The sequence below is a fragment of the Pseudorasbora parva genome, chromosome 8 (assembly GCF_024679245.1).
Source record: "Pseudorasbora parva isolate DD20220531a chromosome 8, ASM2467924v1, whole genome shotgun sequence".
Lineage (NCBI taxonomy): Eukaryota > Metazoa > Chordata > Actinopteri > Cypriniformes > Gobionidae > Pseudorasbora > Pseudorasbora parva.
This window is the reverse complement of record NC_090179.1, coordinates 24,858,447-24,930,535: the sequence shown is the minus strand read 5'-3', so window position 1 is coordinate 24,930,535 and position 72,089 is coordinate 24,858,447. Positions and strand designations below refer to the sequence as shown.

At 37.6% G+C, this 72,089-nt stretch overlaps 2 protein-coding genes and 1 long non-coding RNA gene across 5 annotated transcripts; 2 read left to right on the top strand and 1 right to left on the bottom strand.

Moving 5' to 3' along the window:
• Positions 1–23,598: 23,598 nt before the first annotated feature.
• Positions 23,599–26,579, top strand: LOC137085153 (uncharacterized). 2 transcript variants are annotated; one of them, XR_010906918.1, is made up of 3 exons: positions 23,599–23,763; positions 24,019–24,065; positions 26,101–26,579. It is a non-coding gene; the product is annotated as an uncharacterized lncRNA (long non-coding RNA). The 2 variants fall into 2 exon arrangements; XR_010906919.1 differs by having other exon boundaries at positions 24,019–24,607.
• A 4,033-nt stretch (positions 26,580–30,612) lies between these two features.
• Positions 30,613–54,378, bottom strand: LOC137084315 (class A basic helix-loop-helix protein 9-like). Its single transcript, XM_067450492.1, has 3 exons — positions 52,579–54,378; positions 33,207–33,309; positions 30,613–31,876 (listed from the first exon to the last, which is right to left on the bottom strand). The coding sequence occupies exon 3, from the start codon at positions 31,664–31,666 to the stop codon at positions 30,878–30,880; it is 789 nt and encodes a 262-aa protein (XP_067306593.1). The 5' UTR covers positions 31,667–31,876; positions 33,207–33,309; positions 52,579–54,378; the 3' UTR covers positions 30,613–30,877.
• Positions 52,037–64,422, top strand: nufip2 (nuclear FMR1 interacting protein 2). 2 transcript variants are annotated; one of them, XM_067450490.1, is made up of 5 exons: positions 52,037–52,322; positions 54,395–54,460; positions 55,444–57,138; positions 60,669–60,701; positions 60,905–64,422. In XM_067450490.1, exons 1-5 carry the CDS (start codon positions 52,178–52,180, stop codon positions 60,955–60,957), a joined length of 1,992 nt encoding a protein of 663 aa, XP_067306591.1. In that variant the 5' UTR covers positions 52,037–52,177; the 3' UTR covers positions 60,958–64,422. The 2 variants fall into 2 exon arrangements, with proteins under 2 accessions (XP_067306591.1, XP_067306592.1); XM_067450491.1 differs by lacking the exon at positions 54,395–54,460 and having other exon boundaries at positions 52,043–52,322.
• The last annotated feature ends 7,667 nt before the right edge of the window (positions 64,423–72,089 follow it).

Below are 72,089 nucleotides of genomic sequence, written 5' to 3'. Positions count from 1 at the left end.
TAGATTTATGAATATATAGAATGAAACATGAATATATGAAATGGAACTCTGAACATATGGAGAGGAACTCTGAATATAATGGAACTCTTAATATATGGAGTGACACTTATATAGAATGAAACTGAATATATGGAATTAAACTATGAATATATGGAATGAGAGTGTGAATATATATAATGAAACTTGAATATATTTAATGAAACTGTATTATAAATACAATAATCTTGTTTTAATCAATACTTGAGTGAAGTGTTACATTTCTAAATTGAACAAAAATGTAAAATCATTCTGTGGACTGAACTGGCCTGGTTATGAGCAATGCTAAAGACATCATTTCTGCTTAGCCTCAGGATTGCCATAAACCACTGAGGACATATTCAGGAAATTGCACAGACAGACAGAGACGATAAAAAACATGACACAAAGTAGTTCGATTGAGGCTGATGAGATCTTGATGACCCCTTGCACAATAGCTTTAGATTTCACAGCGTAAGAGTTTACAAATTACACACTCCCTCTGATTGGTGTAAATGTTCTTTCTTAAAAAGGAGGCGTTAGCTTGCTGGAAAGTAAATGGGTGTAATCAAGTCTCAGCCAATCCATCTGTGCTGCCTGATGTATTCGATGAACATTCACTCCCACCTCTAAATATATGAATCACTCTAAATGAAAGCATTGCTCTCTCTCTTACTCTTCTCGTGATTTTTCAGTCATTTCATCAGCAGCTATGAGCCTCAGGTTTGTTTTAAAGATTTCCTCATAACTTACTCTGATTGCAACATGCAATATGGTTATGGATATTAAATGATACTTTTTTTTAGATTATTCTCAGATCACATATCCACATGTTGCTATAATTTGTGCCTGTAAGCTGCCTATTTTATATTCACTACACAGACAGTTAGACTATTCATCTGTGAAGAGGTACGATTTTAACATTTGGGAGGTATATATGAAATATTTCTTTTTCTGACAGGGGCAATTTTCATCTTGTTAGGAAAGACTGTTATTTGTCCATTTTTATATAGTCATTTATCCATTAAAGCACAATACCAGTCAAAAGGGGAAAAAAATGCTTAGATACTTCCCCTCTGGCTGACTGCAAAATTGTACATTTGAAACTGAAAGATATCTAAATAACAGTATAAATAGCCACTACTAAATGTTCAATAAAATGTACCGACATTATTGCACAATAAAAGCACCAAATAAATAAATAGTTGAAATATTATTAGAGTAAAAATTAACACAAAAAATAAATAAAGACTGCAACAATAGTGCACTAATATTATTCTAATATATGACAATAAGTATGCATTTGATTGAAACAAGAGAGCGTGGGTCCACGGTGTGATGCAAGTGATATGAAAGTCCCGAAATATCATAAAAGACTTGACCCCCGAATGCTGAGCCTCACCAATCAGAAATCAGTGTTCCAGAGAGCCATGTATTCAAAATATAATAAAACAGATTGCGGTTTAAACCTCTTCTATGCTGTGCATCCGAATCTTCTGAACTGATTGTGATGAGAATGGTACCAGACTGACATTTTGGGGTTTGGGATACAATTACAAAACAGACCGTATTAAATTACATCTTTTGCCAGTTCCCAAGTCTATCCCTGTTTCATGTTAGCTGCTATTTAGAAACACTATTTGCTCTTTGAGCCTGAAACCAAAATCTTGTTCTCTTCAGCTTATTCCAAGACTGATGTATTTCTGGAAGCATAAAAACATTTGACTTTGATATGTATCTCTGTTTTTTTTATCTCGTGCACATCGTACAATTTACAGAACTGCACGAATGAGAAGCAGTTTGATACTTTAAGGGCCCTTGGGATAAATAAAAAAACAAGAAAGGATCTATCTGTCTAAAACCACTCTCCTGCGAGATACAGCTACTGAACGTGAGATCTTAATATATCAAAACCATCCCATTTACCTGCTGTTTATTGCAGTAAATAGTCCAGAAGCACCTGAAACCACACAAGAGCTGCAGACTCCCAAAATGAATGAGTCTGTTTACAGAATAATTAAAATTTAACTGCCTGATCGATGGCTCTGATTGTGTGTTTGATAGGGATGGTCCTGGGGGGGTGGCTGGAGCCTGGAGCAGCATGCAGAAACCACTGCGCCTCAGATATTAATTAATGCATGGATTTTCTGTCAGCCACGGCAACAGTATTATAGGAGCCCAATAATGCTTTTAAATACAGTATTTTACTTCTCCATTGATCCCTTGGCTTGACTTTGTTCAGCAGAACAACAAACTTAAGAGTTGGGCAAGTTTTCACATTAGATGAGACTGTTTAGCAGGAAGGCAGAGATTGTCTCTGCATTGCAGTGTCTTCTGAAAAAGAGAGAAAGCATTGATTCTGCATCATTTCAACATCTGTAATATTGACATCATCGCCGTGCCATTGTATCATCACAGCACTTTCCATAAGGGTAATTGTTTACTATTTAACTTCATATTAGTTTGGCTAGGCAAATGAATAGCTATTTTTTATTATTATTTATATTTTTGTTTTTTGTTATTGACAAAACAAAGTCAGAGGAATTCTTTAGTACTCATTGAAAAACCTAAAAATGCTCAAAATTCTAACTAAGAATGCAACAAAAAACAAAGATTCTATAATACAATGTCTACAATATGTATCTGAATGCATACTGAAGAGAAACTGACTTTAGGACACAGCAGAACATCTCATTTGCTCCATATAGGGCTATAATGCCATCTAGTGGCAAGCGTCATGAATTACCATGTTATATTATCTTTTTCCACAGGAGGTCGCCAAAGATACCCAAATGTAAGATATTTTGAGCTGAATTAAAGGTGGGGTAAGTCTTATTTCAAAACCTTTTTAGAAAAAGGGCGGAGTGGAATAACAAACTTGTAGCCAATCAGCAGGTAAGGGGCGTGTCTACTATTGATGGTGAGAAGAGTGCTTGCTCTCGCTCTGTGCACGTCATTGTTCAAAACACAGGAGTCACACATGACGGACATTAGCCGAGAACTAGCCTAATATATGCTGCTTGAATATGCTTGTGTGTCATGTTCACTTGTTAGTCCATTTGCGATCGTATTGTGGCTCACTTCAGCGATGATAAAGACCCGTTCATTTCCACACCGTATGGAGCATCTGAATCTCCTCACTGTGTGCTTCAAGCATCAGCTCACATAATGTCTCCGACAAGTAAGATACTATACTCCTAATATATGTTTGCTTTCTCTTTTCATGATCTATATAACCCTTATCCAGTCATAATTGTAATATGTCGTTAGCTGGACTGTAGTACTTGTGTTCTATAGAGTTTTTCATGAGAACAGTTTGATCGCTATCTCTAATCTTGTCATAATTGTAATATGTCTGAACTGTCGGCTTGTGCTATAGAGTTGTTCATGATAACAGTTTGTGATTTTGTGATCGCTATGACTCTAATCTTGTCATAATTGTAATATGTTGTTAGCTGGACTGTCTTGTCCGTGTACTATCGAGTTCTTTAAAGGGTTGGTTTACCCAAAAATGAAGGTTTGATGTTTATCTGCTTACCCCAGGGCATCCAATATATAGGTGACTTTGTTTCTTCAATAGAACACTAATTAAGATTTTTAACTCCAACCGTTGCAGTCTGTCAGTCGTATAATGCATGTGAATAGTAACACATTGAGAGTTAAAAAAATGATATAAGTAGTGCTCAGTTTCTCGCACAAACCGATTGTTTTGAGTCTTAAGACATCAGTGTGATAAACATCAAATACAGATAAACATCAAATACAATTTGAGGGTGAAACTATCCCTTTAAAGGGTTTATGTATGAAATAGTGTTATTTTTTAAAGGTTTCTTGAACTGGCTGTTTATTTTTTATACTGTTGTCTGAGGTCAACTAATGATGTTCGTGTGTTTTTACATTAAAAAACATCATAACTAATAAGTAATAGGCTATTTTCTACGCTGGTTTTGAGGATCTCCCCTCAATGCTGGGTTTTGATGGGCGTGACGCACTGGAGACAGAAGTAAACGCCCACGGCTAGGATTGGATAAGATTTGCATATTTAATGAGCTTCAGCTCCTGTCATATCTATGCCTCTGTCACTTCAGTTCACATGAGGGAGGGGTTGTTTTAAAAGCGGCAACTGGGATGATTCAAGTACGTCTTTATCAAACAAACACAATGATTTATTTCTAATCCACCTGCGACTGATTGGACTATTATTTTTGTATTACATAGCCCGCAGGATCGTTCGATATCAGCGCGAACAAGAGAATAGGTCATCAAGATTACAAGATTCATCTGCCTTTGAATGGGAACGTTGGGCTTTGCGAGCCCTTGCCCATACGTGTCTGAGTCCAGCGTGCTAAAGGTATGTTTCTGTTATACATGTACACATAAGCAAAACGATCTATAACAATGCAATACTATTACATTACATATAAAAAACATGTTTCACTCACATACGTGTGTTGCACCATTCCTGTTGGATCCAATATAGAATAAATAGCCTTGTGTTTTAATCTCAATATGTCTACAAATCCAGCTCCTGAGATTTGTTTACAAACGATCCTGCTGTGAACTGAAGTGAACATGTCTTCCTCACGTGAGCTGAAACTTCATTAAAAAATAAAGTTCAACCACACATTCCTAATATAAATAAAAAGCTTTTTCAATATGAAAAAAAAGTATCATTTTACGGCTTCGGGTCAATTTGACCTGTGAGGGAAGGATTTGTTACAAAGTGCGAGGGAAGGATGAGAGTTAACTTCTCTATGTCATCCACATAAGCAGTGGGTTTCAAAAGTACTCATTGAAAATCTTGCATTCAAAATGTAATTTCAACATGAATATAATTTCAATGTGAACAGACGTTCTACACTATAATAATAATGATAATAATAATAATAATAATAGGGTTGGGGACAGGCCAAAAAGACATTTCACAATGAAAGAAGATACAATATAAGATAAAAATAAGGTTAAATAAAAATTCGAAAGACTGAACATTCTACATTATTTCTAAGTCCAAACGTGGTCCAAAAGTAAATAAAAATTCATATCATAATGCAAGGGGTGCTGGTAGAAGCAAGGTCCCATATCAGCGGAGAAGGCCAGCAGGGAAATAACACTGGCCCAGCCTGTGTGGGCAATATCTCCTCACTGCCATCCAAAGAGCAGTCACATTTCCCAGTCCCCATCTGTTACTCTGAAAGAGCCATTGGATGCAGGATACTGGCTGCAGTGGCTGACAGTGCGGTCCCATTTCTTTCGATCAGCACATTACTCAGATAGCTCATCAGGGTGACAACTAACCTGCTCGCAGCCGCCAGGCACAACAAGCTGAGACAGTGATAAAGATGCACTTTCAAATCCCTGCAGTGGTGGTCTGCGAGTAGAGGTCTTCGTTGTCATTTCACTGATGTTGATATACGGACTGCTTCTGTGTCATTTCTATTTTTAACACTGGGGAAAATTTTGAAAGTTATGTCACGGACGCAGAAGGAAGGGTTGATAAATATGTTCCGCTGTTTATCTTCTCTGCTCACCGCTGTGTTTTATCACAAGTATTACATCTGGAAAGGAAAGTCAAAGCTTTTGGGTCATTCTATTAAAAAAATGTGCCTTTATGTTTAAGGAGATTTTTTTTTTTTAAAGTACATGTTTTTTTGTTATTACATTACAACTCAAACATATACTAAATGTATAAATTATAAATGAAAATATATCAATAACATCTGCTGGGACATAATTATGTCTTTAAAAAAGTTGTCAATTTTCCAAATAATAAATGTTATAAATAACTTTAAATTGCAAACATTGGTGATGGAAGAAACTACAAGAATCCCCTAAGAAATAATAAATTAAAAAAAAAAAAAAACATTAAAATAAATAAATAAATAAATAAATATAAAAAATAATAAAAATATATATAAAAAAATAAATGAATACAATAAAATAAAATAAAATTGTATTAATTAATTAAAATAAAATAAAAATATCAATAAAATAAATAAATAGTCAATAAAATCAAATAGTAAAATAAAATAAAATAAAATAAAATAAAATAAAATAAAATAAAATAAAATAAAATAAAATAAAATAAATAACATATAGTAAAAGTTGACATTGGATTTGTTAAAGTCATTTTTATACATGTATTTATGGGAAGCAAGCGGCGAGTGTTTTGTAGAATGGCCCGTATCGTGTAGAAAGCTTTTTTCCAAAGCTTACTAGATTGTTTGGTGTGGAAGAGCAAGATGGATTCAGCAGCATGCGCAAATCAAGAAGGACGAACACCATGACCTCCATCTGATTACGTCCATCCAGGCATTTCATAAGCTGCCTCTGCTATTTGGTTTGAAATTTCATGGCTGTCACTTTAAAATGACATTTTTTTACAGCATAAGAGGTCATCAACCTTTATAAGCCTGACTATTTTCCCAATGCCAAATCGCAGAGCCTGCATCAACGAGCAATGCTAAGAAAGCAGCTGTGGCGCACTTCATTACAGCTGTTTGGGGGGAAAAAATATGTCAGGCAGTACATGTGATGGTGCCGGGTGCTATCTGAGAGCTGAAATATTCCTCTATCTTGGTCCTGATGGATAAGTAGATGGAAAGGCAAGAATGTGTGCGGTGCATGTCGCAAAAGACATTAACGTAATGGAATAAGTTGAGGGCCCTCCGTCAAACTCGGTGCTCTTCGCCTCTTCCTTTCCTGCTGCTTGTCTGTTGATTCATGCCAGATGAATTGCCTCTCTGCCAGCCTGCCCTCTCTAACTCGATGTAAAAGCCTTGAGCTCAGTGCATAATTCATTAGCAATGTGATTAGCTTCAAGTGCTACACTGATCGGTTGAACTGAGCTGGAGCTAGAAAAGAGCAAGGCAAGGAGACTTTCAAATAGCTCCAAGCTTAAACATTAAACATGTTCTTCTAGATCCTAACCACATAATTAACTACTGCAAGCATTTCAATATTTTGTTTCATGTTATACGTAATCCCGACATTATGGAATGGATGTTATTATACTGGTGCTGGTGTTTTGATAGAGGCCATAAACTATAATCGCTCTTGAGTACCAGCCTTATTAACCTTTTCTCAGATGGATTGGTACACAAGTCATCAATTTGCTCCAAGAAAACTTGCTTTAAGTTCGCCATCCATCTTTGTCAGGAACAATCGCCAACTTCATCACTCAAGCCAGGGAGCCATGCGAGCAGGATTGGCACGGCGGTTCTTGCGCCTTTCTTACTCTCTGCTGCCAGATTCGGCCTTCTCCCCATCCTATGTCAGATGGGTTCCTCCAGAAGGTTGTCAAGGACAGTAGCCATTCCCCAGTGGTAATATTTCTTTGCCAACACGATTATACATGCTATCTGCAACCAGTCAGGCCTCAGCGGGGTGTCCCATCCAGGACCTCCCTAATCCATTAGAGAGAGCTGAATATCTGAATATTCTTTTGGCATGCTCATATCAGGGTGGTGGACTATTCAGAATTGAATTGAGGACGTCTTTTACATTTCAGTGAATTCCAAATTTTGAATTTAGGTAGCTAAGAGGAGGCAGAATTGGAATTTAAATGTAATAGCGGAAACTTAGCTAGTTTTAACCAATTCACTAAATGCTACCTTGCTAATTGGTACCACAGTTATAGCCGTGTTTCCACTGTCGGGCCAAAAGTGTGCCAGGGCCAGGGCTAGATCGGGCCTTGATAGCCTTAGCATAGAGACCGAGCGTATTTAGGCCACGTCCAATCCAACGCTCTCCATTAACTTTGTATTGTGAAGCGCCTCGTCTTTTCTTATTTATAACAAAAAAACAGAACAATGTCTAAAAGCTGATATGTGACTGTGTGCAGCAAACAAGCTAAAAAACACATAACTACGTTTTTAGAAGCAAAAAACAAGCGTTTAAAGAGACAAAAGTCGATACACTGTAAAAAATAATAAAGGCAAATTTTGAACTTCTGCAGTACAATCGACTTGGATGTTTACGTTATTTTAACTTAAATGATGTTAAATGACTTTAAAAAATGAGTTACATCTTGTTTAACTAATAAAAACAAGTTTAACATTTTTGTTTGAGTTCAAATTTTGATGAGTTCAAATCATGTAAAAACATATGTTGTCATAACTTATTGAACATACAATTTTTTACAGTATACTGGCAATACGACGTGAAGCTTCAGTGGGAAGAATGGGTCAATTTTGGGATCCTGACACTCAGTGTGTCTCGTGTGCAGGAAACATGTTGTCAAATGTCCAAATGTCAGTTTTATATATTATATTTCCTGTCGCTGATTACTTTACCCTCCAGTGGGCGTAGTTCTCAGTGTAATATAACATGTCGCGCTCTGTCTCAAGTGCCTGTATCCACTTTTGTGTCCTTAAACAATCGTTTTTTGGCTCAACAGCTTATAAAAACTTCTGGCTTTTTGTTCCTGCACTGGAAAAAAATTATTTAGAAAACAAGTTACCTGGTTGCCTTAAAATTTTGAGTTAATATAATGACATTTTTTTTGAGATTCGACAACCTTTATTAAAAGATTATTAAAAGATTTTGTAAGCATTTTGGGTAATTGTGTATGTTTTATTTCTGATGACGCAGTGAAACATGCCAAATAGTGCTATTTTCATGATTTATACATTTTTTATATGGTTCAGATACAATAATATTTTGAGTTTCTATTTATTAAACCAATTTCCTTCATTGTATCAACTCACATTTTTTATTTCAATAAACTCAAAATTTTAAGGCAACCAGGTTACTCACTTTTTTAAGTTAAACCAACAAAAACCAACATTTTTTTTACAGTGAGGTATTTTTTTAGCTTGTTTTCTGTACACGTTGTTGCATAACAGCTTGAAGACAATGTTAGTTTTTTTTTGTAATAAGTCAGAAATGACAAAGAGGCCGCTTCCCGCAATAGAAAGTCAATGGAGACGGTTGGTTTGTTTGATTCTCCCTTTTGAGTGCTAAATTTAGGTTTGTCCAAATAAAAAGAAACAAGTTCATAGAACTCAAAACAATGAAACAATTAAGATTACTTAAAATGTGTCTGTTTTGTCAACTCAAAAGTAAAAGAACATTTTATATACCCATAAAAGTTAATTTGATTGAGCCAATTTTTTATTATTCAAACCAATTCATTATTTTGGATGGATGGATGGATGGATGGATGGATGGATGGATGGATGGATGGATGGATGGATGGATGGATGGATGGATGGATGGATGGATGGATGGATGGATGGATGGATGGATGGATGGATGGATGGATGGATGGATGGATGGATGGATGGGACCAATTCAATGCACGTTCAAATTCATGAATTGAAAGGATGCCAGTTCTTTAAATCCAAATGTTTTTCAACCCTGAAAGAAGGAAGACACAAGCAAGAAGGAAGATAAATGCCTCGCTCATCTTTTTTTCAGCCTATTGTTATTACTATCTCTGATCAAATGCTTCAGTTCACACCTTATTGAGTTTTGCGCAGTCTTTGCAATTTCCTGCCCGGTTGCTCTTCCTCCATTTCACCTTGAGCGAGCGTGAGTCTGTCTGGAGCTGTCCGCGGTGCTGAAACCTGAGCTTTGCCAAGCTAAACTCAACACTTTCCACTCTGTTCAACTGCCTTTGTTTCCCCTGCTAAACACTGTTCGACTCTGTCACCAAGTCTTCTGGGATAACATGCAATACTCCTAACCTCGCCTTTAATGCACAGTGCAACAGTAAAGAAATAAAACTCAGAGCTGCACTAAGGGCCAATTTACACTGAGTCTGACTCTTGAGGTTTTTAAGCTCGGGGAGCAAATGAGCCAAATCGATCAGGAATGCCGTCTTCTTTAGTAATGAGAAGACACATGCTTCCCTGTGGGGAGAAGAACCTGGACTGCACGCAGGCTGGAAAGCAGCCTACTCACAATGAGATCCCCAGAGAAAAGACAGTGGCCCAAACAGCCACAAAGGGCTGTACTAGAGACCAATTAGGGACACTGCAATGTCAGGTGGAAAGTGGGTGAGCTGAAAAGGTTGCATCTTTAAACCTACAATAACAAGTCGTGTTGCATTTTTGGGGTTTATTATCTGATGACCAATGTCTGAAGTGTTTGGTGTAGATTTCGATCACTTAATACATCACAATAAAGTGGAGTTTCGGTTTTTGTTTTCAGTTACCTAGTATATTGTCACAAAGACTGAAGCTTGAGAGGGTTACACTGCCTCTCCTCCACACCCCCTGCCCTCGCACCGGTGGAGAAATCAGCAAGCGATGACGGCTTTCATTTTCACACCCTCGCTATCTGACAGGCCTGCGGGCACTATGTTTTAATAACAAATCAATAGTTGAGAGAAACTCCATCCTAACGGCAGCCAGAGCTGACAAAGCACCAACAAAACCCAGTTTTCCTTTCAAACGTTAATCTATCCTAACATGTAGCACAGGGGGACGCAGCTGAGAATACAATCTATGAGAGAATGGGTTCAGCGGAACAAGGTTATTCCATCAAAATGAGAATGGGAGATGTAATGATGAAGATAGCAGGAAATTATTTCCATGCATGGGAAGCTTTTCACTCGCAGATATAATATGAGTGTTTAATTGAAACATTCAGCGCTCCCCACGAGTTCTGCTTTCTAATCGATAGTTTTGCTTCGGGCTGACTTGACAGTTGCTGGAGAATAGGGAGGCGGGTTGGGGGCAAAAGGGAAAGGAAATGTGCACGCAATTAATTATAAATGGAGCTCTGCAGATTGAGCAAACTGCACGGGTCACAGACTTCGCAAGAACGCAGTTGGGCTGCCGTTTCCCCCCGCAGATTGAAGCCCTCCATCTTGCGCCATGGGCTAATGAACGGCCTGATTGCTTTTCCTAATGAGAACCACACTCTGGGAAATAGGTTCCTGCATCAGAATGGAACAGTGGGTCAAGAATTAAGGGAAAAAAACTCATTTGTCATTGATATTAACTGCATCACTTCCTAGTCTGCCTGCTTAGTATTTTGCAGGCTAATAGAAAAGCCATGGATGCACAATATATCTGTACCATATCTGTTACTAATGTATACAAAATTAACATATCAGGAAATAGTGGACATTTTATTGTGCGTGAGCAACAAATCCTCATATTATAATGATGCCTGAAGGATCATGTGACACTGAAGCCTGGAGTAATGGCTGTTGAAATATCAGCTAATAAATATAATACTACAATATATTAAAGAAATTCTTACAGTGCCTATTGACATTTACCATCAAACAACACTCAATGTTAATTATAAAAAAAGATATACTTTTACGATAGAATGAAATCTCAATATCTCAATATTCAAATCTCAAAATTAATCTCTTTTTCATACTGTACATTATAATGTTTTGCCTATATTCACTTCAGCATTTATAGCTACTGATTTTAGTGTTGTAGGGAGAATAAAATACACTTTTAAAATCATACCATAAAATTACAATCTCTACATGAACATAATTATCATCTTATCTTATAATCATCTTATTATTGTAATTTCAGTGCATCCCTACACTCGACCAATACTGTTAGCGGTTGGCGAATGTGGAGCCTTTATTGGAATGAGTAGGTTGATATTGTGCCTTTTGCCCAATTAATATAATACAGACCATATTGTCTTGAGAGTGATGGTAATATTAGGATTTCATCTCTGGAGAATAATTTGTTTGTTCTAGCAGAACAATTTATTAAGTAGGAGTCTCATGAATCCGGGTGTGCATTAATTGACCTGAGAGCACAAAAATAACCACACCGTGTCTGCACTGGTTATTGTCAATTAGAAGATTCTACATGACTGCGTCTCATAGTTCAACCTTGCTTACAATTATAGATTATGTCAAGCAGATGACCACAACCCTTCCACTTGCCCCGTGGGTGCTAACAAGCTGCTTTTACTCTCTGGTTTTAATGAACAGAGACATACCACGCTGTAGACAGTTACTCTGGGGAACAGCGGCATTTCATGGATAGATGAGGCATGAGCTGCTTTTCCCTGAGTGCTGTGCTTTACTCTATAAGGATGCAGTAAAAGTCAAGTGGATATATGTAGCAAATGCTCTAACATATCAGCCCGGGCACACAGCACATGCAAATGAGAGACTGCGGGAAAATTGGATTGCAGAGCTTTGAAGGTTATCACTGCGTGTCTGGCCACTGGCAGTTCTGTGGTAAATAAGCGTTGAGGAAAGACTGAGGGTCTATCTTAGCAAGCAGGACGGTGAGTCACTTGAATCTAATAAAGAGATACTGTCAAAAACTCTATTTGCTTGAAATGCATTGCATCATCTGTGGCAGCTGGACTTGTTCAATGATTTAATTCTTAGATATCTTGGGGGGTCTATGAACAAGATTTTTGTTTCTTTGCCATTTTTATCAGATTTAATCATTTTATAAATTGTATATATATACTGTATATATATACTGAGAGAGAGAGAGAGAGAGAGAGAGAGAGAGAGAGAGAGAGAGAGAGAGAGAGAGAGAGAGAGAGAGAGAGAGAGAGAGAGAGAGAGAAAGAGAGACTCAGTTATCATTTGAAAAACTGATTGATTAATTAATTAAGAACTAGCCCAAAGATCCACAGCACAACAAAAAGTATGAAGTAAACAAATAAAAGCCACAAAATATATCAATCCATCAAGTGCGAAAACCAATACATCCACTGAAAAAATCAATCAAACATGTGGATCAATAGATGAAAGAATATGCATTTTAATTATCAAACATAATAAATTAAAGCACATATATTGTATTTATAATCTGCCTTTTTAATGCATTATTTTTAATGATCAAAATGCAGATTCTTCAATCTATTTAGACATATGGTGAAAAGCTGAATTCTCAATTTGATTTATTGATTTTTCAGCACAAATTCTATAAAAACTGCCTTATGACCTCATAGCAGTTAAAAATGTAAACGTAAAGGGTTAGTTCACCCAAAAATTACATTTCTTTCATTAATGACTCACCTCTGTTCATCCTCGGAACACAGTTTAAGATATTTTAGATTTAGTCCGAGGGCTTTCTGTCCCTTGAAGTGTCCACTTTGTGTCCACATTCAGAAGGTAATGAAAACATCATCAAAGTAGTCCATAAGTGACATCAGTTGGTTAGTTAGACTCTTTTGAAGCGTCGACAATACATTTTGGTCCAAAAAAATAAAAAATACGACTTTATTCAGCATCGTCTTCTCTTCCACGTTTGTTTTCAAACCTCAAATAAAGAATCAAACGGTCGTGAATCAGTAGATTGATTCGTGATTCATATCGCCAATGTCACGTGATTTCAGCAGTTTGCCACACGATCTGAATCTTGAATCATGACCGTTTGATTCTTTATTTGAGGAACGCGGAAGAGAAGACAATGCTGAAGATATTTCATATTTGGCTAACTTTTGAAGCTTGGAAGGGTTCAATTTGAGCAAAAGCATCACTGTCCTCCTCATCAGAGCTCATTTGCAAGCTCTGCCACCAATTCCATTTCCTCATTTCCATTCAGCATCTGGCACATTTGTGTAACATATTCTCAAAAAGATCATTTTCAACATCTTCCAAATCATTATTTTGATTTCTGACTGATTCTTCACCAGATCCATCATCAAGTGACAGTGACATTAATATTTGATTCCGTTCAGTATTTGCTCGGCAGTAAATCGCTGAGCCATTGTAAGTATTTCTGATGATTTTTCCTATTCTTTTGTTTTCTGCCTGCACTTCATCATTGTGTATCAGACATTGCCAACTTGCGGAATAAAGGTGAATTGCACTTATTCAGTCATCAAAGATTTGATTATTATTGTACAGAATTTAGTTTTTTAGCTGTTTATAATAATTGATTGAGGAATATTAAGAAGGTTGATATCTTATATATATATATATATATATATATATATATATATATATATATATATATATATATATATATATATATATATATATATATATTTAGTGAATCAAAAGTTAAAAGTTTAGTGATATTATTTACTATTTCAACTGCAGGCTATTAATAAATGCTGCCCCAAGTTGGCATATCACAGTTACAAATAACAACGAGCAGCTGGGTTCATCCCCTTGGTGTTGCCTGCCAGGCAGATAGGCAAAGCTGGAAGTCCCCAGGGAGGAAAAAGAGATAAGAATCTGTGCTTCAGGAGAGGGAGCAGAAGGCAGCACACGGTGAATGCGGGAGCACTGGGCTCAAAACCTTTACACCTGCTTCCTCCGAGCAGCCCATGTCAACAGACAGCCTGAGTGACAGCTGATACAGTGGCCAATTATTATTATTATATTTTTTAAATACATTAGTAAAACAAACAAAAAAGTCTGAATATCATTGCAATAGAAACAAAATATGGAACCATCTATAAACATATGACACTACGGCTAAGAATTACCGTACTTTTCTGAGCCATTGTTGCAATTAAGCAATGGGTGTCTACATTTCTATTGCATATATGCTGTTCTTTTTTAATTTTCTGTTCATCAAAGAATCCTGAAAAAAACATATTGTTTTTTTCAGACATTCAAATAGACAGTAAACAAGTAAACAAACATTCTGTAGACAGAAACTAAAAGTTATCAAGGTTACCATATACTTGATTTGTCTTATACTGTATATATACTAATATAAACTCTCATTCCTATGTATGAAGGTTTATTCAAGCATGAAGTGTTTCTTTAGTATTCAAATACTTTGAATCCACTGAATGCAGTGCTATCTAAACGTCTGTAGCACAGAGAGAGATAACAAAGAAATAGAAAACAGCAACATCCTAACCATTTTGAGACATGGGATAAGGAAGAGAGAGAATGGGAACATTCGATTCAAGGACGGTGCATTAATAGTTTGGACAGATGGTAAAACCTCTTAAATGCCCCTGAAAGATAAAAGGTAATGGAGAAAAAAAATGTAATGAAATCAGTCAGGAGCTCTGGCAGGTTGATATAAGATCAGGTGTCGGCTTTCTTAGGAGCCACGGCGGCATCAGAGGAACATATCTTCACCTGCCGCGCTGCTCTGAACAGGCCGTGACTGAAGGACGGACGACTCTGTCTCTGTGATTGAATCGACTAGATCCCTAGATGCAAAAGATCCCTAGATGCCTAGATAAAATTACTTGATGAGCAAAATGTTATTTCCTGAATCTTTTCTTGATGTATTTAACGTTGAAACTGAAGGTCAAAATGGACAATTCCAATTTTGGACCCACTTTCTATTAGGTGGCCTTAACTACTATGTACTAACATTGTAATTAATCATTTGATACAATGCACTTATTGTGTACACTACACACATGTTTTTACATTGTACTTACATTTTTAAAAATACCTGCATGTAATTACGTCTGTAATTAATTTCTGTAGTTACATTTGTAATTAGACTGTGGACACTTCCCTTACACCTAACCCTACCCTTAAACTTACCCATCCCACCACACCTGTCCCTAACTATACCCGTATCCCACCTCAATATTAGCAAAAGTGTGTGCAATACAATTTGAACACCGTAAGTACATTGTACTTATTTTTTGATGTAAGTACATAGTACTTAAGGCCCCCTAATATAAAGTGGGACCCCTATTTTTTTTTTTTTTTTTTTGGAATATTCAAGAATTTATTGTAAATGATTTATCCGTGCACATCATATTTTTTTATTAAAGTGCACTCATAATCTTTAATCAAAATAACTTTTTTGAATAATCTTTTCTAACAAAGGGCGGGAAAACCTGTCACTCACATGACATCACAGCAACAATCCAACGATCCAATCAATTGCTGATGGATTATAAAGCCGTTTCACTAATAATTATCACAACAGAGAAAGTGAAGTATATTGTAACTTCCATTTCATGCCGACTCTAAATTGCAATATATTTTATGCAATTATTATTGTTTTGGGCTAATTTTATATGCAAGAAACCTTTGCCATTCTCTCAAAAGGCTTCACTGCCAGGGAATATAAATGGAACATAACAGTTTGCCAGGCAATTTCTTTAAATGCAAATGTGACATGCTTTTGCGTTATTAATGACATTATGAATTATAAACGATTCCATTGATGCTTAAACACATTTCCTCCACCTCCTCCTATATGCATGCCACATCATACTGGCATCGGAGCCATAAGCCCAGACCAAATTTCAGAGAATGAGATGTCATGTTGAAATAACATGCTGCCCGTTTCCTAGTACAGAGCATAACTAATTCATACTGTCTGTCAGCCCAGATCTGACACGTCTCTGCGGATTGTCCATGTGTTTATGCCAGTGCTGTTTAATGATTAACAGACCCTGTCTTTATTGTGATGGGGCACAAACTGGGCTTTTGTTGTGCTGACAGGCTCACTTAACTCTCAGTGAGTGATCAGAGGCAAGAGTAATAGATGGGGAGTTTCATTCTGGGATGTGTGACTATCAATACAATTTGCTCTTCAAGTTGGGCTACTACAGTCTGTATGCGAAAGCAACACGTATTTACCCCCATTAAGCCTGTTCACAACAAGAAAGATAACAATAACTCCATAACTAGATTAGGGTCCACACCAATGACTGGATTATCAAATTTTATGTTATCATAAACCGACAGACTTTTTGATGATCGCTGCTTTAAACAGGGGATAAATTGAGAAATTAACTTTCCCTTGAGCTTTTGATATGAAAGGTCATGGTAATATAAGAATATCCTGTACGTTTCAGAGATGAAAACGTCCTTGTTAGTCAAAGAAAAGCTTTCATAGACACCAGGCCCAGAAAGCATGTTCGCATCTTGACATCGACTGATGAAACACTGCCTATACGTGTTTGTGTGTGTGTGTGTGTGTGTGTGTGTGTGTGTGTGTGCGAGGTTCGCGCTTATGTTGAATAATCGTGTGAGCTATGTAATACAAAAATAATAGTCCAATCAGTCACAGGTGGATTAGAAATAAATCATTGTGTTTGTTTGATAAAGACGTACTTGAATCATCCCAGTTGCCACTTTTAAAACAACCCCTCCCTCATGTGAACTGAAGTGACAGAGGCATAGATATGACAGGAGCTGAAGCTCATTAAATATGCAAATCTTATCCAATCCTAGCCCTGGGCGTTTACTTCTGTCTCCAGTGAGTCACGCCCATAAAAACCCAGCATTGAGGGGAGAGCCTCAAAACCAGTGTAGAAAATAGCCTATTACTTATTAGTTATGATGTTTTTAAAACATCATAAAATATAAAAAACATAAACATAAAAAAACATAAAAAAGGGACACAGAATTAACTTTTTTTTTCTTTTTCTCCATCTCATTTTTTGTCTCTTTAGCGGCCCCTGTACTGAAGGATTTGTATTGAATATCCAAAAGTTGAATTACGCATTGCATTGTATTATGTTGTATGGAAATGTCGGCAGAAATTTCTTTGAAGAGAATTACCAGTAAAGTTTTTCGACAGACTTTTTTGCACCTCTAAATGAAAAAAAAACTTCACAACATTTATTTCCAGCAAGAGGTGCATACATTTTTGGTCAATACCTTGTATTGATAATACAAGAGTCCAGCACTCTGTAAAATCTCCTCCAGCAGATTTTCAGTGAATTTAAGCCATGTGTGAAAATGATTCTTCATGCTCCCTTCCATCCAATCTTTCACAATTTGAGGCTGATGAATCTTAACATTGTCATCCTGGAATATGGCCATGATGTGTCTTCCAACATGGCTGTTTAAGAAATGAAAAAGCTACACACTCCATCACTTAGAGTTAGTAGAACAGTTGCAAAAAATAACATGCTAGAAACTAATAACTACAATAATAATCCAATCATAATTTAATATAGAATAATATAATACAATATAATAATTTACATGTAATCAAATGAAGGTTCATGGTGTATCTTCAGTCTATCTGACAAGACACTTAACAGTGCACTGTAAAAAATAAAAACTGAAAATGTACTGGTAATTTTCTGCCAGTACATTATCCAGTAATTTTACAAAACCTTTCAAAATGGCTACCAGGAGCCGTTTTATAAAAGGAATGCATCAACGTCACTTTCCCGCCGTAACACGCCCCTTCAGCCGGGGCTGAGTGGCAGAAGAGCTGCTGCGTGACTGGAGTTAATGGAGGAAAACACGAGTAGAGCAAACGATCCTTACAACTTACCAAAGATTCAGTGATCCATGGATAATGATATGCAGCCAGGAATCGTGTTTTCCTGACATTTTTAGGAGCCTCATTTCGACAAGAATGTTTATAACTGTCATTCATCACATTTTTCAAGTGAATCCCGCATGTATATGTGGATGGGTCAGTGTTTTGAAGCGTGTAGTGGTGGTAATATACTTCACTAAAAGCTGTTACTCATTCAATAAACGCAATCTCACAAAGTTCCGCAGTGACGTTGGTATACAATGAATCTCTTATTTTCACGATGTCTGCACTTACAGAGGATTGCTGCGCGTGTTTAACTGAACTCAGCGCCTGGACAAACGCTCGAGCGGTGAGTGATTCCAAATTGAACACCTGTGATTGGCCAATTCCGTTGTAGAAGTCTACAAACATGTCTGTGATTGGCTACATTACTCACCGAGGCGGAAACACGTTGGAAATGTAATCATCTGACGAGTGCAAATACAGATACACACTGGATCTATGCTCCTTTTCGCTGATAATATGCAATTATTGTGCAGCGTTTCACTCTAAAAGCAAAAGCTGCAGCAGTTGGCAGTGGTTTGAGTGAGAAAATTACACGCTATTATCAAGTCCGTCTCAAGCTCAGAATAGCGATGACTATGCGGTCCGTGGACAAGCCTCCCCCTACCCCCCTTCTGGCGCCGGGCCTGGTTTTGTGTGTTTTCGCTGCATTCGCGCTGTAAACCAATGCTGCCTCACAGTCTTTCTGCCACTCAGTGGGGCGTAATCACAGTCGCTCCAGCTGATGATGACGTCACGTGCATTCCCTCTGTCTATAGAGTTAGGCCCCTCCCACTTAGAACATACCATGTGAAGCAAATCTAAAGCAAGATAAAACTATACAAATACACATAACACATGGCTTTAACATGCAACATATGAATCACACTATTGATTAAAGTAATTCATTCAAACATTGCAAATAAAAACGCATGGGAAATTCTAGTTTAGTTGATTTCCCCCTGTGATGTCACCTGAAAATGGTAGAGCCCTTCCTATTGGGCAAAGGGAAGCTTTAAAAATGGCGGCTGCTGCTGCACATGGGTTTGGCAATTGAGCAGTGACACCCAATGTAAGTACCACTGTGTTTTATATGTACAAGTTAGTTTGTTAAATGGAAAATAAACTTAATGTTTGTAAACGAGTTTGATGTGTATTCTTTGAATAGAAAATCATTTAACAAAGCATTATTAATTGAGACAAAACCACAAACAAACAACAAAAGAAAATGATAAAGCAGACAATTAGAGGGACACAAATGGCATATGACACCACATAAGCAGAAAAGTAACCACAGATCTAGCATAACTGATGTTATTTTGCCGGCTTCTAGATTGTGTGTGGGTATTGGTGTAAACTGTTCATGTGTGTCCATGCACTTCAGCAGTCCTCCAAAATAAAAGTCATAGGTCACAGCCTATCTGTGACCGTAAGATCTGGCAGAACAGGTCGATGGGCATGTCACCTCCATTTCTTTCTGTCATCCATCTAGCACTAAAAAGTTCTCTCTGCATATTTATGTGTCTTAAAGGGATATCTCACCCAAAAATCTAAACGAGCCCATGATGTTCTCACCCTCAAGCCATCCTATAGGTGTATATGATATTCTTCTTTCAGATGAATGCAACTGGATTTAAATTAAAACATGTCCTGGCTAATCCAAGCTTTATAATGGCAGTGAATGGCAGCCAAAGATTTGAATCCAAAAAAAAGTGCATTCATCCATTATAAAAATAATCCACACGGCTGTGGATGATTAATAAAGGCCTTTTGAAGCGAAGTGATGCGTTTGTAAGAAAAAATATTTAACCGTTATAAATAAAATATCTAGCTTCTGCCAGACCGCCTTCTGTATTCAACTTACGGAAAAAGTGTAACATGACGTGACATATGTGGTTGGACACACTTTCTCCGTGAGTTAAATAAGTAAGCCCTTTTGGGGCTTAAAGTTTTGGGCTTCCATTCACTACCATTGTAAAGCTTGGATTAGCCAGGGCATTTTTTATATATATAACTATCCCTTTAACCTCAAGGCATGAAGAATTAACTTTGTTCATAACTGTGTGTGGTGTGGGAATAAATGCTGATCTGTCACAGGAGCGAAATGACAAGAGTGACTTTGTAGGAGGTAAAGGAAGGACACACATAAAAACGTGCAGCAGGAACAGTCAGGGACTTTGTATCAGCCTCTCACACAAATCTCCTGAATGGCCTCCACATATGCGTAGAAGGGGAGCTGGAGGGGGGTTGTGAAAAAAAGCTGGAAATATCTAACATCTCTCCATGGACATGCCACATCTCTCTCTATTCATCCATGGATTATTTTTTGGAGAAAATTGCAAATTAATTCAGACCTTGTGCCAGAACTGCAATCAACATCATTCAAAATACCTTTTGATTTTTGTGTGACCTCGTCTCTCAAATGATTTTCCTTGATGCTTGTAATTTATCGTTAGCTTTAAAAAAAGTTCTGTTGGTTACATTTTATTCCAATGGTACTCTTTAGACATTCTAAAAAACTAAAAAATAACTGTATTCACTAATACATGTCAACTAACTAACTAACTAACTAAACTAATTAGAGTATTAGTAGACTGCAGCAGACTATTAGCTTAAGGTTAGTACACTCAAAAGCCTATTTTTTAAGATTTACGCATTTCAATTGTATAGTGAAATTCCAGGAAATTGAATAGAATAATCCTTACATATTATTCATCTCATAAATTAAGAATTTTAAATGATTAAAAACTACTATAGCTTAATAAAACATTTCGTATAAATGTTAATGGAACAAGGGAATGGCCATTTAGTTTATTCATATTCATACAATTATTTTATTTATGAATACAAAACACATTATACTTTATTTTACATTTTACCAGGAAAAGAAGCAGATTAAAATCTCTTTTACAAGAGCGCCCTGCCAAAGACTGACAGCAACACATCTCAAATGGGTTTAACAGATAACCTCCATCCATCCATCCATCCTTACACGCAAACAAGTTAAATACATTTTTTTAAATCAATCAATAAATAAAAAAATCAATACGTAACTAATCAAACCAAACCAACGTTTCTGTCTCCAAATCATTTAACATCACTTTAAAAATGTCTAATGAAACCAGCTTCCTAAGTTTGAATGTCAATTGCGAGTTATTCCAAGCAGAAGAAAGAGCGTATTTAAAAGTTTTTCCTAATTCAGTACCTACCACTGAAAAATTCCTGGGAACGAATGCTATAAACAAAAACATGCTAGTGTTTTCGTTTACGAATGGACAAAGCAAACCATCCAACCCGAGCATACAACATGAGGGATTTAAGATTTGTTATGAGCCTCAGTGCACCATGATAAACAGTGTCTAAAGCATGTAAACACTGAGAAGATGCATGCATATATATGCATAACAGTAGTCCAGTACAGACATAAAAGTGGTAGCAACAAGCCTCAAAGGAAAGGCTTGGGATTTAATTCTAAAAAAGAAACCTAATTTCACTTTCAATCTTTTCACCAGTTGCTGAACACGAGGGCCAAAGGAGAGAGCAATATCAATTAAAATCTTGAGATACCTATACTGAGACACAAACTCAATCTCTGAACCTTGGGAAGTAGTAATAGAAAGAAGATTAGGAGGGATTGATTTTGATTTAGAAAACAACATGCATTTTGTTTTATAAGCATTTAAAACTAGTTTCAGTTCAAGTAAGTAACGCTGAACAATAGCTGTAATTGAGAGAGAGAGAGCCAGAATGGGTGTGGATGCTGAACTATATATGACTGCATAATACATTTGATCTATATATTTTTTATATATATAACGGTATAGTAATAATTATAGTAATAGTAGTAGTATAGTAAATAGGAGTGGACCTAAGACTAACCCCTGCATCACACCTTTAGTTAGATTGAGTGAACTGGCGATAAAACCTTCTGTCTGTACACAGTAAGTTGAGTTATTATATTATATTATATTATATTATATTATATTATATTATATTATATTATATTATATTATATTATATTATACGATAGTCCTTCAATTGATTAGTGACGAGTATTGAAGTTTCGAGGACTTAGGCCAAAGACAACTTGGAAATGGGCCTGTAATTATTTGGGTGTGTGGGATCTCTGCCTTTAAACGGAAAGAACAAAAGATGATTTCAATATAAGTGGAATTTAATTTAAGACAAGTGAAAGGTTAAGAATAGTCAGAGGCGGGGCAATACAATCAGCTGCTAGCTTTAAAAAGTAAGGTTCCAATTGATCAGGACCTGTCGATTTTGAACCATCTAAAGATGTTAGGGCTTTGCACAGCTCAGAGATTTATATTGGTGAAAAGCTGAATGATTGACTGGTGCGATACTCTCTGACTGAACAATAGAAGGGTTTATGAGCAGCATAAGCAAAAAGCCATAAGCTATGAAGTATTCATTGAAACAATTAAGCAATTTTACTTAATCAATGATTGTATGAGAGCCCTTCTTAATACATGATGGAAGTTTATTCTTTTCAGTTAGATTTAACAGTTTCTCAAAATGTTGATGAATTGTTTAGGTTATGGGATGTTTGCATGAGGAAGTACTCAGCTTTAGATTTTCTGACTGCAACCATACATGCGTTGCACAGTCGCCCTGTAAAACCTAACAGTGAAATTCACTAAATGAAATAAGTTCATTTTACTTAATGTTACCAAAAAAGTTAATTCAACTTAACAAATATGTGTGATGTTAACTCAAAAATGTATTATTGTAAGCAAACCTCAATCTAAATAAGTTACTAAAACTTTTTAACTCTAATGGTTTAAGTTACAGATATTTATTTAATCTAGTATTTTACATCTATGGCCAATTAAATAACTACATTTACATTTATGCATTTGGCAGACGCTTTTATCCAAAGCAGACTTACATTTTATTCAAGGTACACATTTTACATTTTTGTCAAGTCTTGCTTTCCCTGGGAATCGAACCCATGACCTTGGCGTTGCTAGCGCCATGCTCTACTCATTGAGCTACAGGAAAGACTAAAAGCTGATAAAATAAATAAATAAACAATAGTATATACATTAATCTACCTCATATTAAGCCTACAGTCTTACATTAAGCTCTTTTAAAGTCATTACATTTAGTCATGTCAAAGTATCATCCCAGTGAGTTTCCGAGGTAACAAAAACCGCACCATTTTCCCTCCTTCAGTCCAGTCACAGCAGGACGGCTCGCGCTACAGTCAACAAAAACAAAAGGTAAGCGTTTCAAACTTATTTATTCATATTTCGCTCATGTTTGAACGTTTTCAGTGTTATTTTCGTACCTCTTTTATGTTTATCCGAAGATTAACCAGCTCAGTAATGTTGTGTGTAAAGTTAGCCAGCAAACAATCTAACATTAGGAGCAAGTGTTATCAACGGTAATGTACACGTTTGGAGTTAATTATGCTGTTTTACACTGCAGTTTGTCAGCGGGGAATTAAAAAATATATGTTTGTGCTTTCTCACAGTCGGACAGATAAACGCTGGCTTTTGAGACAGTTGGCCATCTTTCCATGTCTCTCGTCTCGTGCCACAGTGACGTTAACTAACTTACGTTAAAGCAAAAGGTAACGTTAATGCAAACTCACGCATTCCTTATATTACAACCGTTTTAAATGTATTGTTAATCGAATTCGAGTTTCCTCTATCATATGTGATGCTAGTTAATGAAGCTCCGGGGTGAACAAAGTGACTTGAGGAGCATTTTAGATCCTGTTTTGCTAACGTTAGATAAAATTTTAAACTGTTATTTGTTTCTCATGACGTTTTCTCATTTGAAACTCACACTAACACATTGTTGCCATGCTTTTAAATCTTTTCAGAGCAAAGACGAAGGTGCAATGGCAGCAACGTGGCTACAATTCTATGAGTAAGTAAGTTAGAATTAACATTGAACAAATCAATGGAATTTTGTAACGTTACTGTGCAAAATGCAAATGATAACGTTATGAACAGTTACATAATGTTCATACAAATATAAGTTTGTTCTTCAATTTAAATTTTTGAATGAATTGCTATTTTTGCAAACGTAATTATGACCATAAATGTCTTTTAGCACAACTTGTAAGTCTTCTGAAGCAATATGATTTTTTTAAAAGGCTTAAAGTCCAAAGTCCAGTCTGTCTATCATTCAAAGTCATGTTGTATTGCTTCAGGAGAATACTGGTCAAGTCTTGAAAGTTGTTGTTATAGTCGGCTTTCCTAATATAAACAGAAACATTTCGTGTGTTATATTTTCACTGGCAGTTATCCTGAAGTTGCCTTGGGTTTGTAAAGGTGTAAGGTAATTGGCAATGCTAGATTTGCAGTGGTTGAAAGAAGTCTTGTCATGAATCATAAAAAAAAACTACGATCCTGGCAGGTCTGTTACTATTTAAAAGGAAGAGTCAGGAGATGTTTTCAAGACACAAGGTAGGACACATGTCAAAACTACATTACATTTATTTAGCAACATGTTAACCTTTCAGCTGCCACCAGCAGAAATGCATGGTGTGGTTACAGTGACTGATAGTTGATCATTCAAGTTGTCTTAAATGTATAGTCCACTTGCCAATACAAATTCAGTCATGATTCATAAATTACCAACCCTCATATTGTTCCAAACACATAAGAATTTTATTAATCTGTCCATTGAAAATCTAGTCTTCAAAACGTTTAATTTAGGCTTTCATAAGCATATACATTGAGCACAGCAAAAGCTTATTTGACACATAATAAACCAATCTCAGCTCAAGCTTAAAGGAATCGTTCACCCTGATTTACTCCCCCCTCAAGTCCTCCTTGGTGTAAATGACATTCTTCTTTCAGACGAATACAATCAGAGTTATATTAATACGTGTCCTGGCTCGTCCAAGCTTTATAATGGCAGTGAATGGCAACCCAAAATTTGTAGCCCAAAAAAGTGCATCCATCCATTTTAAAAGTGCTCCACACGGCTCCGGGGGAATAATAAAGGCCTTCTGAATTAAATCGATGGGTTTGTGTAAGAAAAATATCCTCTCGTGATTCAAAACGCTTGTGCAACGCCCGACATCATCGTCACATCATTTATGTTTTTTACGCTGCGTCCGCCGTCAACGCCGTGGCTGTTATGCTTTTTTACGCTATATCCGACGTCATCGTTGCGCCGGAAACTAGTTATTTTCTTATTTTATAACGCGTTAAATATGGATATTTTTCTTATATAAACCCATCGATTCACTTCGGAAGTACTTTATTAACCCTCCAGAGTCATGTGGATTACTTTTATAATGAATAGATGCACTTTTTTGGCTTCAAATTTTGGACAGCCATTTACTGCCATTATAATGCTTGGATTAACCAGGACATTTATTAATACCGCTCTGATTATATTAATCTGAAAGAAGAACGTAATTTACACCAAGGATGTCTTGCCATTATCCATTTAAAATTTTATAATCAAATCTGTCTTGTTTCACTTTGTCTACACCGGATGTGAGCAGCGCGACAGGACAAAAGAGCCCCTTATAGTCCGTTATGTTGTCTACACTGGATGCGGCGTGATGTGAGCGACAAATCTTTGACAGTAAACTGTTGCCTCTTTCTATTTATGACATACTGACATGAAAAACAAATGTTTTGCAATGTGTGCATTATCGCTTGAATTCAATTCAATTCGTCATTCAATTCAAGGTCTAGAACATTCGGCTGATACACCCCTGAAACTGTTTTTCCCCCAATTAAACCTTGCTGACAAACAACTTAACATCTTTACAAAATTGAATTACAGGGTTTTAAATAAGCACACGCCCAATTAAATCAACAATAATCCGTTCCTTATAACAACGTTTTTTTTATTTATGAAAATTGAAATATGGTGTCTGCCCTGACAAGGGTTATTTTTATATGTGGTGACATACAAACTTTTTTTCCAATGCATATAGAAAAAGGAGCTTGACCAGGTGCAGAAGCCAACAGTCACCATCCTTACTGTCGAGGAGGAAGAGGGAACGTTACCTTTAAACCCACTGGATGCTTTGATTGTCTTTAAAGATGAGGTGGTGATGTCTGCCAAGTCTTCGGTCAGTACAATACACTTAGAGTACATTAAAGATCATACAGTGCTTTTGCTTTTTGAGGAAACGTACCTTTTTACATAATTTTTTTTATTTTATATGTTTGGTTATTTAAATGTTATGACTTTTTTAAACATGTTTGTGCTGTTTTATTTGGTGAAAAAGTCTAATATTTTTTGTCTAGTTATATTTGTGAACATATGGCATACTGTATTTATGATGTAAATGTTATATTTCAATAAATTACTTAAAAATACCCTCCTGTTCTGTCTTCATTTTGTACCAATGTTAGCTTGTGCTTAGTCTTATGTAACTTAATCACTTTGAGTTTGATGAACTTAAACCATTTGCCGCAATCTGTTTCCTAAAACCATTTAAGTAACCATGTAGTTGTTAAGACTTAGTTAGATTTGTTACCTGAATTCAAACTGAATTAATAAAATTAACTTAAAATCTTTAAGTTCAGTTTACTCTTAATAATTGATCAACACAACACTAAAATATAAGTTTTAACACTTAAACAACACTAAAATATGAGTTAATTTAACTCAATGTATATGAGTTTTCAGTACTCATACTTAATGGTTTTAAAACTTAATTGGTTTGAAGCAATCGGTTTCCTCAAATGGTTTGAGTTACCGTAACTTGTTGGGTTTTACAGTGTAAAATCAAGCCAAACTGAACTTTGTTTTCCTAGCTTTTGCCCATGCCAGGTTGCGCTCATGAAGCATATTTGATAAAAGAGGAGAAAAGCATGCATTATTACGACCCTTCACCCTGTACCTTTAGAGGGGACCATGCTCATTGACTAAAACAGAAAAACTAACCCAGGCTATTTCAAGGTCATGGATTCAATTAATTTGTTCCCACCCTAAATTATTTAGGTCGTGTAGGAACCCTTATTCTGAGAAATGTTAGGTGTCACGCTTGGTTATTATGCATGGTTTGATTTTATGGTCTATTCCCTTTTACTAATTTAAAATACTTAATATATAATAATTATTACATTTTTACTATTAATTGGCTTGCTTTTTTTTGAGTGTAGAATAAGTTGATTGAGTTAAAAATAAAAATGAGTTCCAAAAAAATGTGTTAGCAGATATTAAGCAGAAAGGCTTAATACTCTGAGGACTGCAACGGATGTGTAATTGGAAAGTTACTTATCAAAATAGAATTACCCCCCAATTATCAGGTTTGTTAGAAAGTATCAGAGAAAAGGAAGAAGGGGGGCGTCTTCCTTTTTCCTGATATTTTCTAACAAACCTGTTTCATAAAAGAGACAAAAAACAATTACGCTGCTAAGTAAGACAGTTCACAAAACAGTTGCCTCCTTCACACTGACAGCTATTTTATTGCTCTATTAGTAGACATTCTTACTGCTAGATGCTCTCACCACTAACATAATTGGTGGCTATAGCATTTGAAAATATGCTCATAAATGAGATGCACTGGCATAAATTAATTTGTTTTGACAAGGAATCAATTGTCTTGCTTCAAAAAGTTATGCAGAGGACATACACTGTTACATAAACTGCAGCAGCGCATAATAGATGAACATTTATCAAAGCATGAATCAATTTCACTCAGAAAATTACTGACACATCAAAAAATTGGGTTCAGGGTTTTTACATTTTTTAACACTTTTTAAGAAAGTCTCTTATGCTCACCAATGCTATATATATATATGATCAAAAATACAGTAATGTTGTGAAATATTAAAATTCCAAATAACTGTTTTCTCACGGGAGATGGATCAAAATGCTGTTCTTTTGCATAAAGGTTGAATTCTCTGATTTTTGAACATGCTCACAGGCGCTGTCGCCCATGTCCTTAGAAATATAAACTCAAGTTACAAAAACAACTGCAAAATGAGCTGCAAATCACTGTCAGTATAAACACCCTTTTACTGTGGGTCACTGAAGAATAACCTTATTTTTATTCAAATAGTTTCTTAGCACATGGGTCTTTTTCTAAGTCTTGGGCTTATTAGACCAGTCTCCTTTGTACAAGGCTGTGATCATCTTCATTGTCATTTAGCTGGCTAGCAGTTAGCCTTTGCCCAATCCATCAGGGAAAGTGTGTACGCAAATGTCAGTTGGAAACTGAAAAACACGAGACTTGCTCACGGGGTTGTTTATGCGGTGCTGGAATCATCTGTCTTCTGTGCCGTAGCTGGCTTTTGTTGGCCTTAAACTGTTTATGCTCCCACTGACATGCTATATTAGTCATATAAAATGTATGAAAGAAGGTGCTGAGAGAACAGAGACCTATAAGGAATTCATGGCAGTGACATGAACGTATACCACAATGGCATTTGATTGATTGATAATAAGCCTTAGATGTCTGAGCAAAAATAAATGTGTGAAGACTTTGTGCTGATTGTTTTATGGGATTCAAGTGTCAAGGCTCAATAACCGAAGCAAATGGTAATGGATTTTGTGAAGGCAAAGGATAAAAGATCAAAGGAACAGTTTGGCCAGTTTGTTTTTGATAATTTACTCCAAGTTCTTTCAAACTCAAAGCTCATCGCCTACATCAGGTTTCACATTAATCACAGCAAATGACCAAATATACAGAAAATAACTTTTTTGTTCCAGATCAGGGGAAAAATGACACCAAAAATTATAACGCCATTTTTTTAAACCAGCAAAAGGTTCAAAAAGACTAAACCAAAATCTACAGGTTAACTGGTTTTGTATTCTGCTCAAAATAATCCCTGTAGGTCTTTTTTTTAGATCAAAACATATCTGATCGATTCAGTTGAGCCTTTGCGACTTTGTCTTGTGTGGAATTGCTGCCCTCAAGTGGCCGTCTTGTATAATGGCTTAAAACATAATAACAATAACCTTTAGCCTGCAAGTCACAAAATGACATCTTTCATATGGTGTTTCTCGTGACTGCGTTTAAATACTTTCCCACAATCCTTCCTTGCGATTTGAACCTGTTATTTAGCGCAATCTGACTGAACTTGAGCTCTTCTGACACAAATGGCAATGTAATAAGCAGTTGTAACTAGTTGGCTGCTAGTTCTGTCAAAACGAGGGACATGTCACCACACCGTGTGAAGGGGCGGAGAGGAACAGAATCTGGCAAAGTTCCTTTGAGTGGACGAGATGAAGAGACAGAGCTGAGTCACATCTGCCTCGAGGGAGCGCTGAGCTCCTTCCTGTTCTCTGTTCCTCCATCTTACTGGAATCAACTCCTCTATCAGTCCTGAGGGGGAGAACCTCCTGGAGACAGACTCACTTCCAACGTTCTGCCGGAATAAGTTCTCTATTAAATTTATTACTGTTTTAAGACACCATGGCTAATTTGCAAACCTCAACGAGCCTGAAAACCCCTTTTTAATGACTTTTAATCTCTAAGGAGACAAGTATTTTTTCTGTTGAACTGCATAAATTGTCTTTAAAGTCCAGATCCATTTGCTATATGTATTATTTGCAAAGATACAAAACAAAATCCAGTTAGAATAATTACAGAATATTTTGCCACAGAAACTTGATCATGAATCATGTACTAATAACTCAGTCATCAGTAATAGAACTTTGCACTCAATTATTTTTGGCTACACCTTTTAATACTGTGCATCTGTATTTTTGTTTTCTGTATTGTTATTCGAGGCAAATTTTCTATATTCAATTTTTTCAATAGTAACATTTTGCAATAATAGCAGCTAATACACAGCAAAAAAAATCCTGCTTAAATTATAATTACCGCTGACAGCAATTACGCATGTGTTAAATTGTCAGATGTTTTAATACACTTTAACTCACTCCATAAGGAATTTTGCAGATTAACCAGTTTTGCTCTCCCTCGCTCAAGATTGCAAAGAATTTCAGTTTTTCAGAATTTCAAACTTGCTGCTTTACTACCACTTTCGACTTCTTTACATACTGCAGCAATGCTTGACATGAAACCCACGATCATCAAAATGAATAAAACAGATAATAAAAATTAGTTTAAGCAGTCACATAACAGTGAAATATTGCAATTACAAGAAATAAAAGCAGCAATTTAAAGATACACAATTTCTAGAAATGAATTGTCAGATTACAGCATACACAGCTACATTATGATATTTAAAGTTATAGTAGAATAAATCGAATCAAAGTTAATATACCAGTAAAGACAGTTCTATTATGATATATAGTTTTTTCTTCTTCTTTACTCTGAGGCAGAAACAGACTTGCATACTGACGTGGTTCAAGATAGATATCACTGTGGAAATAAAGTTAATCTTATTGAATGTTCTAATGGTTTAATACAAATGAAATGGATTGCACTTACTGTGTTTTATAAGGACAGTGGTTTGAAGAGAGCCAAACACAGTTTTATAATAAGCTGCTTTATTTGGGGGTTTGAGCATACGAAGGGAAAAAATGATAAAATCTTGAGGCTATAACTTTTAAGCTAAAACAGAATAATTCAGAATTCTTTTTGTTGCATTGTCTGACATATTCTTGTTTTTGTTTTTTTTCCCAAAAAAATATTATTTACAATGTACAATAACACTTACAGAAGAGGATTTTACCAGGTATTTGCTGTAATATACAGTATATATTTTTTAACCTGAGAGGTTTATCCAAAAATACTCTCAATGTACACTATTCAAATGTTTTCAACATAACTCATAGCATGAGAAAAGTTAGTGCATACTCAGGAACTGCTGGTACCCATGACAAGGATGGTAACCCATCTGCCAAGCCAGAGACGGGTTAGCAGAGTCTGCATAAGTGTCCATATGGTTCTGATGACAGGTGACCCTTGTCCCATGTTGATATCCAGGTCCTCCACTACAGTAGTCACTGCTTTGGTCCTCCCATTGGTGAGCAAAGTGTCCATGGCTCACGTGTACCTGACTGTTCGTTGCACACTGATTGTAGTGTTGAGATGGTGTCGAGTTTGACGTGTCCTGATGTATCTCTGTAGAGACTGTGAGCTCTGGCTGATGGGAAACGTAGCTATCCATGGGTTCCTGGAAAGTTCCAGTGTTGTTCTCTTCCGGCTGCCGGTAGCACTCCGTATGGGTACACGGAGGTGCATGTGGTTCTGTTGCCAAATGAGTCTGCAGATACAAAGACATTGTTGAAATGTGGTGGATGGCACGGCGGAGCGTGGCGATCTTGGACAGGCGCTTTCCGCTAAGGTCATGTTTGAGGACGGTGCGCAATGCGTTGAAGGCCTGGTTGTAGTCCAGGATGCGCTTCCGTTCTCGGATGTTGGCGGCGACTCTCCTTGCTTTGGACCGCTTGGGTCGAGTGCGGCTCTTTACTGCTTTGACGTCCTCCGTATCACTTGGGCCGGATGACACGGAGCACTCCGAACGAAGTTTTCCGGGGCTTTCGTTGTTACAGTCGTCATCCTGCCCTAGAGGACAATCCTCCATCTCATCCTCTGAAACTTCAGATTCTGTACCAGTGCTACCCAAACTCATGGTTGTTGACTTTTGTCTGCTTCAAAATGCAAATCTTAGCTTTGGTATGAGAGAACTCTTACTGTCCTGTGTGCACTACAAACAGCTATTTTTGCAAAACATCCACATGTTGAAATCTTCTCCTCACCTACCAGTTCAGATCTGTCAGCCTCAGAGAGTGTGAGAGGGGTTCTTAAACACAACCTGTAGATGTGTCACGTGAGCAGCCGCCTATAAGCAAAGGTGTATTCTGTGTTTACAAGTGCCCTCCAGGCAAGTGTAGACATCAGTCAACAGGCTTTGACACACCTCCTCAACACACAGGATCTGATCTTTCCAACTGTACCTTGCTGAAAATGAGGAATGGCAACTGCACAGTTGACAGATGCATGTAACACCGCGGTGTGAGAAAATCAGGCATTTTATGTTTGGTTTGGACTCTTTGACAGTTACGTATTGATATTTAAGAGGGATACACTCTTAAAAATAAAGGTTCTTTATTAGCATATAGTTCCCTGAAGAACTTCCATATAAGCTGTCCATTGCTCAGAATGTTCTTTGTATTGAAAACAACGGTTCTTTTCAAAATAAAATACCACTTTTTAGTTCATCCAATAATAAAAATGAATGAATGAACGGTATTAGGGTGAGAAATGAAGACAAAATATTTGGGAGAACAACACCTATAGGAAAAAGGGTTCTAAAAGAACAAGCAAGAGTTAAATTACAAATCTATAAACATATTAAGATTTTAGAGAGTGTGTTGGCCGTTTATGTTGTTATATGGTTGAGCGAAAACAAAAGCTGCACTGTAAAAAAGTGACTGTTCTAGTGGCTGATCACATCTAAATTTTTCAGTTGGCCAAACTGAATTTTTGTAAATTGATGCAATTTAATTCACAGAAATTCAATTTGGCCAACTGAAAAATTTAGATGTGATGAGTCACTAGGAAAAAAAAAAAATCAATTGTAGACCTGAATTTTTTTTACAGTGTGATTTGAAGGAATTTTTTGACAGTTAAAAGACAAAACAAAAGGGCGGGAATAAAGAAACCGAATCCCCAACAAAATAAAAGGGTTCTTCAAGAGAAAATGTATCTGAACAGAACTATGCTTATGTAGAATTTACAATTCTGAACCATATAAACATTGGTCATTCATAACGTAAAAGAATTCCATTGCTAGTTTTTCCTCCACTTTTCTCCAGACGGATTGTCTAAGCCGTGTCCTGGGTGTTGAGAGAAAAATTGGAACATTTATGACAAATTATAGCTTTATCAGATAAGCCTCTTTTACCAATTTGCCTTTACACCTTTTCTCTGCCAGAGGGATGGAAAAACACTTATCATGTGTCACATAAAGTCTGCATCTCTGTATGGTCACAATTAGCTGTTGTGTATTAAGCGATTACTGGCCTTCCTGGGCTACAGCGAGGGACAGTGTAATTTGGTTGTCTGCAAAGTCATAAATCTAATGTGCGCTTCCTACAGGGCAAGAACAGACAGTAGCCACCACACTTCAAAGCTGGGGAAAAGGAACACAGATATTTTACAATTATTACCTGTGATGACTCTGAGTTCAGGGCTTCTGTGCTGTTGCCTTTTTATTCTCACTCACAAACAACTTGTGTATCCCCTACTTGAACTCCGAGGTTTGTTCTGTAACTGAAAGCGGACAATATTGTGAAATTGTAACTAACTGACCTCCTTTTATTATTCTGTGTTTAGTGTGAGCCCTGTGCGGTCTTATCTCTATTACTGTACAGTCACTAGGGTTCTCAACACATTTTGCTTTACAAAATGTGTTGGTTTTACAAAAGACTCAACACAAAATTGTAAGAATTCATTAAAATTAATCAAACTCATGTAATATTGATAAAATAAGATAAAAAGCAGATGTAGGAAGAATTGATTTTCTCTTCCCTTTGAAAAATTGACAAGCCATTATTATTGTTATTTGCATTGTACTGTTAATGTAAACATTTTTCTAATGCATATAGAATTAATGATTTAAAACAAATAATGACATTTATTGTGGGCCAGTAATAATGTTGGCAGGACAAAAACAAACATCTAACCTGCAGAAAACAATCCATCTTTATACTTGTTGTAATTTACGGTCTCACTTGAGTGAGGAATTTGCACAAATCAATCTCCAGGTAACTTTAATATAGACTATAAAGTCACAATCAAGTGAGGAAGCCACTAGACAGACCTGCCGTCAGGTCAAAATGTCAAAAGCGTTCCATCTTCTATTGGACTGTGTCTATTTTACAGGTAACAAGCCTCCAGTCAAACCAGTGGCTCAAGAATGCCATCTAACAGCTAAGATCATATCAGCAGTGGGTGGTAGTGCAATAACCTTTAAACAAGAAATGAGGCTTCATTTCGGACATTGCTTCCTTCCTGTCCAGCTTTTACTGCCTAGTTATGACTTCAGCCATCTAGGTTTAGGGGTTTGACTATCATTTTAAACACAATACAATAGATTGGCTCATTATAGACCAAAACTACTGTGGCAAACAGGCTTTTTATGTAGCACCGTAGCAGTGTTACCAAGTCTATTTAAACATTCATCAAGACTAATCTTATTGAACCTTAATCTGCATTGTTAAATTCAAATGTAATTTTAAAAAAAATCGACAAAAAGCACTGAGGTTATTTACAACCCCTTAGTTACTGAGAGTGGTTAGTTGAGCCATTTAACTACTGTATAACTGTAAAACTTTTGGCCGATAGATGTGTTGACTTCCTGTTTCTCATGGGCGTGGGGTGTTTTCCAGATCTGCAGTGAAAGGCAAATCAGTTTTTGTTAGTGGAAAAGATAGTTGCTTAAGTAGGAATTACAACATCCTCTTCCTTTTCTTGTTCTGCAATTATAATCCAAAATGCAGGTTTGTTTAAACACAGGGCTCTGTATTGTGTCATACTATGTTTGCTCTATAATTTGAAATTAGATGTAAAATGCCACAACCTTTGCATGCTAATTATAGTCTTCTTTGGGATTTTACACTTAAACAAGAATAGAAATCAATGAGACTTTGGCTGTTGGACAGGTCTGTTGACCTGGTAAAAATATTAACACTTATGGGTGGAAAACAGCAAGATAAGTAAAGACAAAAAACAGAACTACCGCAGCCAGACAGAGGAGAGCGTGGGAATGTCAGTGCAATTGTTTTTGCCGCTTTTTCTCAATGGTAATGAGAGAAAAAATTAGGGGTCATGAACACAGAAAGGAGAGACCGATGTACTTGGTAATTGAGGGGTTTGTTTGCAAGGTTTGGGAACTAAAACACTTTAAATAACAGGATTTTTTTTTTCTTTTGCAGGTAATACATGGAATAAAAATTCATTAAACAGCCCTTTTACCTCTATCTAAAACTGAATCTAAAAAGTTAAATTTCATCACTGTCCAATTTTTTCTTCCAATATCTAAACTGTCAGCAAAAAAAGTGATTTATAATGGTAACTGCTTTGAACTGTTGATGGTCATGTCAAAGGTTAAAGAGCACCCTTGAGCTGGACACTTAACCTGAACTGCCCCTCAGAACAATAAGAATGGATTCCCAGCTCATCAAATCCATTAGCAAAGCAGGTTAGGTAATGGAGCTACACAGTTAATCGTTAAAAACGATATTAAAATGACAATGATTACTCAGTAACTTTAGATTATTCAATACTTTAAAGGGTTAGTTCACCCAAAAATGAAAATGCCTTCATTAATTACTTACCCTTACATCATTCCAAAGCCGTAAGACCTTCACTCGCCTTCGAAACACAAGATATTTTCGATTAAATCCAAGAGCTCTCTGCAAAAATGTTTAATATTCGTCATTACACCAACATCATTGCACATCAATATCCTTAAACCAATAGCTGGCAACACGACTTTTATTAATTTGTCACTGAATTAATCATTCAAGAGATTGGTTCAAAAATGCTGATTCATCTAGTAATGAAACAAGAATTATTTTTATTATTTTTATGAATTTCGATTATTATTATTTTTTAAATGGACTGCACTGCAGCAATAAAGATTTTGTTGTAACCTCTATTAAATAAAATGCTATTTCATGTCCACAGACACATGCAAAAACAGAAACAAGATTTAAAGTTTAAAGGCTTAGTTCACCCAAAAATTAAATTTCTGTCAAAAATTACTTACCCTAATGTCGATCGACACCCGTAAGACCTCCGTTTATCTTCAGAACACAAATGAAGATATTTTTTGTTGAAATTCGATGGCTCAGAAAGACCTTCATTAACCACAATGTTATTTCCTCTCTCAAGACCCATAAAAGGCATTAAAGACGTCGTTACAAAGCCCATCTCACTACAGTGATTACAATCATTTTAAAAAGCTAAGACAATAGTTTTTGTGCGCAAAAATAAATAAATAGAGACTTATATAATGATGGGCGGATTTCAAAACAAAGTTATGTTAATATAAGAGTTTGGATCAATTTATCGATTCATGATTCAGATCGCCAATGTCACGTGATTTCAGCAGTTTGACATGCGATCTGAATCAATAAGCTGATTCATAACTGTTCGAATCTTTGTTTTGAAATCAGCCCATCACTATACAAGTCATTATTTATTTATTTTTGCGCACAAAACGTTTTCTCGTCGCGTTATAAAATTATTGTACAATCACTGTAGTGAGACGTCTTTAGTGCCTTTTATGGGTCTTGAGAGAGGAAATGATATTGGTGTCAATGAAGGCCTGTCTGAGCCATCGGATTTCAACAAAAATATCTTCATTTGTGTTCCTAAGATGAACGGAGGTCTTACGGGTGTCGAAGCGACATTAGGGTAAGTAATTATTGACAGAATTTTCATTTTTGGGTGAACTAAACCGTTAAGAGAGTGATTACTCATTTGGACATCATTAAATTGTTACATAGCTAAGAGGTTGAGATCTGATTCTCATCAGACTCCCGAGAATGTATGTCTTTCGCGGTATCTCTTCTTCTGTCTCTAACTTCGGGGTGCAGTCATACAGCAGCGCATAGGGTTCAGTGGCGCTCATCAGTGGGATCTACCGTCTGGGAGTTTGAAATGGAACGAACAAATCTCGGCCTAAGAATTTTTTGTTTCGTTTTTTGTGTCGTGTGAAAACAGGCAAAAGCGTGAGTTGGCAGTTCTGACTATTTAGTTGTCTATTCAGGATCGTGGGAGAATCGTGATCTCCATTTTAAACTAAGATTTTTTTATTCTTAATACAGATTATAAGACAATTGTGTGAAAAATACCGTTTTTACACGCGAAACATGAACTCATGTTATATTGCACACTGTAAACATAATCAAAGCTTCGAAAACACGCAAAGAACGGGACCTTTAATAAAGGTTTGTGCAGCTCTATTTGGCAATGTTCAGGACTGAGTTGAGAAAGCCTTTTACATTTGCAATTTAAAAAGATTTTGAATTGGTAGCAAACAGGATGCAGAATTGAATTTGAACATAAGGTAGTAAATTATATTAACTGTGTAACTGTAAAAAGCAAAGTTTGAATGCTGGCATGACAGTCGTGTTTTTAAAAAAAACTGACATTTAAAGATTGACAGATCTTACAGACAGATGAAAAGATGGACAGACAGATGTCCATCTATATAAAAAAAAATAATAATAAAATGTTTAGCTTTTTTCCTAAAACACAATGCGCAAATCAAAATATGGGTAAAACACCTGTGAAAAATCAATACAAAAAAATTGCCTCAATGGCCCTATTTTTAAGGACTTTTCTTAGAGATGGGGTGTTCAAATGAACTCAAGCAACAATAAATGTGCGTTTCCTTTTCTCTACCACCTTGCATTTATATTAGGTCAGCTGTTCCACTCCATGACTCTGATTTTCTGCACTCCACAAGCAGCAGTGTGTGATTCATTCGTAATGGAAACATTTGCACACTTGAACCACCTACTGCCCCAGACTAACTGATGTAGTCCAACACATAAACATTGTATGATTTACAAGAATGGTTGGCAGATTAATTGTCTTGTACTGAGAGCTTCAAGCATTCTCTTAAACCCATCCCAACCTAGTCTTTTTTTTTTTTTTTTTTTTTTTTTTTTTTTTTTTGACGAATGGGAAGACACTAGTAATTATCAGTCGCCATGTATAAATCAAGGTCCTTTTAGATAGCCGAGCACTCGCTGGGAGAACTAGAGATAGCTCAGCCATAACTGTGAATTGTCTAAAGATTTGTAAATCTTAAGTCTGAGGTAAGATAATGAGAAGCTGCTTTCTGGCAGTTATTAGAAGACAGTGACACAATTATTGAGATACATGCTTTTAAAGGGGTGGTGAGGCTTGAGAAGTATGCAAGGAAATTAGAGGTCCACTTGGAAAACATGAATTCGTTACAACATTCTTTGGAACATTTTTGAGCTGTATGTCATTGTAGGCTACCGGCCACTAAATGCTTTAATAAAAGTGGTAGCATTTGTGCTGTTATATTTTTGCATTTGTTCACAACCAGTGAATTTTTAAATAAAAATTATAACTATAAATAGGGGGAACTGAAACAAAGGTAAAATACATTTCATGACTTCAAAAGTAAAAAATAAATAAAAATGGCAAATTACTTTCAGTTTTTGCCACTATAAGAGATCTATTAAATCATCAATATCTTAATCCATGCAAAATATTTAAAGGGGGGGGGGGGGGTGAAACACTCAGTTTCAGTCAGTGTCATGTCAATCTTGAGTACCTATAGAGTAGCATTGCATCCTGCATATCTCCGAAAAGTCTTTATTTTTTTTATAATTATATAAGAAAGATGCGCTGTTCCGAGTCTTTCCGAAAAAAGCAGAGCGGGTGGGGGCGTGTCGTGTGAGCGGAGCTAAATAATGACGTGTGCTCGCTGCTGCTATTGTGTTGAGTCGAGTGCGTCGTAAAGCTGTGTCATCCCTAACAGCGGGAAAAAAACTTTATTCAAAATAAAAATATGGCTTTTAATCAGATACAGCCATACATCTATGATCCGGAATCAGACCCAGAGGCTGCAGTTGAACAGGAGCAGCAGCAAAAACGACTAGAGCTCTATGTGGTACAAGTTATACACTAACTATATAATATGCTTAGCGGCTTGTGTTATTTACATATTTATACTTGAATTATATCGTCGTATTTTTGTCTTTGAAGGTGTACATGTGGGAAGTGCAGTTGTGGACGTGTGTTTGTGTGTTTACGCGTGGTTTGTGTAGACAGTAAGCGGACTGGTTTTGCACGGCAGGCTAAGTTAGTGTTTACATAGAAAGACACGGAATAGTAGCGCATTTGAATGAAGAAGCGTGCTTATTTAGTTCAACATATTTCCCCACTCTTTGTGTATTGTTGTTTGGAGTGCTTTTACAATACACAAACATAAAGTTACACATATAGTGGCCAGCTAAACAAATGTACACGCACTACACATCGCATGCTCTATTGATCAATTAACTATACGTGATCATGTTTGGGCTACTTGATGAGCATTGGCAAAAACACAGACATTTGAAGCAGTCTAACTCACCGCCTGCGGTTCTAACGTTGGGACCTTTATCGTTGGGACTGCTCCATCCTTCAGCATTAGGCAATCGGAAAATCCTGTGTCGAGCTGGGCCTTGTTTATGAAACAGTCGGCACCGAAATGCAGCGAACAGATATAAACATTCGCGCAACTCAGTTGCTGATCCGGAAAAGCAAATTACATCCACTGTTTTTGGGGAATCTGTGCAGGACTGTCTTGGTCTGGCAACCAAAAACGCACTTTTTTGGTGACATTGTAATTGTGCACATCACCTGTGCAGCAGCCTACGAGCCAGCGCTTTGATGGGGGTAGCCTGTTACTTTCGCTCTCTCCCTCTCTCTCTCTCTCTCTCTCTCTCTCTCTCTCTCTCTCTCTCTCTCTCACGCTCTTCCGGTAGAATTGTCCGTAAGGCCCATACAAGGAAATTCCGCCCCCATTAACGTCAAAGGGGACGCATGATCGCAAAAAACTTGCCGAAACTTATGACTAACCGGAAGTAGTATTTTTGACAAAGAAATACTCCCATCAAACGTCCACCTTAACTTTTGAAACTTTGTCCATTTTTAGTATGGGATTCCAAGTCTTTAACAGTGTAAAAAGATCAGTATGCATGAAACAGCATTTCACCCCCCCTTTAACCGTGATTTTAATTGTAGACTATCTTTTTAATCATAGCGGTGATGGACGGATTGAACAGTTCAGGGCTTGGCAATGTGGACTACAAGGCATTATAAACATTAACAGTAAAGCAGTTTACAATTTATTTACAGTGTATTGTGAAAAGTGCTATACAAATGAAATTGCACTGACTTTACAATGATGCTGCTGAGAAAGTTGGCAAACTAACTTTGGAAGTCCTAATAATATCAGGTTGCTATGCTAACATTGCATTTGTATTGTATTAACACTGATGCTTCCCAAAAGACATTCTAACGCTTAGTAACTTACATTAGAGTAATATTAAAATACTCTAATGATAGTTATTTGACAAGTAGTTGCAAAAGTGTAACCAAATACTATACAACTAAGATGTGAGTCAAAATCTGTCAATGGGTAACAATGGAACAGATTTAAAAGTGATTATTTACAACAGGATCTGCATTTTCAATAATCAGTTTAAATAAAATAAAAATTTGTTAAGAGACAATAAAAGCAACTTTGTGCAATCAAACCACTCCTTTCTAGGTAAAAAAATAAAAATAATAATTTGACAGCAAACCTTAACTTTTTTTAAAAGCCAAACATGTCATTCTCTAAGTTAAGTAATTTATTTAAGCCACAAAATGAACTCCAAATGAAATAAGGTTTCTAAAAAAAAACCTTTAGAAGCATTTACAGAATGTTTTATAATTACCCAAAACATGGTTCACTCCACACGTACGTTATCACGTCTGTCAAAAGCTTGGGCTGGCTGTCGGTTGGACTATTAGAACTAAAAACATCAACATGACACACTCAATGGCATCAATCACTTCACTGAATACTTGCTGTCTAAAAAATAAATAGTTATTATCTTACAATCCATGTGTTTTCAAATCCACATAATTTGAATACTACAACATAAATGTCTGTCAAAAAATAACATGCACGATACACAGTAATGTTATGAGTTATGAGAAGCAGGGAGTACATGCATTTTCTGGAAAACCCAAACTACCAGATGTTTTGAATGAGTCGTATCTTTTTGGAGAAAATGGCAGCCTGGACAGCTTCAACATGCTGTCTTTCAGAAATGATAATGCGCATAATACATAATGCACGCAAGTATAAATTTGTTCTTCGCTTGCTTAAATTGAATCGAATGATAAGGAAAAACACACTGCATGCTAAAGAGAATAAACGGCAATGCAATTAAAAAACTTTGTTCAACATGTGTTGGTTTTGACAGACATTTTTTATGCACAAACTATACATTATGATTCTGACATTCCTGGTTTAAATATTTTCAATAATTTTCTATTCTTGTCTGATCTATTTCCCCCATAATTTGGTACGATTTTTAATAAATGTAGTTTGACTCTTCACAGTTGTTTAAAAGATCAAAGATCGATAAAATGTACTTTAATTTTTAAATGATGTGTTACATTTTATTTGCCCGAAGCAGATTTTGACTAAAATTAAAAAATTTAAAATAAAAATAAACATCTAAACTCAGAATTCTCAAATTAAAATGAAAAACAAAATTAAAAATTCCAAACTATAATAACCCTGCCCACAACTGATTGCAAGTCATTCTGCAAGTCATGTTTCAAACTATTTGTAAATTCTGAGAAAATTGTTACCCTCATGGCAACAGACGTGGATAACTGCTTAACATCTTGCAGCCTGCTGTTGTAGTTTCGTTCAAACATTATGGACAATGGCAAGCAGACTTTGGAACAAAATGAGAAATCAAAGCTGGACCAGTATCGACGTGGCAGTTTTCGAGATGACGAGAGCTTCGTAAAACAAACTTCGACTTGACAGAGATGCTGTTCCTGCATGTGTACAGGTGAGCAAACGTACATTAAATAAAATGTTATCTAGCTCAACACAATGAAATATTACTTGTATAATACATCTGTGATGCTAACATACACCCGTTTCTAATGGGTGAAGCCTTGGACTGGAAGAGAGGTCGTCAGGTGGTCCCCAACCTTCACTGGGTGTTTCGACCCCTAACCACAACACCCTCCAGTTGGCGGGCCTGCAGTGACTGGCCAGGTCATTGCCCCTCTCCTCCAGGCTTCCAGCTTTTGTCCTCTCTCTTGTGCCAGAGCCAACAGGAGGCTCTTTCTGAGGCTTCCCCCAGCCTAAGGATGGCTGCTTTCCTCAAGTGGCCTCTCAGTCGAACCTTCGTCAACAGATTCCACACAGATTGAGCTGGGAATCCTCGACATTCGACTTCCACTGTCATCAGCCATGTTACCCACCCCTTCTCCCGGCTGTCTAGGACAAGTTGCTGGCATTTGGCCCTTTAGTTTTAAAGGTGCCCTAGAATGAAAAATTGAATTAACCTTGCCATAGTGAAATAATAAGAGTTCAGTATATGGACATCACATACTGTGAGTCTCAAACACCATTCTTCCTACTTCATATGGGAATCTCGTGCATGAAAAACACCACGGAAAAATAAGTGATTCTTAACATAACGTCAACCGTGACACAATCGTTGGGGATCATTTATATGTACGCCCCCAACATTTTCATCTGTCCCAAACATGTTCATTGTCAGGCGGAACTGACAGAGCGAATCAGGGGGACTGCAGGTAAACAAACATCACGTGAGGATAGCGAAAACAGCAGCTCTCATAGACACATGTGTTCCTGGCTGTGAAGGGGACGTGAGGACTTTTCTACCCTTCCCACAGATAAAAAATGTCAACAATCAAGTTGATGTTTGTAATCGGATAGCCTACCACAACAATTTAATTCAAGATCGTTCGTCTGTTCGGCCCATTTCAAGAAAGCTTCGCTCAGCGTCTTAAACTGAAGAAAGTGGCAATTACAACAGTAAGTAGCGATTTTATCCACTTATTGACTGTTCAAACAATTTCTAAATAAAGTTTCTTAGGGAGAGAGCATTGTCTAGATAACGCAAGATGCTAGAACAGTAACAATAGGAAACACCAAGTACCATACAAAACTAAATAGTTTGTCTAATGACAAAGGTTAATATTATTTCTTATTACAAAATACAACCGTAGATACGTTGCTTACAGATCGTTCACTCGATCCTTCTAGCGAGCGTCAACTTTTCCACCATATAAGTTAAAACGACAGTCATTTGACATGGCTATTCATTTTGTAAATATATATATATTTATATTTTTGAGAACTTAAGTATGATGTTTTTGCATGCTTGTATTTCAGAGTACATCACAGTTACTGCGTAGCCTACATCGTGACTAACGTTATATAAACATGCAATATCGTTGACGAAAAAAGACGAGTCTAAAATCATTGGATTTGGTTTTGTCTGAGGGAATGAAGAGTGTTTGTGCGGTTGCCAGATTTCAGTCATTTAAATCCCCCCAAACAGAGCTTTTCTGTCAAAAGAACACATATACTATCCTGTGTTTTACCTAAACGACCAATCTGGCAACCATATGCACGCGCAAGGATGATCTGAAAACACCAATAAACAAGTAAGCTGCATTTTAGCAATGTCTATTTGAGATGTTCTGCTTCAAGAGTCATTCAGTCGGTCTGTGTTCTGTCAGGATGGTCAGGACTCACAAGCCCCTTTGCTGAACAACTAAGCTGTGAGCTGCTGAAATAAGCCAATCAGAGCAGAGCTCAACATTAATATTCATGACTCTTCCAAATAAGGCAAAAACAGAGCATTACATCCTAGGGACAATTTGTAAATGGACCTGTAAAACTGTATCTGGACAACTCTTGCCCTTAAAAAAGCCACATACCCTCTATGTAGATATCAGAGAACAATTTAACATACAGGTCCTTCTCAAAAGATTTGCATATTGCGATAAAGTTCATTATTTTCCATAATGTAATGATAAAAATGTAACTTTCATATTTATTTATTTTTTTTATTCTATTTATTTATTTTAGATTAATTGCACACCAACTGAAATATTTCAGGTCTTTTATTGTTTTAATACTCATGATTTTGGCATACAGCTCATGAAAACCCAAAATTCCTATCTCAAAACATTTGCATATTTCATCCGACCAATAAAAGAAAAGCGTTTTTAATACAAAAAAAGTCAACCTTCAAATAATTATGTTAATTTATGCACTCAATACTTGGTCGGGAATCCTTTTGCAGAAATGACTGCTTCAGTGCGGTGTGGCATGGAGGCGATCAGCCTGTGGCACTGCTGAGGTGTTATGGAGGCCCAGGATGCTTCGATAGCGGCCTTAAGCTCATCCAGAGTGTCTTGCGTCTCTCAACTTTCTCTTCACAATATCCCACAGATTCTCTATGGGGTTCAGGTCAGGAGAGTTGGCAGGCCAATTGAGCACAGTAATACCATGGTCAGTAAACCATTTACCAGTGGTTTTGGCACTGTGAGTAGGTGCCAGGTCGTGCTGAAAAACGAAATCTTCAAAATCTCCATAAAGCTTTTCAGCAGATGGAAGCATTAAGTGCTCCAAAATCTCCTGATAGCTAGCTGCATTGACCCTGCCCTTGATAAAACACAGTGGACCAACACCAGCAGCTGACATGGCACCCCAGACCATCACTGACTGTGGGTACTTGACACTGGTCTTCAGGCAATTTGGCACTTCCTTCTCCCTAGTCTTCCTCCAGACTCTGGCACCTGATTTCCGAATGACATGCACAATTTGCTTTCATCCGAAAAAAGTACTTTGGACCACTGAGCAACAATCCAGTGCTGCTTCTCTGTAGCCCAAAAGTGGCTTGACCTGGGGAATGTGGCACCTGTAGCCCATTTCCTGCACACACCTGTGCACGGTGGCTCTGGATGTTTCTACTCCAGACTCAGTCCACTGCTTCCGCAGGTCCCCCAAGGTCTGGAAACGGTCCTTCTCCACAATCTTCCTCAGGGTCCGGTCACCTCTTCTCGTTGTGCAGCGTTTTTTGCCACACTTTTTCCTTCCCACAGACTTCCCACTGAGGTGCCTTGATACAGCACTCTGGGAACAGCCTATTCGTTCAGAAATTTCTTTCTGTGTCTTACCCTCTCACTTGAGCGTTTCAATGATGGCCTTCTGGACAGCAGTCAGGTCGGCAGTCTTACCCGTGATTGCGGTTTTGAGTAATGATGTTTACAGTTAATTAGTTGATTCAGATGATTAGGTTAATAGCTTGTTTATAGAACATTTTCATGATATGCTAGTTTTTTTAGATTTTTGGGTTTTCATGAGCTGTATGCCAAAATCATCAGTATTAAAACAATAAAGGACCTGAAATAATTCAGTAGTGTGCAATGAATCTAAAATATATGAAAGTTTCATTTTTATCATTTCATTATGGAAAATAATGAACTTTATCACAACATTCTAATTTTTTGAGAAGGACATGTAATGTTTTTAAATAATTCTAGGGCACCTTTAAGAAACAAAATGAACAGCGCAATCTTTCCTTTTAGTAAGTACATTCATTTCAATACAACAAAAGCCATAGCAAGTTTTCCAACCTTTCTTAGTTTGTTTTGATTAGATATGCTATTCATTTAAGGGGGTTCCCTAACTATATGCTACAGTCGCTGCAGGGCTGCAGTGTAATGGAAATGTCTGGGACCTCCTTGGCCCTCCATTCAAGCCCTTGTAAAAGAGTACAACAGTACATTGTTGACACATGCCTCTTGATGTGCACTCGCCCTTGTAAATTGGCATGGCTGCCTAAGGTTTGATGAGGTTATGTTAAAATGGGTGTTGTGTCTTGTTGGGGGAGGATCTCTTTTCGTTCCCTGACTCACCATCCACAGCACTGGCTGCTTGTGTTCCATCTACGGATGTAAAAGTAAGAGGCAGCCCAGAAAAAATGTATCACTCTCAAAGACAGTGTTAGAAAAAGGAACCAATCGAAACTAAATAAACAAGCTTTCATTCAGTCTTTACCAAGACAGATCTGTTGAATATAAAATAAAAAAGTCAATACACTCTAAAAAATGCGTGGTTAAAAACAACTTAAGTTAGGTTGAAAATGGACTAACCCAGCAATTGGGTTGTTTTTACCCAGCGGTTGAGTTGTTTTAACTCCGCAGTTGGGTTGGTTTAACCCAGCGATTGGGTTGTTTAAACCCAGCAAATGGGTAGTCTTAAGCAAACATTTATCCCAACTGCGGGGTTAAAACAACTGAACTGCTGGGTTAAAACAACCCAACTCCTGGGTTAGTCCATTTTTAACCCAACTTAGGTTTTTGTTTAACCCATTTTTTAGAGTAACATTTAAAAATTATGCTTTTATTCAAAATGACAAACACAATTAGTCAAAGAGCTAACAATATTTTCAAAATGTAATGCCAGGTTTATTAGACAACTAGGTAGCAAGCTATAAGAAATAAAAGTGAGTGTGTGTGTGTGTGTGTGTGTGTGTGTGTGTGTGTGTGTGTGTGTGTGTGTGTGTGTGTGTGTGTGTGTGTGTTTTCTAACAAGCATTTTTCTTTCAAACGAAAACTGATCTTGGTCATCAAAATAAAACGCATGAAGACAATACTACCTGGATTGAGATGAAAGGTGCCTCAGTCAATACTGCTATATTTGTGATGGGCTTCCTTGTCTCCATGGTGACAGTCAGCGGGTGCAAGAGTCAAACTGACTTTTTACAGCCTGCACTTCATTTTTTCCATGTTTGACGTCAAGTAAACAACCCTAATGATTTCCCTTTCAGATTTACCAAAGCAAGCGCAACTTAACGTCTTCACAACATGCCACGGACATTATAATTATATAATCATAGAGTTGTGAATTGTTACTGTGGCAAATTCTTAATATTCACATTTGTTTTTCAGAAGGTACCAGAACATTCCAGAAGAGTGAAATATGAGCTGTTAATGATACTAACTGGAGTTCAGATGAAAGCGTGTTGACAAGACGCAAGGGATATGAAATCACTCCTGGCCTTTCAAGGGTAATATGCCATGCTCAAGGCTAGTCGCCCCAATACCTGTAGAACAGCATTACAGAGACGGAAGACTAGCATTATTTGAGCCAGCTCTCTGCAATTAAAAGAGCCAACCTTTCACTCAAGGTTTGCTAGATTGCAAGATTAATAGAGCAGAGTTATGTGATTTATGCTCTGGCTGGAGTCGGTGGCTGACACAACTCAAAATGCGATGACATGGCCTGTAGGTGATACTTGTTATGGTCTAGGAATGAAAGCTGTAACCTTTCTCTTATAGTTCAGACTTTCCTGAAGATATATGAATTATTGTTGTGTTTAAAACAATTGTACCTTTAAGTGAAAGCTGTGCATTATTAGTTTTCTTAGAAACTAATAAAACTCATAACCTACTATTTTCAGCGATGACAGTCCAAGAGACATTGCGACATGCTCAACCATAAAAGAGTTATTTGAATAGAATATTAAAACTGCTTTTAAAGTCACATAGGACTCTGACAAACATCAACTGTATGTGCTATAATTGGAGTTGTTTTGCTCAAAGGTACACAAATGGTGATTACGCAAGGGGGGGGGGGGTGGCTGCAAGAGAAAATTCTTAACCTACATACACGTAAAAGAAGTGACAATACAGTTTACAGAGATTTCAAAAGGGCCGTTTTGGTTTCACCTTGGAGGGGAACTTTAAGGCAACTTTTTTTTAGTGCTTTGAACAAGTACTAACACAGTGCAGGAGTTCAAAAGTTCCCAGAGCAGTTCACAGAGGTTGTTGTCCATGTCAGTCTATCCTGATAAATCTGACCCTTTCAAAGGATTCAACATTCTAAACATAAGTTAAGGATTTCCCCTACTTTATTATAAAGAATGGGATGCCGGACTTTTAAAACAGTGTTGTTTTTATGATTCTATGATCTTTAATATATATGTATATAAATGACTACACTTTAGATGCTGATTATCATAACAGTGTTTGTCTGCCCCCCTCTGGTTAATTTAAGAGAATGCATGGAATGCAGGCCGCCTTTAGTGCACTAAGATGGAAATAACATCTACACCAGGGCTGTGACCACCATAGACACTGAGGGGTTGGTCTGGCTCAGCGCAGCGGTCTAACAACTCTCATCACTGTCCGAATGAGTGAGTGAGATGGCCAATCAAATCAAAGAATGTGAGGCTTAGGCTACTGTTAGCATGAATTCCAACGCAACACTTCACTTATTAGCAGTCAAAGAGGGTGTCTAAAGGTGCAGGTACCTAAACTTTTCATGTTTGACAACTGTTATACAATAAAAATGTTCAGCGACCAAAAGTAAATCATAATTAAATTTGACATGACAAAACTTTGCCTTTTTACATATTAGGTAGATGAAAATTAGAGTGAATATGAGCATATTTTTTAAAAAAAAGTTATACATTTTTTTTATATAAAATATATATATATATATATATATATATATATATATATATATATATATATATATATATATATATATATATATATATAATTATTATTATTATTATTATTAGCAAATCATTAAAGGGGTACTTCAGCGCTGGGAAGATTAATCTGTATTTAAACTGGGTCATCAATGCAGTAGAAATGTGAAATTATTTTTGAATTTGGTGTCTTCTAGACTGAGAAAAGACAGAAAATGTATTTTTGTCCCATGGGGATGAAAGACTACAATTCCCAGAATGCTTCGCTGCCCTGTGCCATTCCCCAACGCCACCAACTTGATTACAGTGACTGAGTTGAAGAAGACACTACAATTAAAAACTGAACGTGTCTGTTCAATATAATGAGTAAGTCACCGCGCGAGTATCACAGCACTGAGCACTAACTGCACGAGTGATGAGAGCTGAGGTAATCACGACTACACTCGCGGCATACATTCACAACCCGAGATCAGTCTGGCGCGTTTCAGTTCATGCCTTTACAAGCTTAACTTTCATAGAAATTAATTTGAGAAGTTAAAAGACTTACATTGCTCACCATAGCTCCGTTTAAATGATCCTGTCTGCCAGCTGAGCTTTCCCTGCAAGCTGAGTGTAATCTCCCATCCCCCATGCGCGGTTTCAAAACATGCGGAAATGGCTCCCTCTGCTGGCTGTAGTCTTTAGCCTTTGGCCAAACATTCCTCCTATGATGCAAAAATCGTCAATTTGCATCATAGGAGGAATTTTTCCAGAAATAAAATGCATAAATCTCTTGTCTCAGGGGGGATATGAGGGGTAAAGCACAATAATTTGAATATTCTCCAGGGTTTCTTCTGATACAAAGCGATATGCTAATCGCTGAAGTAACCCTTTAACTTCATAACAAGAACTGGAACTTTTACTGTTCTTATTTATTTTTCTTTATTTCCTTAAATCCCTTTTAATCCTTTAATAATTTAATTCCTTTAAATAACATTAATTATTATTATTATAGTTGTGCTGCTAAATATTTTTGTGGAAACTGTGATACATTTTAGGATTATTTGAATAGAAATTAAACAATACAATTTAATAATATTTGCTGTCATTTTTGGTCAATTTAATCCATCCTTAAAAGCATTGATTTCTTTCTTATAATAAAAAAATCTGACCCCAAATATTTCAGTTGTTGTGTAACATTTTGGTTTATAGTATTGTTAAATAGACAGTAATAAACAAAAACATATAATTCACTCAACACATTTTTTTTATATCCATGCAAGAACTGTCAGCAGAGAAAATTAATGATTAAATCAGAAAGGTGATCATTTCCTCATTCCAATTAACTGTCAGCATATCCTCAGAGAACGAAACAAACCTGCCCCAGATCTACAATCCACCCCCTAGTTAAATGAGAGCTGGTCCAAAGTGCAACCTACTAGAAGGCTAACTATGGCTATATGTGGTATCTTGCCCTCTTCAAGTTTAAATAGACACTCAATTGCTTTTGATAAGCACTCTGATGTCAGTATAAGATCTGTGCAAGTATCAACCAAAACATACCAAAACTGTAGTGGACACACCTACTTACAACAGACGTGCGAGAACCAGTGAGGTTCATTCTCGTGTGTTACGCAGCATGTTTTAGCTTCAGCAAGAACCAGTGAGGTTCATTCTCGTGTGTTACGCAGTTTTAGCTACAGCAAGAACCAATGAGGTTTGTGCAAGCAGGTTCTGGTTCAGTTTCTGATTATGTTCGCTGATCATTGTTTTTATGTGAATAAAAGCCTAAATAAAATCTGTTTATAAAGCAACCATGACCCATAAAAAAATGGAGTCTAAAACGTTCAACGTTCATTTATGCATTTTTTGAAGAATCAAAATGGTAGTTGCGCAGCTGTCAATAAGGGACAGAAATTTCTCATATTCCATACAAAATATCTTCTTTTGTGTTCCGAAGATGAACGAAAGTCACACTTTTTGAAACAACATTCGGGTGAGTGGCCTAATTAATGAGAATTTTCATTTTTGTGTGAACTATCCAAGATCTCTCTTGAAGCCAATACGGAAGTAATGTAAACTACATTTCCTAAACTGGTCACTAGGGACTTCAGAAGGGAGCAGAATCTCATTGAGCCCCATGTTAAAGGTGTCATGAACTGGCTTTTATATATATATATATATATATCCCTCTGTCAGTTCACGGGAGAGGAGAGATTGAGGGAGAAGCGGCAACCGGAATGATTCTCTCCATTACAGGGCTCGTCTTTATCAAACAAACACAATGATTTATTTCTCATCCATCTGCGATTGATAGGACTATTATTTTTATATTACACATAGCCTGCAAGATTGGTCAAAATAAGTGTGAACCGTGCACACACACACACATACACACACACACACGTGTGCACCGCCCTTCAACTGTCAAGTCGAGAGACAACAGCACAGATCAAGAACGGAATATAATGAGATTCACCAGCCTGCCGGGCTTTGCGAGCTCTGGCCCTACGTGTCTGAGTCCAGCGTGCTAAAGGTATGTTCTGTTAGACACGTACACATAAGCAAAACAATCTATAACAATGCAATACTATTATATATAAAAACACGTTTTACTCTCATAAGTGTGTTGGACCATTCCTGTCGGATCCAAATCCAGCATTGACTGGAGATTTGTTTGCATGTCTTCCCCAGTGAGCTGAAACTTCATTAAAAATAAAGTTTAACCACACATTCCTAATATTAGGATCCGAAGGAGGCTTATGCAGTGACTGTTCTTCCGCAACCAGGAATAGCGCAATGTCTTAATCTTCCTCTGCATGTTATTGTTGTTGACCAGCTAGCACGAGCCCTCCATGAGTCGGTGGGCGAGGCTACTGGATTAGACCTGCTGTACATTCTGTAGAGGCGGTGTTTCGTAGCACAATGAGGTAAGTATGAAGCACAGGACCGTTTTCTGGGCCTGGTGTCTATAAAAGCTTTGACTAACAAGGAAGTTTTCAGCTCTGAAACTTACAGGATATTCTTATATTACCATGACCTTTTATATATCAAAACCTCAAGGGAAAGTTAAATTTCTGAATTCATCACCCCTTTAAAATTCCCAAATTTACAGCAGAATAAAACATGTTTACAGCCTGGTACAAATTATTGTTATGGTCTATATGGCAAATTTTGCCCTTCAAGACAACTCTGAAGGGGGTGAATTTTTTTATAACTCATTTGTAAACATTATATAATGCCTTAAAGTTCTAAATAATTAAGGGTGTGGTTACTTTGAGTGACAGGTGGATAGCCATTTATCCACTGTCTATAGTCATTGCGTCACATAAGCTCCGCCCACATTCCACCTCTTTGCCCATTTTCTGTTATCCGGGAGGGACACACGGAGACGGCCAGCTCACCCCTACTTTAAGCTTCAGAACGGCTCATCCCAATCCAATGGGTGACGTCAAGTCCATATTTTTTTTTACAGTCTATGGAACTGTCCCTTTAAGCCGCCTTTATTTCTATTATTCGTGCATGTCATTTCGCCCCCTAGTGGCAGTCGCTGGAACCGTCAACGTATTCAGAAGATTTACCATAATGCTCCCATACTACTCTCTCCCTTATTAATAAATGACTTCCGTTTGAGGTTTGTTGTTTGACAGAGAAAAAGTAAACACCCTAAATGAAATGAGACATCTCGTTCATGCACGAACTGAACGAACACATGAACGTTCAAATTACTGCATTAAAGTATTTTCTTCTTGATAATTTATTGGCGGTTGGCAGACCAGCTTTGGGTGCATTACCACCAACGCATTAAAGTATTAAACTCCCCTACAGTATACACAACAGACAGGACTGACACAGCAGCAGCACTAGGGTGATTGCATGAGTTTGCGTGACAGCTTCCTGTGGCCTTGACTGGGAGCATCCACGCCTTGTATCCCGACGCACGAAACACCGCCCGCCTCTCACTGGCACCCCCAAACGCAGGCTGTGATTGGGCAGTGCAAATGTCTCAACTCCCCTCGTCCACCGAGCACCGGTTGAGCACATTCTGTCACTTGCGCTAGCGTTAAATGGAGGAACGTCCCTGCGAAGGGGCAATCGGAGTATATATCAGTCATGGAGCAGAGAACGAGCCTGGTCGATCGAACATATCGGTAAACAATGATCAGAACCACAGTCAGTTCCAGAACGAGAAAACGCAGACGAAGAAAACAGGTTGGTTACAAGCAACGCTCAGTGTTTTTCATCTAACAAGCTTCAAATGCATGTCGTGCTATGTTTGTTTACAGTAACGTTAATACAGCTCGAGTTAAGTTAAATGCGGAGCATGTTTTGCTGACGGTACTGTTTTAAATAGTTATCCAGGGCTAGCCGCAAAGCTAGCTAGCGTGAAGGGACATTGACCTTGTGCACCGGTCTCTCAACACGCATTACACATTTCCCTTTACTAATAATTCACTCGCAAACATACCTCTCAGTTTGGGCCGTTTTAAGGGGAATGCGTCCACCAGAGATCCAGAATAGCCTGTTAGCTCTACCCCGTTGCTGCCACAGCAACATGAACCGGCTCCTGTGGAATGTTCCTGCTCGTAGCTTAAGCTTGTTCTGTTATTTCCTGTCCGCCATGATGGACGGCCAAATCTCACAAACTTCACCGCTGTCCATTTCTCGTACACAACCGAGTATCACAGAATATAACTGAGTCCGCTCTGCTAGCTTTTGTAGTGGGAGTCAGTATTAATGGTGTCTGAGGGGTGTATGTACGGCCAGCTTAGCTAGAAACGCGGCCTATGCTCTTTGACAGTCATGTGAGTGGGCCTGGCAGTGACTGGGCTCGCGCTCACCGCCGATTCGAACTCGACACCGAGTGGCCTGAATAGAACGCGTCGGAACATTCTATAACTGTACGAACTCAAACGTTCTAAATGCGTAAATAGAAGCAGATGGGAAATCATTTACAATACACTTAAATAATGCACGCGTTGGCATGTTTATATGTATATACAGTACCTATTGATAAAATACTTGCATGTTACTTTTGTATTAACGTGCCTTCTCTGACAGCGCTTAACTTGTCCTGTGATGAATGCAACGTCTCAAAGCTCATGGCGCCTCGCGACGAAGGCTGCTAAACTCTTATAGAACTCTCACATGTTCGATTTCAATCGAAAAGTGACAAATATCTTTATCATGTACATTGTGACATATAACTGTGAGCATATGTGTTCAAACGCATAGCTGGGTTAACTTTCCATTTTAATCGATTTGGTCCAGTTCTGCTGGCTATTGTGACACGTAAAAGGTCTCTCAGAAGTACACCGCCAAAACCGTTTATATTTGGTGCATAAAAATGCATAGTGTGTTTTACGGCCCCTCTTGAAAAATACCGTTGCAGTTGTCACTTCACAAAATCGTCACAGCGTGTAAACAATCACAGCTATCTGCGGCTAATCATTCAAGCTGCCCACTTAGCATGCTAAGCTAGCTGATGACTTGGCCGGTTTATTGACCAAATACGCACATGTAGGCAAGACCTAAATCTAAACCGAGTAAAATTGGTCTCTAACACGCACCATTAAAATAGCTTAACTATTTTGTATATTATTTCAGGAAGTATAAAGGTGCTGACAGTGACTGCTATGTTGCGATTCAATTAACCCAGCTCAACTACTGTGACTTTAGCACACAAATAAGAGCTCATGTCAATCATGAATATGTGTTAAAGAGTATTACATGTGTATTCAGCTCAGTGGTTTTCATTAATTACGGCATTTTAAGACATGTACACCAATGCTGGGGAACTACCCAAATATGACTGAGTACTCCATTTTGACACGTCATACCTCTCCGGTTAAAAATAGGGCGATGTCAGACTTGAGCCGGCCGATGAAAGCACACTTGCATGGTCTACTGTCTTTACGTCTCATATTTTCAGAGGTCGCGCAGACTCGATTTAGAGCTCAAACCTTTTTCTTTCTTTTTTTTTGTCGCATTAATATATCCTATCGTTGATTTGGGTGTTCAATACTATTCCGTTGTTCTGCAGACTTGTTGGTTCAACTTGTTTAGATTTACAGTACAAAGTACATAATTTATTTTCTCCTGTCTGAATTAATTTGAATCTGTGTACCAGGCTACCAGAATGGTGTTGTTGCTGATGCCAGTCTTAAATTCCTCTGAGGACATTCCTTGAGCTGCCATAAATAGTTTCCATAGAAATCATGAACTCAAGCAGACTTTGTTATACTCTTGCCTGACAAAGAACATCTATTTTTTTTTATCCCAAGGACCAATGATGATCCTGTTGCAAAGGACCCCCTTGTATACAGACCTGTTTATTCTATATGAAAATAGTAAGCGAGTGAAATAACTTATATTGTACAGTTTACTGTTGTGTGTATATATTTTTTTCTACAGACTTAGAAAGGTATAAAGACTTATACCTTAAGTTTCAATGAAAATGTATTTTTATATAGTGCTTATAAATACAAAAGATTCTATTTCAAATAAACATTGTTTAACAGCACAAATGGTGTCAACATTGATGGTGATAAATGTTTCTTGAGCACCAAATTGCTGTGTTTGATGATATGAGTAATGATATGAGTATTAAAAGTACACTAAACAGGGTTTATGAGAGCACTTCCTGTGTCCTCATACACCAAACGGCATAAAAAAAACTTACTTACCTTTTTCTTTTCTTAAATGAAAAAAAATATGGTTTAGTGTAAGGGAACATGTATAGTTTGTACAGTATAAAAACGGTTATCCTTAAGGAGAGACTCCCTGTAGAGAGAGAGAGTGTGTGTGTGTGTGTGTGTGTGTGTGTGTGTGTGTGTGTGTGTGTGTGTGTGTGTGTGTGTGTGTGTGTGTGTGTGTGTGTGTGTGTGTGTGTGGTTTGAAAAATGTGCATTTATCAGAAAATGTAATGTTCTGCAGACCCACTGCAAAAATTCACTTTATTAGCAACCATTTAAATTAATAAACTCACTGTGTTCGGATGTGGGAAATATGGCTATCAAATCACAGATATTCCAGCAGTTCATTTAAAGCAGGCTTTAATTGGAAGTACACTGAATACCTTTAATGGGTGTTCATGTGAGTTCCAGAAGTGTGCTTGTCATATGCCTGACCCTGGCCTGGTTCCACTGAACATACCTAGTCTAAATATTCCTTGATCTTGTGCAAACATTGACTAAACTTGACCTGTTCTCTTACTGGAACTTCAGATCTGATCTGGATATTTGCCAAAAATAGTTGGTTCTGTAGATCAATTGATTCAGGTTTGTGGTTTCCATTCTGCATATTTATTGCTTTATGTTTCTTCTATTTGCAGAAAATGGCAAAATAAATGGAACTCTGAAGGAGGGAGAGGTGACTCCCATTTCCTTTAACCCAGACAGCTCCCTGCAACCTGCAAACGGCAATGGCGACAGACACCTGCTAGACATCAACTTGAAACAGAAGCCCACTCGACGGGCCTTCACCGCTGACTCAACTGGGGACAGAAAAGGTAGAAACACTAGCAAAAACAGAATGGACTTCAAAAATGACAAGTCCTCAGAGTTGAACACACTTGAGGGCAAAAAAGAGGCTTTGTCTTCTCTGAACGGTGTGGTGTCGCTCAACTCTGTACCACTTACCAACGGTTACCCTAGCAAACCCGGAGCTGACAATGACGGCAGTGGCTCCGAGAGTGGATACACTACTCCCAAGAAGCGCCGGGCCCAGAGGAATGGCAAAGCCGGGGACAATGTGACTGCTTCTGCCCAGGGAAAAGCCATGCAGCAGGGCGGCAAACAAGACCACGGACCTGTGGCACCGGAGTCGGCCTCTGGCTCTCAGGTGGAGAGTGGCAGAGCCGGCTCAAAAGCTGAGACGCACCTAAAAGCCAAGGATCCACCTGCCTCCGCCACCCCACCTCCTCTGCCGGTGGCTGAACTTCAGCGCAAAAATTTGGAAGGCAAAGTGGCTAGCAAACGGTTTGAGGATCGCTCCAGCAAGGTTAAGGTGGCTACCTCCACCAAAGAGGACTCATGGACCTTGTTCAAGCCTCCACCTGTCTTTCCTGTGGACAATAGTAGCGCTAAGATTGTGCCTAAGATCAGTTATGCAAGCAAAGTGAAAGAGAACCTCAATAAGACTGCCCAAGCTGGCGGAGAGGCTCTCACTCCTGCTCCCCAGGTGCCTGGGAGACCACCACAGGTCCCTATGTCTGCAGTGAAAACCATCACCTCGGCTAGCTTTACCAACGGACCCCTGCCGGGGGAAGGGAATGGCTGTCCCCTGCCCGGCTCCCATTTCAGCTCCGGTCCTCTGCTAGCGACCCCAGCTGTTGCCACTGAGAATGTAGCATCTCCCCCTGGTAGCGGCACTATGGCCATCGGAAGTTCCACCATCTCTGTGGCTGAGCCCAGGAAGCCCAGCCTGTTCGTTTACCCCGTCACCCCCTCCAATATGCAACTCTCACTCCCTAGTGGCCGCCAAGCCGATCCTCCTGCTGCTGCGACAAATCAGAAGTCTCTGGGGGACATTTTTCAGAATCAGTGGGGCTTGTCCTTTATCAACGAGCCTAGCGCTGGACCAGAGAGCGTGGCGTACTGCTCGAACGGAAAGGATGTGCCAGTAGAGGTGTGCTTTCAGGGAGGCTGTCCTGCTACAGTGGCCACTCAGACCTCCAGTACCTCTCAGAGACCGGATCAACCACCCTTCCCCAAGGCTCACGAGCCAGACAAACGGACTAATGCTCAGAATCTGAGTCGGGGTGTGAGCGGCGGTGCCACGGCAGCAAGCAGGGCCGTACCCGAGACGCCTGTCTTTAGCTTGGATCCTCAGAGAGACGAGACTGGGATTCATGGTGCAATAGTGTTTTGTTCTTCCTCTAAGGACATTTGTGCTGAGCTGCCTCCCACCTCCCCAGCTGCACCCAAGGTGGCTTTGGCCAAGGACCAGGGCCATACTAAGGGCTTTGACAGGAGGTCTAGTTGGGGATCATTTGATCTAAAAGCTGCTGTAAATTATCACACTAGAGGTAAATCGCTATTTTATCTTCTTGCTATGAACATTTTTGGGTGTAATGCCTTAGTAAGTAAATCATTACTGTAGTTTAATTACTTTCTCTTTGAAAAGTAAGAGATTACTCTTAATTTTTCTGTAATTGAATTAGTTATGTAATAGCATTAAAGGGTAAGTTCACCCAGTCATTACTCACTCATGTCGTTCCCAACCTCTAATATGTTCGTTCCTCTTCAGAGCACAAATTAAAATATTTTTGATGAAATCAGAGAGCTCTCTGACCATTCCAAGCTATTTAAAGGGTTAGTTCACCCAAAAATTAAAATTCTGTCATTAATTACTTTCCCTAATGTCGTTCGACACCCGTAAGACCTCCATTCATCTTCAGAACACAAATGAAGATATTTTTGTTGAAATCCGATGGCTCAGACAGGCCTTCATTGACACCAATGTCATTTCCTCTCTCAAGACCCATAAAGGCACTAAAGACGTCGTTACAAAGCCCAGCTCACTACATTGGCTCTACAATAATTTTATGAAGCAACGAGAATAGTTTTTGTGAGCAAAAAATGAAATAACGACATTGTTTGAATCATTATGAATCAGCGTATCGATTTAGGATTTGGATTGCATGCCAGGAAGGTAGGAAAGATATTGATAAAAAATAGTCTGTGTGACTACAGGGGTTCCATTTAAATTTTATGAAGCGACGAGCGTTTTATTTATATATATATATATATATATATATATATATATATATATATATATATATATATATATATATATATATATATATATATATATATATATATATTTATTTATATAAAATAACGACTTTCTTCAACAATTTCTTTCACGTGTGTCTGACTCCTACGCAATTTACATTGGTCAGCTCCTGCATTAGCATCACGCATGCATCGTGGTGGTCACGTGAACAGCATTGGCCAATGGTAAGTCAGCGTGCTGGTGTTGCTCTGGCGTAACTTGGAATTGCTGCACCATATCTAAACCTTTAACCATATTCTGCTTAAACCTTCGGATGAGACGTTAAACCCGAGGTCCTGACTCTCTGTGGTCATTAAAAATACCATAAAGAGTAGGGGTGTGGCCGGCATCTTGGCCCAATTTGCCCATTGGCCTCTGTCCATCATTGCCTCCTAATCATCCCCCTCTCCTGATTGGTTTCATCACTCTGTCTCCTCTCCACCAATCAGCTGGTGTGTGGTGAGCGGTCTGGCGCAATATGGCTGTCGTCGCATCATTCAGGTGGATGCTGCACATTGGTGGTGGTTGAGGAGATTCCCCCTTCAATGTAAAGCGATTTTAGTCCCTTGAAAAGCGCTATATAAATCGAACAAAATATTATATTTACTAAGTCATCAACATAGGAGTCGGATACAGACGAGAAGAAATTGTTGAATAAAGTTGTTGTTTTTTGCTCACAAAAAGTATTTTTGTCGCTTCATAAAATTACGGTTGTACCACTGGAGTCACATGGACTATTTTATCGATGTCTTTCCTACCTTTTTGGACCTTGAAAGTGTTCATTAAATTGCTATGTATGGAGTGATCGGAGAGCTCTCAGATTTCATTTTAAAAAAAGGAAGATGAACGATGTGAGGGGGGAATAATGATAGAACTTTCATTGTTGGGTGAACGAACCCTTTAAATTGTGTATAGTCTATAGAACATTTCTATATAAAACAATAGTGGATTTAAGTTGGATATGACATTTATAATATTGCATAGTTGTTTTTGGTTATCTGATCGGCATGAAATGAAAATTCAAATTCATCCTATCTTTTTTATAAATGCATGTCATGGATCTTATTGTGAACGATTCTTTTTGTTGTGAACAATCTCGTAATTTTTAATCAAAATGTCAACTCAATCTTCCAGTGAAGCGACAAACTTCTCTCTGGTGTTGTTTGTTGGGCTTCTCTCATCATTTGGTTTGCTTAAACCTTTCTAATATCGACTTAGAGCTTGCATTCAGCAGATCCACCTTCCACATCGCAAAATTCATTCAACGTCTGATCCCTGGATTCCACCCTACTTTTTTCCCCCCTGCTCTGACGTACATCACAATGACGTACATCACAATTGGAAAACAAAAAATCCAACAATACATTCAGGTTGGAATCCATCGATTGGTAAATCAGTAGTACTAGTGGCTGATGTGACGATCTCCACGCCTTCATCCGTAATGCGGAATCACTGACAATATTCAAAAGACAGCTGAAAACCATCCGTGAGCACTTAACCTCATCGTCATATATATTATATATAAAAATGCTTTCATTTTCCATTAATCACTCTCTATTCTGGCTTATGCTACTCTAAAGCCCCTTTTACACTGCACGTCGGACCCGCAATATTCCTGGAACATTGCCGGGTCGCCTTCTGTGTGAAAGCAACCACGTACCGGCATTGATTACCGAATTCGACCCGGGTCGGGGACCTAGTAATATTGCGGTATTCGACCCGGGACGAGCACTGTGTGAACAAAAGCCGAAACTAATGCCGCAACGTGTACGTAGTTATCGTGCGACTCCTAGAGCTTGTTTTTTTCAATAATACAACCCTGCAGTGCCAGAAGAGCTAGTCTGTGTTTTAAACGCAGAGAGTGTTCGTATACAAAAGAAACTAAAATTAAACAAGCAGAAATGTGCGCAAGCTGGACACAAGTCGAGACCACGGAGCTCCTTACTATCCGCGCTGAAGCTGAGATCGCTCGCCGTTATACGTCACATCAGGATGTCACGTGTCAACTCGACCCGGGACCGTTAAGCGCTGTGTGTGAAAGCGCACATATTACGGTATTTCGCTGGCAGTGAGACTGGACCAAATCTAGCGGCCCGGGAACAAATGCCAGGTCGCATTATCCGTGTATTTGCCGGAATCGTAGTGTGAAAGGGGCTTATGAAATGTCTGTTTTGAGCACTTCTTGAGTTTATTTGCCTTGTGTTCACTTGCTGTATTCCTTATTTGTAAGCTGCTTTGGATGCGTCTGCAAAATGAATAAATGTAAACAAGTTTATTTTTAGGGTACATGTCTTTAGAGACTTACTTGGTGCCATTATAGTTGACCAAAATAAGAAAAATAAAAGAAATTATTATGAAACATTTGAAAAAATATTTTTTAATTTAACCAATTTTCAGTCTATCTGTAATGACAAAAAGTGGGCTTTGTGTTATAATTTAGAGTGTTGCATATAAATTGGTTTAGACTAGATCTTAAAGGGTTAGTTAACCCATCAATGAAAATGAGTAAATCATGGTATACTTTTCATTTTTGGGTGAGCTATCCCTTTAAGAGTATGTTACTTAGCCCTCTCAAATTAGAATGTGACTTGTTACTCTTGCACACAAAAATGATAGTGTGGGACTGAATATATATAAATATTATTTCTGTGTGGTTATATAAAGCAACAAAATAGCAGTATTTTGAAGCTTTCCTGTGAGTTGAAACAGCTCAGCCCTTTAGTCAAGTAAAAATGATAGATCTATTTTTACACTGAACTTTCATCTGTCTCTTCTTTGCAGAAATGGAATATATTTTGAATTTGCAAAAACAAGGTAGGCTTCCATTTTCCTCTTGTGTTTGTTGACATGTTTATAGACAACTCTTGCCTCAGCATGTGATCATTAAACCCTTAAATGATTCAGCATTTAGATATTGCAACCCAGTGCCCCATGTGTTCACATCCTTCAAACCTTCCCATATCAATTTGCTTGTGGTTTTAATGGTCCATACTCTCACCTTTCTCACTTTCTCATAGATCCAAATCGAGTAGTCCTTTACAGTGAGTCATGGGACGGACCTGCTCAGTGAGGCTGTGTCTGGACACTATATCTCAGATGAACACTGCTGCAAAAAGATGTGCTTGAGGAACATGGCTGCTGCCTCTGAACATCCTGAATCAGAAGTAATCCAATCTTAAGTTGGTTTAGACAGGACCTTGTTACCCGTTAACAGTCAAGGCTTAGCACAGAGGAACAGAGTGCGCTCGAGAAAACGGGTTAGCTGGTTTTAGAATATTAGAACGGAAGACCTGGAGCTGTGGAACTCAACTCTAACGCGGTCTCGTGGATATGTTGCTGAAGACAATTGAAATGACTTTGGGGACATAAAACTCACACGTCAAAAACACTCATGATAACCCTGTCATGGCATTTGGTTGGGCGGAAGCTTCTCATTTAAGTACTCACGGACCTAAAGAGAGCGTCCTGGAGAAGAGCATGTCACCATGTGTCCCCTCTTGAATTCAAATAATCATGTAGACTCAAAAGCGGTCACATTGAATTCATTCGGGCACAGAACCGAAGCGTGTCGATCTCCAGTGAATTAACATACTGTGGCCAGAGGATCTACATGTTTTTTTTTTTGTTTTTGTTTTTTTTGATTCAGGGGAATCAAGGTCCATGTATGTGTGGGGGGCAGTTAGTTCAAGCCTTTGGGATTAAATAATTGTCTTAATTTAATTTCAGGACAAGATTGGGTCAGTCCTGTTAGTGACGCGTCTCCATTTCTTTTTCTCTCTTTTTATTTTTTCTTTCTTGTTTTACTTTTCATTGAAATACTTAAAAACTCCAAGGGCAGGTTATGAGGTACACTCGGATTGGGAAACCGTACGCCCTGTAGTGTGCATGTGCAGTATGCTGCTCTGTGCGTCCTCTTTTGGAAGAGTTCAAAGTGCTATCGTTTAACAGTCTTATTGTTGTCGTCTCTTCACGCTTTTGTCACCTGACAGCCGTTCGAGTCTCTTGCTCGTCGTGTGAGAGTGTGTAAACGGAGGGCAGAGATCACGCTATACTCTTTTCTCTTGAGTGTTTTACGTTTTTAAGTAGCCGTTAGAACCCACAACTAATCGATAAGATGTGCCACACCACACAGTTGCTTTAGCTGTAATGCTATTAAGGTACATTATTGATATTTTAGTTTTGGTTCAGTTCTGTAGAGCTGCTCTTCGAAATGGAGAGGAAGTCGCTGGCAAATGATCTGGACTTGTTATTTTTTGCTTGAAACTAGAAGCCCCTAGCTTTTCTATTGAGCGCCACAATCACACTTTTATGCTTTTTATTTCTGTTGTTTTAATTTGCTCCTGATTTTTTCCATGCTTATTGGTTAAGTATGAGCCTCTTCAATAGAACCGCTGTTGACAGGAATTCTGCCGTTGTGTAAATGTTTCTCTTTATAATGTCAGAAAATGCATTCTAAACTTAAAAGTCTATCCTCCGCTTTATCATTTCACAGATTAATTGATTTATACATAAGAATCAGTAGCACTTTATGTATTATGTTCTTGAATTGTATTTCCTTAAACATTGACATATCAGTACATATTTGAAATTCTAGTAATTAATCATAGGCTACTAACTTTAACCTCTACCTAAGGACTGCCGGTCCACAATCTCAAAAGAAATGTATACAAAACTAAATAATAAAAAAGAAAAAAAGAAAAAAAGGAAAAGAAAAAAGACACTCAGGTAGAATTAGGGCAGTGTTCTTGTATCGAAAAAAAAATAAAAATAAAAAATGCACCAACAGTGTTATTGCCAAAAATAAAGAGAACGTCCCATGTTTGTACCAGCTGTTTTTTTATTTCTATTGTAACCTTTTGAGGGGTTTAATTTTTGACTGAAAGCCTATGCTTGAGTCTTTACAGGTATCATTTGGCATCAATGTTTTTCTGTACATGACCATGAAACACTGCCAGGTGAAAAGATTTAAGTACACGCGAAAGAAGTTAACCACACTACGTATCTGTATGTCTTTCCTTTACAAGAGTTTTCAGGTTTTAAATGCAGCATGTAAGGGTTTCCAATGTGGTCCGTCTTCTTCACGAAACGTGGGATGTTTTGCAATAGTTCTTCATCTGTTTCTGTTCTTGAGGTGTGTGAAGCCTGTTCAGTGTCTTAGTTCAAAAGATACTGAGGGGGGGAAAACTCGCAAAACAGATGTAAGGTTGATAAATTCTGCTTCATCTTCTCTAATTCCGTTTGGATTCCACTGTAAAAGCTTTGTGCAATGTAGAGAAATCCTGCGATTGATAATTAGCTTGTTTTTTGGCTTTTTAGATTCACTTGAGTTTAATTGTAGTTATCTAAATTTAGTCTTTAAACAGCTCACATAGAGCATTTTATTTTTTTTATTTTTACTTTTCCTTCCTTCTTTTTTAATATATCCAAGGGATTTGCTTAAGGAGTTACTGATGTAAGCATAATTTATAACCATCTGTTATTACATTAAGTTAATTATGAAATACCTCTGTGAACATGTTTTGTGCTGGTATCCCTGTTTTCCCATTAAAGGGATTGTTCACATACAAATGACGATCCTGTTGTCATTTACTCAACTTCATGTTGTTCCAAACCTACAAGACTACGGCCCTATTGAGTGAAAGTGTTGTGCTGGACCCCACTGATTTTCATTATATTAGCCAAAAAGAGTATATATGGGTTTGGAACACCCTGAGGGTGTGTAAATAATGGCATAGTTCTCATTTTGGGCTGAACTGTTCCCTTCACTCAGTTACATCTTTGTAAACGCTGTCAGCAGAATGAACTGAACCTGGTCTTTGTTTTAAAAACCCAACTCCAGGGGTCAAATGCACATATAGAGGTTCTATGCACAGAATGCAAACAGAACGAACTTTACATTTTGGGGGGTTGCACATTAGCTTAATTTCCTCAATTTAAATAAGCACTTACTACCCCACAAATGATATAATTGCAATATAAATTATTTACATAAATCTTAAATGGCTCCCCTTAGTGTTTAAAGCAATGAGAGCACGTATGGATGGGAGAGAGGTACAGTGATCCTTAAATGGTGTGTTCGGTTGGAGAATCTGTACCAAGAAAATGCATCTTTGTCTGCATATTCAAATTTCATGTGGTTTCTTGATGTATGAATGATTCTTGTCCTGTCCTGACAACTCAATTCATGCGTGTGGATGCATATGTGTGTTCGTGTGTGCAAGCATGTGTATTTGTCTTCATTCATGCGCTCGATTATATGCAAAGTTAATATTGCGAAATTTTCAAGTTCAGGGTGCCTGTGTTAAGCGATATATTAAACAGAATCACATCAGAACATGGAAAAACTCTTGCTTTTATTTTGCCCCCGTCCCCACACCCCCAACGATCTTCAGTTGTGCCATGTTTTGACTGTTAAAAGTTTGGATTAATATGTCATTTTTATGTTGCTCTCTCTGAATTTCCTAGTGGTCATGAAGAGGGGGTTACATTTTGTCTCAAGAATCTTTGTCACTGCTAATAAACTTGTTGAAAAAGATCTTGTTCTCTTGGTTCTCTTTCTTTTGAATGGGTTTACTGTGTAATTTGACTTCAATTTACAAATTTGTAAATTGATTTTTTTTTTAAATGTTTTAGAAAGGAAAATTCCGGTATACAAGTTAAGCTTAATCATCTGGATCGGTGACCAGTAATGTTGATTACCCAAAATTACTTTAGGTTTGTTCTCCTTTAAGAAAAAAGAAAGAAAAAAACATTACAGTAAGCACTTATGGAAGTGAATAGGGGCAGTCGGTAAACGTATATATGAAAACGTGAAAATTATTTTATTTGTAATAAAATCACTTGCTAAAAAATTCTGTTTATGGTCCATTTAAACAACTCGCTGTACCCTTGAAAGAGGGACCCAATTATTGATGGGCCATTCCACCGAATGGGTGGCATTTGCTTGTTGTAACTCTTCAAAATTAAACTTTATTTTATTTATTTATATTTTTCAACACTGAATCTAAGGTCAATCTCATGACTTTATTTCAATTTTTTGCATGTTTTCTGAGTCATGTTACTGAAACCCATGTGCCGTTAAAAAGGCATATTTCAAAACATGTCAATTGAATTGCCCTTAAGAAAGTGTTTGTTTTAAAGGAATGATTTGTTAACAGTTCAAATAACGTGTGAAAAAAAGGAAGATTTTTTTTCTTTTAATTTTAAAAAAGACCAAAGTCTCAAGGTTTTTTTTTTAGTTTTTTTTTTAGATAATATAATTTATTTTTTAAAAATTGAAAAATTATGGACCAAAAAAAGAGAAGAAGAAAAAAGACAGTGGTTTAACATATTTTTTAAGGTAAAAAGTAAAATGTAGTAACAGGAATGTGTGTCTATATATATATATATATATATATATATATATATATATATATATATATATATATATATATATATATATATATATATATATATATATATATATATATATATATATGAGAGGGAGAGAGAGAGAGATACATGGCCATGTGTCCTTGTGTGTACATGAGATTTCTGGGGATAGCAAAGGAGGTGGAAGGAGAGATGGGGGAAAGAGTGAAAAGGGGAAATACTGAAGGTTGCGGGTGTGTTTCACTGAATTCACTCCTTCACTTGCCTTGGGTGGGTGTTTCTGACACCTGCAAAATATGGTTCTCTCCATTTTCTACAAAATATAGGAAAGACAAGGACAACAAGTTTAAGTCACTTTGTGGTGTACTGGCTCCCATATGGTATTCACATTGTAAAACTAATCCTAAATGTCATTTCAAATGTAAAACATGATACTAAATCAACAAACCATTGTACTACTCACTCCTTTTACTTTTACTCAGTCCTGTTATATGTGTAACAGAATTTAGTTTTAAGCAAATAATTAAATACATGACATCTGGCACATGCTATAGCATTAATAGCATAGCAAGTTATTTGCCAAAATGTAATATTAAAAACTAATTAATTAACAGGACAGTACATTTAAATTGACCTTTTCAGTCATAGTTACAATTCATCAAATACGTATCAGAGAGGACTTCACATGTCCTTCACAAAGTCCAGATGATGCAACTTCCTGTTGAAAATGTGTCTTGTAATGTTGCAAGTTTTTTAGAGGGGACAATGTGAAGAACTGACATCTAACTAAAAAGAACCGAGTGACCTGGGGACACGACTAAAATGTGTTTAATATAACATGCATTTCATATGAGTGAAAAATATATTTAAAACATAGATGGGATATGGAGTCTTTAGATTTTATTTCATGGTTAAGTTTATAGAGTGGGAACATGTAAAAAAAAAAAATATATTTTGTAGTGTTCTCTTTAGTTTTATTTTTTTTTTATTTTTTTTTGTAAAATATTAAATTTGAACCTCCTGGTCCTGGGTGCCACTGTCCTTGTATGAGGACATAATATTTCAGTGAATTTAGGGACACCATACATCAGGCTTTCAGGTCTTCTCAGAGATACCATTTGTTTTGAGGTTTCACCAGGACAAGAAGTTCTTTAAAAATGACTGAATAATCAACATTTTTGCACACTTAAATAAATATAATATTTTGTAATTATCATTTAAATCTGGCTAATTTTCAAATTGTTATAAATCAACATCTCAGGAAAATGTTATGGGGGTTCTAATCAAAATATGACTTTTATGCAAATTAGATTCTGTGTATACATTGCATTAAATGGAAAAACCCATATAACCATTGTATAGTTGAGAATAATCTTTGAAAAATGGTACAAGAAAATCCTGAAAATTGATTGGTGAGTGAAAAAACAAATCCCATTGTTTTTGCCTATATACCTGTAATTTTATTTTTTCCTGGTGTCCACTTTAAAGGGTTACTTCAGCGATTAGCATATGGCTTTGTATCAGTAGAAACCCTGGAGTATATTCAAATTATTGTGCTTTCCCCCCTCATATCTCCCTGAGACAAGAGATTTATGCATTTTATTTCTAGAAAAATTCCTCCTATGATGCAAATTGACGATTTTTGCATCATAGGAGGAATGTTTGCCCAAAGGCTAAAGACTACAGCCAGCAGAGGGAGCCATTTCCGCATGTTTTGAACTCGCGCATGGGGGATGGGAGATTACACACAGCTTGCAGGGAGAGCTCAGCTGGCAGGCACTCATTTAAACGGAGCTATGGTGTTCAATGTAAGTCTTTTAACTTCTCAAATTAATTTCTATGAAAGTTAAGCTTGTAAAGGCATGAACTGAAACGCGCCAGACTGAACTCGCGTTGTGAATGTATGCCGCGAGTGTAGTCGCGATTACCTCAGCTCTCATCACTCGTGCAGTTAGTGCTCAGTGCTGTGATACTCGTGCGGTGACTCACTCATTATATTGAACAGACACGTTCAGTTTTTAATTGTAGTGTCTTCTCTAACTCAGTCACTGTAATCAAGTTGGTGGCGTTGCGGAATGGCACAGGGCAGCGAAGCATTCTGGGAATTGTAGTCTTTCATCCCCATGGGACAAAAATACATTTTCTGTCTTTGCTCAGTCTAGAAAGCACCAAATTCAAAAATAATTTCACATTTCTACTGCATTGATGACCCAGTTCAAATACAGATTCATCTTCCCAGCGCTGAAGTACCCCTTTAAGGACATAGCATAACATATGGACAAAAAAAAAATACATTTTTTTTTATGTCAAATATGACATGGAAAAAAAACACTAAATTCAAAAGACTTTGTTTTCCTGGGATTTGGGAGGTTACTTTTGCATTGAGATTAATGTGCCGCACTAGCCTGGATGCCAGCCGAACTTAGCCCCGCCCAGAAATTTGTTAAGTCGGGCAGTTTGGTCTGGCCTCGATCCATAGAGGAGTAATTATCCCTGAACAGAAACTTGTTCGGACCAATGAAATCATCAGGGCGGGCTTTAGACGATGACTGACAGATGATAAACAGCAACATAATCATGCACGTCATCAAAGGGGCTTGGATTATATTTGTTCAAATCTTAAACGGAGAGCTTGTTTGTATATGCATTCACCTTCACAATTTCTCTCAGAAATGATGATCATGTTGGGTAAGTACTCATCATTATGCTGTGCTGCCAATGCCAACTGATTAATCGTAACTTGTAACCTACTGAAGTAGCTCGGAAATAATATTCCTCAAACCATTTGCATACCGGCTCCTTGGATCTACAGCGGCACACCCCACTTTCTACTTCCGTCTACATCTTTATAACCCTGGCTTACTGTTATTATAGCATTATAAACAGGAAAGACGGAACCCGTGTTTTCCCAGGGAAGTCCCCTCACCCATCTGGCGTCTCTAAAATGGCACTGGTGTAAAGGTGAGTCAAGAGAAGAGAATGCTGGAGGTTGAGCTGTTTATAAGGACACCAGGTTGAGAACTAAGGAAAACATTGGTGGACATTTGAATCTGCTATTTGTTATGTCTTCACATTTTGATTTAGCTATTGTTTTACGCACTCGTGAATTTTAGAAACAATATCATTTTAGCTATTGCCTCGAGTTCAATGTTATTGGCGTTGTTTATGGGGATTGAGGAATACTCCACCACCACCTTAGCAGGGATTTAAGAAGTGCACCTCTAGATGTCGCTGTTGTCCACCATAAAGTGCAAGATAAGCACATAAGCCACCATCAAGAGTGAGAAGAGTACTACAAGATGATTAATGGAAGACAAATAGGCTTACGTACAGAAATCCCTTTAAGCCTATGCAAAAACATTCAGCCATATATTCAAATTGAAATAATTATTTTCCTGCAATCTTTTTTTATATATATTCAATGGGCTTGTATAAACAAACCAAACTATTATAAACATAATCTCTTAAATTATATTATATGATAACTATGTTAAATTAATATTATTTCATAGTATTACCTCTGTCATTGGCATAGTATTACTACTGTCAGAGTAAGTACTCTTAAAATAAATAAAAAACTGTGAATAGTGTTGCTTTGTCACATTTGAAGGGAATTTGTGTATTATGACAAATTAATACAGAGAATCAGAGCAAACATTGTGGTGTAGATTCAACACAACAAAATGTATTATCAGCATTAAAAATGTACATTAAATTGAGTTTTTGCCCACTATATGTATGCATAGGCATCAAATATGCAGAACAAAGATATCTGTGTAGAAAAAAGACCAGCATGATCTTGATTCTAATGCCTATAGGGAAAATCCACAACGAAATACATTAATGATGAATGTATGAAGCCCCCAGGGGTTCTGACGTGTTCCAGCATCTCCTGTGAAGATCTTCGGATGATAAAAGTAGAACATAACACTTAGGTGTTTCTTCTAAAAATACCATTAGATATCACACACTTGCATCAAAACAGCACTGCATATTTAGACTGTGATTGACGCATCTAATAAAAGCAAAGCATGCTTCCTTCCTCCAAAGTGATAGAATTGTCACAAACGGCAGTGATTTCAGTCTCCTCCCCCCGCCCCCCGTCAGAAATATGCCCAAGACAGGAGGGTAAAAATAGACAGCAGAAAGATTCCTAGTGCTTTAAATAGAGCTGACTCTCTGAGTATGAGGTCAGTGTAACTGAATTTCTTTGTAGGCTCTATTCTATGCTTCTGTGACCAAAGCCAAGCACATACTGCTCTCTTTCTCTCTCTGACTCAGGCTGATCAACAATGCTTCAGTCTCTCACCAGTGTAACACTCACAGCCTATGTACACAGTAGCTACCCAGCAGATGTGTGGCGAGAACGCAGCGTTTCGCTCTGAAATGAGGCCTGGAGGCTTCTGTGACTGTAGCTGCATGAACGGTGACATTTTTTCATTATACAACCTGATTTTGCAATTAAAACTTGTACCTAGAGTATTGGATTCATTAAATCCAATCATGAATAATTTACATGCATATAATAAAAACATTTAAAAAATCAATTACATTCTTCCATGACATTCCTCATGTGGTCTATTCATCATTTCTTAGAACCATGTATGAATTATGTTCTTTTGTTCCGCTCTGTAATCCTTACTACATGCTATGTTTGAATAGCTTACATGTGCAATAGTTGGTCAAAAGAACATGTACACGCCATAAAACAAGAAACTGGGTCCCCGACTTCAGTGCCTGACCTCAGTGGGATGGGATCAAATCCCAGCTGCCGCTTCAACTTCTTGCGAAAATCTGTCCCATGAGAATGGTGGGTGTTATAGCAGAAAATGGATGACCAACTTCTTATTAACACCACTGGTTTTTTAATTAAATGTTCAACAAGCTCATTGAGGAGTTGTGTTTGGGTGTCCTCTTACTTTTGCACTGTTACTGGTAATGTTGTGTAGCTCATTAAATCCAATATAATGGATATATTGGCTAGCCATTTATTTATTAACATTTCTTTCCCAAAATCTTAATAACGGCGGTTTGTCAAATGACTTAGTCAAGCACATTTGGAAACAAAAAAGGTTCTGGTTCTTCTTCAGAATCAGAGCTAGCTTTGGTGTGACATATTCAAGTGGTTCTTTGCCGTGTATGGTTGTGCTTTCAAACCTGAACCGAAGAGTGCATTATTTGGCTATTCTGTTTCCTTAATGGACCATAATGTAAGTGTACAAAGTGCCACCAATGGAATAATTATTGTTAAGGAAGTCGAATACTGTTCTTTAGTTTAAGACCTTGTTGACATATCTCACTGGTATATTGTACATGGAGAGAATCCATTATGGAGTTATGTAACCTTGATCAATTTTATAGTATATGGCAACCATTGCTGGAACATCTTTCCCAGTCTAATGGAAACTCCGAATGGGAATGTAGTGCATATTATGCTGCCTGCTCTCTATTTCACCAGTTCACACTTACAAATAATCAGGTAATATGCATATTTAGTGTGCTGTCTGAGAAGAGGTCTCCGATCTCAGTATTTAGACCCGAACCCAAAGTACCCAAACCAGGTGAGTGTGAGGAGGGTGGTGGAGGGATGCTGAAGGGATCGACTGTGTGTGTAGCTTTACAGCTCTGAAAAAAATGTCCACTGTAATTTTTCTTAAATCAGCATCTCTACAAGTATGGAAGCCATACAATTCCAGTGTCTGTTAAATTCCAACACAGGCACACCTCATTCTACTGAATGAGGTGCTGATTAGGTGATCACCTGAACCAAATCTTATTTAATTAGGAAAAGTATTTAAAAAAAAACACTTCTGTGGTCATCACTATCCTCTTGTAGTAGGGTCAGCTGGATGGCAACAGTGCTAGAAGTATCTCAAACGTAATTGGAATCAAAAAATAACTATTGACCATGCCAAAAAAGTTGAAAAGGAAAGTTTTAACTGAGGAAAAGAAAGGGTTCAATTCTGGCTTTACTGGCAGAGGGATACAGTGAATGTCGGTTTGCTTCCATCCTGAAAATTTCAAAGACGGCGGTTCATAAGAACAAGGTCAAGCAGCAGACATTGGGAACAACAAAGCTACAGACCAGCAGAGGGCAAAAATGACTCTCCACTGACCGGAATGACCGCCAACTCATTTAAATGTCACTCAACAACCGTAGGATGACATCAAGTGACATACAAAAAGAATGGCAAGAGGCAGCTGGAGTGAAGTGCAAGGCGAGGACGGTTCGAAACAGGCTCCTAGGGGGAGGGCTGAAGTCGTGCAAAGCTAGAAAAAAGCCCTTCATCAATGAGAAGCATAGAAGCTCTGAGGACTGAAGTAAGGTCATCTCTGATGAGTCCAATTTTCATCTTTGTCCAACACCTGGTCGTCTAATGGTTAGACGGAGGCCTGGAGACGCCTACAAGCCAAAGTGTCTCGCACCCACTGTGAAATTGGTTTGGAGGATCAGTGATGATCTGGGGGTGCTTCAGCAAGACTGGAATCGCGCAGATTTGTCTTTGTGAAGGACGCATGAATCAAACCATGAACAAGGTTGTCCTGAAACTAAACTTGGTACCTTCTGCTCTGATAATGTTCCCCAACTCTGAGGACTGCTTTTTCCAGCAGGACAATCCTCCATGCCACACAGCCAGGTCAATCAAGGTGTGGATGGAGGATCACCAGATCAAGACCCTGTCATGGCCTCAAAACGATGTAGTATACATGCCAGGCCAGTCACAGAAATAAACTAAAAACGGAAAAGAAGAGTTGTGGCTAGAAGGGGTAAAGCCATAGGGGTAAAGCAGTGGTAGGAAATGAGGCAAAATCTCACGATAAAATAACAAT

Excerpts from the sequence above, each read along its gene's own strand:
- LOC137084315 (XM_067450492.1), bottom strand. The coding sequence starts at position 31,666 with ATGAGTTTGGGTAGCACTGGTACAGAATCTGAAGTTTCAGAGGATGAG.
- nufip2 (XM_067450490.1), top strand. The coding sequence starts at position 52,178 with ATGGAGGAACGTCCCTGCGAAGGGGCAATCGGAGTATATATCAGTCAT. Across the intron at positions 52,323-54,394 it reads AACGCAGACGAAGAAAACAG|GACCAATGATGATCCTGTTG; the intron begins GTTGGTTACAAG and ends TTTTATCCCAAG. Across the intron at positions 60,702-60,904 it reads TTTGAATTTGCAAAAACAAG|ATCCAAATCGAGTAGTCCTT; the intron begins GTAGGCTTCCAT and ends ACTTTCTCATAG.